Source organism: Psittacula echo (genome assembly GCF_963264785.1).
Source record: "Psittacula echo genome assembly, chromosome: 1".
NCBI lineage: Eukaryota > Metazoa > Chordata > Aves > Psittaciformes > Psittacidae > Psittacula > Psittacula echo.
In genome coordinates, this window is record NC_137735.1 from 87,616,042 (window position 1) to 87,685,926 (window position 69,885).

A 69,885-nucleotide genomic window follows, 5' to 3' on the forward strand; every position below is an offset into this window, starting at 1 on the left:
CATGTTAAGTACACCCAGATAGAAACTCATATGGATGCTAACACCTATATGGGGAGTGCTTTTACATCAACATAAATCAGGGCGTACCCAATAAGACAGGAGGCTGTTATACCTATGCACAACCAAACCAAAACACTTTCCCAGAATGATGGCTTTCCACATAACCCTTATTCCCTCGCTTCTGGCTTGCAGTTGATTATCTTAAAAATAAAACCATATAACTCTCCTAAAGATAGTCTATACCACAGATATTGGTGATTTATGGGGCATTTATTAGTTAGTTCCTCTTCCTTAGAATACAGCTTACAGGTTCTGCACAGTAGGGGCCCCTCAGAGTATGGAGACAGGATTGCAAGGTCCAGTTCACAATATGAAGCTGCAGGAACAAACAGTGGAGTAAGGGAGGAAGATAAGAAAGAAGAGCTGGTCTTACAATTTAGAGGGACTCAAGTACTAGGAGTCAAGACCAAGAGATAAAAGGTCAGGTTGAACTGTCATCCTTCCAGAAACTGCTGACCCTGGTTGGAGAAGCAAGGGCTAGAAGGAGAAAGAGAAGACAAGGAGAGAGGGAAACAGGCAACAAAAGTCAAAAGACAGCTATCAAAACAGAGGGGTGAAGAAACGAAAGAAAAAGTGAAAGAAGGAAAGCCCCCAAAAATTAAGTAAATTAAAGAAATTATAAAAGCATCTGCCACTATGTTTAGCAATGCACGTGCCAACTGTGGGACAGGAGGTCTTGCTCACTGCACAGGGAGGTCTCATGTGAGCCAGACTCCCCACAGGTGCTTGACTCTCCCAGCTCCCACTCTGCCCCACATCTTCAGTACCAGGGACCACATGGCCAGCTTGTCACTTGGCTTCTTTGGTGAGAGGAAAGGCCAGCCTCTGCCAGGCCTCCCTACACCACCCACCACAGCTCCCACCTCGACTTTTGGGGCTACCGTGGTGCCTCCCTCTACCAAGAGCCCTCTTCACCACAGCCCTGCCAGCAAGGCAGTAACATGGCCACTCACCGTATGGAGGTGTGCTGCAGCCAGGGCTACGGATGGGTGACGGCAGATGGGGAGAGTGAACAGTGCGCCAGGACTGAGCATTAGCAAGGGACTTGCTGCCAAACCGGTATCATGATCAGCAGGAGGTAAGCACTACTTAGACAAAAGTCATGGTGGCTGATTCATACTAAGGCCCTAATGACTACTAGATACTGGCTTGGATGTTCAAAGGTTGTCGTACGAAATTGCACCCAAAACCCTCCTGCGCCTTGCTGGTTCTGTGCCCAAAACTTGCCCAGGCTGGGTAAAGCCTACAGCAACTCAACAGATGTCCTGCTAACCTCTTCCACACCCTCCTTCCTGCTCCTGCTCAGCACTCATCTCAGCACCCATCCCTCCTGGCTGCTCTGCTTATGGCAGGCAAAACCCAGCCTCACAGTGACATCTAGTGAGGAGAGCCCTTGTGGCACCACACATTCGCGCTAGAAATGGCAGCCTGGGCTTCTCTCACGCTGACGTTTCTTCCCCGGACTTCAGAAGACAGAGCAGGAGATGTGGCCCCGGAGGACTCGTGGGAAGTATATGGGTCGCTGGTATCCAGCACCTCCAGGGCTGCCCCTGCACCCAAGAGACTGGGGGGTCCCCAAACACATGGCAGTGGATTTTCAGTGTTTTCTAGAAGAGTGTTTTCTGTACTGTGCTGAGGAGAGCTGGATGGGAACAGAAAGAAAGGAAGAGAGAGCCAGATGTATAATTTAGATGGACTCAGCTCCTGGGAGTCAAGAATAAACGGTAAAATGTCAGGATGAACTGTCACCCTCCCACAGCCTCACAAATTGCGGATCCTGGTTGGAGAAGCAAGGGCTACAAAGAGAGGCAGCAGTCAAGGAAGCAGGGAATAAGACAAGGAAAGACAAAATACAGCTATTAGAGAGAGCAAAAGAAGGAAAAAGAAAACAAGCAAAGGGAAAAAATTACAAAAGCAGAGCGCAGGGAGAGAGGTCTGGCACCACGCTGGCAAATGCAGCATGCCAGCCGCAGGACAGAACATATCCTTGATGTGGGAAGCCTCACAGGCTATTTTGTGTGGTTCTCAGCAATTCTGAAAAGAAAGAAAATCCCACAAATTAGGAAACCACAAAGTGTGCATTGTGGCAATAACCATCCAGCCCCCTGCTGCTTGCTGTTAAATTCACAGTGCTGCCTTGCTCTCGAGTCCCACATCAGAAACAAGCTGATCTGACCCATTCCTTTCCAATGCATGCTGGTGGCCCATTCATCCCCTGCCCTGCAACACCTTCATGATCCTATCCCTCCTCTGCCTCTCCGTTTTCTCTACTGTCTCCAAACGGCTTCCTCCCAAGCTTGAAGAGACTGGAGAACAGGAGGGGACATGACACACCTTTAGCCATGGGAAGATGAGAGCAGTGCCCGCACAGGAAGAAGCAGGCAGGAGCTGCAGCAGCAGGCAATGCTGCCCCCAGCTCCACCAGCTCTGCTCTGCACCAAGCAGCAGAGACATCCCCTAACAAGGCCTGCCTAAGGCAGCAAAAGCCCATTACGGCCCCAGCCAATTTCCTGTCTGTTTTCAAATCATTAATGGTTGGTGACAAGCATAACTAGCTAAACTTTATTGCATCCTGAGCCAGCTCTGGGGCTCGTAAACATTTTCAGACCCTGGAGCAGATAGGCTGGGAACAAAACACAGAGCCTCCACCTCTTTGTCACTGCTTTGAAAGAGGCCATGTTCAAAAACCAGTGACATTCCCCAATTTCACATTTGCAAAGCATGAGGATACTTCAGCTCTCAGCTCTAACACAGCCTCTTCTCTGTGTATTTCCAAGCTCTTTACATGAGAATCATTATTTCCATTTAAACAGGACAAAGAACATCCTCCCTGGAAAAAATGAGACTTTATTTCATCAAAGACCACAATATTTCCAGAACTGAGAATGACCACTGCCTTTTTACAAGTCCATCTAGTTAAAGAATGTTATACGCTGCACCTTGTCTCAAAATCCCTCTTTCAATTTCTGTCCATTTTCTGTGTAGTCAGCAAGGGAATATTTTTAGGGGTGAATTTCTCAGATTCTGCCATACAATATCTATAGCTCTGACAAAAACACAAAAGAAAGCTACAATAGAGCAAATCAAACAACACAACAGAGGAATAAAGAGAAAGCTGAAAGCCAGTGGAGAAAAAAAAAAAAGAAGAAAGTCAAATGTTAAGCCAGGAAGGCCAATCTTCAGCTGAAAAGGAGGAAAGACCAATTCTAGAAGCACAAAAGGAGAAAGACAGGTTGAAACCCAGTGGCAGGGGGAAGTAACATCAACAGGTAACAGTCCAGCTGCTTGAAGCTGATTTGAAAGGAAAACAAAGCTCATGATAAGCTTGGATGCTCAGATCCTGATAACTGAGGACTTAAGGCTCATCAAGTCCATCACTAACTCAGCTTCCAAAGTCATAATGAAAGATGCCCTGGAAGATTCTTCAAAGGCTTCCATTGAACTGCTCATAACTCCTGGAAGCTGTGCTGATCCAGCAGTGACAGCGAAACAAAACCACAAAAATTAACAAGGCAGATCCCCAAAAAGCAAGATATGGGCCCAAAGCTCTTAAGTTTTTCAATAACTGCAGTGCGTACATATGGCAGTAGGTGTTGTCCACGCTTTACTCACCTTTCTACAATGCATTTCATTCAGGCTGACAACCTGTAAAGCATACTTGTGCTCACTTCGATCCCTGCACCAGTCCTGCCTTTGCCTCCTTCCTGTGTCCGCCAACTCTTAACACCTGTTCTCCAGCACTTACTGGTTCAAGGTCCACAGCTCCCCCGCATTTTGCTCACTCAAGCCATCCCTGCTCCACCTAAGGATCTTTTTCCTCTTGTTCTCCGGTTTTAGGGAAAAGGAAAAACAACTATAACAGGATAGGTTTTGGCCTTCTAGGTAAGAGGAAACAGTGGCAGTAAGGTCTGCCACCTTCTCCCAGAGCCGATACTGCAGGAATGGAGTAGGTGGGGAGGGGCAGAGGAAGACCCAGGAACCATGTCCATAGCCCACAGAAGGGACAGGAGGAAAATAGTCACTCTGAGCCCTGGAATCCTACTACTTCCTCCCTGTCCTAACATTTAGGATAGTCGTGGGAAATAAAGAAATTGGTCCCCAGCAGCTGCAGACCTGTTTGCCTGCTCCACTCTAGGAGGCATGCAAGAGCAGCAGATGCCCTTCTGAAGAGATTATTTTCCCTTCAGGCAAAGATGGAAAGTACGAAGGCACTAGAAGTTCAGGCATTTTTATGCATCTGGATGCAAACTCCCATTACTTCTGACCTCAAAAACCTTGTGACATCAACTCTGTACTATATGCAAAGTATTACTAGCAAAGTGCTTTCTTCTGGTATTCTATGCCCTGAAGAAGGACTTGTTTGGGTTTTTTCCACATATAATATTTATGCTCTTAAAAATATTACCTCCCTCTACAAACTAGGCTCTTCAGCAAAGCTTGCTCTCTTCTCATTTGGAGCCACCTTTGTTCTCCAGCAGGTGGAGAACAAAGATGTGTTTTGGCCTAAGCCTCCACATTGTCATTCGGATCTAGTTTGAGCATTCATCCTGTCTCAGCCACCCTGCAAGTTGCTTAATCTTTGTACCTCCTTATCTAATCTGTACAGGAAGATGATAACTCGTCTGGTTCAGGGGCAGAGTTCATTTCTTACTATAGCATCTACTATGGTGGGAAGCTGATTTAATCTTCACCTGTGTCAACATTATCTGCAGAAGCTGTGCAAGGCAGAGCCAGCTCTTTGGTGACCTCGTACAGGTAAGATACCTGCACTGGATTGAAAAAATGTCAGAATAAAAGACTTTCTGTCAGTATAAAGTAACTAGACATTCACCCCTGCAAGTGTATGAATCAAAGCATTGTCCAGCCTTTGTTCAAATTGAGTAGGCCAGAAAGTCAAATCATTTTCAAAGGCATGTCACGCAGTTAAAGGACAAAGGTTCCTATGTACTTGTGGTACAGGATGGGCAGTGATTCATGGTTCTTTGTTGGAACAGTCACCACAGCACAACTTGCTTCAAGTTGGCAAACACAGCTAAATATTAATGACAGCAACTTTGAATACTGCTGTTCAAGAGAAAACACTGAATATGGGATGTGGTGAAACTAGACAAACTAGCTTTCTAAAGCAAAGCACTTTCCATAATCCACATGTGAAGGAACGTGCAGAGGTGAAAATCCGGTTGTTATAAAACAGTCTAGTTCATTTTGGAAGAAAAAATACAGATATACATGTCAGTGTAGACAACACCAAGTGTTCAGACGTCAGGACTGCATTTCCCAAAATCATGACTTGTTTTTTAAAAAAGCCCTAAGCTAAATAAATGCTTGTGATTGTTGTATTTTACTTCTAATGCTGCCCTCAGCTTCTGTTTTCTAACATTCTTCACAATATTCCTTCAGACGGAGACTCCTACGTAACTCCCTGGATCCAGAAGCTGGAACATAAATTAAGAGCAAACAAACAGCTATTATGAACTGCCACAGACAGCAAATGAATATCAATAATGTCTTTGTTAACATGTAGTACAGAATTATGCAGTGGAACAAGCCAAATGTCCAATAATCTCCGAAATCTTCCAAAGCCTAGAATAATAATGAGAAGAATAGTCACTCCAAGATGAGCCAGATATCAACATATTCAAACAGTGAAAAATCCCATTTTTCAATGCCGTAAGAAAGCAAGCAGAAAGTGAATTGATAATATTCATAGATGGAAGTTACTTAGAACTTAAAACTGATCTGTATGCTGTGTTATTTGTAACTGAAAAGCCAGCTAGCTCATGGGTACCCACTGAGGCATGAGATTTAAAGAAAGCTATAAAACATGCACATTAGCAGCAAAAAGCTTTCAAAGATAGCTTCACTCTCAGAAAGACATTCTCAATCCAAAATGCAGCACCTGTGGGTTTTGCCATCCAAAGTTAGATTATTCAGGCTCTAAGACAGTAATTTATTTAGATGTTATACACCTAAATGAATACTATTTGACATCCCTTCCATCCCCAAAGCGCTTCAAAGAGTTAACTGCACTGATTTTTGAGAGATTACAAAGTGATGAAGTTTTCTTGGATGAAAATTTAATTTGAACAGAGGCCTTAAAAACAGTACAATGAAATACTGATTTATTTTTTTTTACTGACATAGACACGGAGTCTCACAACATTAAATTTTTAATAGTACATACTAGTCTGGAAAAGCTATTTGTAGGGTCTGCTCGATCACTTTCAACTGTAATTCGGGTAAAAGAAAGTGACAAACGTATATATCATGATGAAGTAAGAAGCATATCATCACTGTGACAATAATAAAGCCATAGAAGCTCCTGCAAAGAGAAATACAGTATTTTTTATGCTCTGCTCAGCATAAAGCAGATTTATCAAAGACAGGCAGTTGAGATCAGCAGAGGATATTTTACAGTTTATGACATGCAGAAGAGATAATGTGATCCAAATGCCTACACCGTACGTACAATTATATTCTAACATTATTACATTGTAAAAATATTGTATTTAACATGCAATCTGTACATACAGATTTAAGGTAACATACAATACACAGGTAAAATCCAGTCCATATTAAGAGATGATGGTACATTCCTAATGCAAGTCAATAAACTGATCATGTTTAGCACTACAGGAAGAAGATGTAAGCACAATTCTCTATTAAAGCCAAAGAGCAAGGGAAGACTCTGCACTTGTGTCTGCAAGAGTGTGACAGGTATTAGTTGTACCAAAGTCACCCGCACAGAGACATGACAGATGCTGTCATCACCATGTCTGGCAAGACCAAACACAGCTGAAGCCAGAACACAGTCAGGAGAAACATTAATGATCATGCCCTGAGAAATACTGCCAGATCCTGTTAAAAGGAGCTGAAGAAATACAATGTGTTAATAATAAGAAACAAAGTGTTAAAAAATCCATGGCCCATGTTGGACTGTGATCTTTGGCAACAGATCCAAATCTGGTAATGTGCCTCAACACAAAATGCCCAGCCATTTAACTTTTTGGTGCACTAAGTAACTCCAAGAACCTGATCAGACTCTGAGGCAGGAGACTGTGATTGCAGTTAAAGCACATGCCTTGCCTTCCCTGCTCAGCAAAGTGACTCCTGTGTGCTCATTAAATTTTATTCTACAGGTAACTGCTAGCTAAAATAATAGCAAGTCTGCACTCAACCTTGCTGTGTAAAGGAGGCATTGCCTGGATTACAGTTTCTTGCTACTGAAGGTATTTAATAAGAAGGGAGTCAGAGTTTCTGAGACATTTGTATAATTGAGGGCTTTATTAACTGGTGCAACAGAAACAGAATTAGGATAGCACTGGTAACGGTTTGCTTTTGAGGTAGAAAAGGACATATATTTTCTATCTATGGGATAATAAATCAGTGCAGCTTGTAGCACACTTATTTGTTAAACATGTTTTGTAGTGTTAGTAACGCAGGTGGTTTTGCACCAAGTGCCTTCATAATGTATTTATGAGGTTACACCATTCTAATACTAGGCATGTGTAACAATGTATTAAGTGATCCTAATAAGTTATGCAAATTAGCCATCAGAATAAGCTATCTTGAATATACTATGTAATATGTAACCATGAGCAGCTTACAAAGAGGCTGTAAAAAGTATTTTAGGGGCTAAAAGTCAGTGTTTGACTGATGAGATGTTTCTGGAAATGCTTTCCCCATGGTAAATTCACTGGCAGCTATCATTTATCTCACTCTGACCAAGTTAAAGATGATTTGAGCATACAAGTAGTAACAAATCTTCTGCTGACTGGAATGCTCTCCAGTGCTCTTTCCAATTTCACCAATAGGCCATTAACTCACTGCACATTCAGCTTCTCCTTTGCAAAGCTACAGTAACCTCTTCGTGACTTTGTGACCTTTCACACAACTGGAGCGACAAACCTGGCAAGGAAATAAGAGCTGACCAAGCTCTATCTTCCAGTAGCTACTAAGAGAAAACAAGAACATGGGGAAGTGCCCTGTGCTACACACCCAGTGACTGTCCCCTCAGATCAATTTAAAAAAAAAAAAAAAAAAAAGGTTCAGATTACTGTAAAAGAAAATTAAGAGTGAGAAGTGACATGATGAACAAGCAATAAAGGGTTAATGTTCGCCCACCGTGAAGCTGGGGATAAGCACCCAATAGTTCCTGCCCAAAAGAATGTATTAGCACTATCACACCAGGAGCTACCGACACTGGATGCTGGGACACATTGAGGGCGGGATTCAGAAGAGAATGAACAATAAAAAGACAGGCACTGAGGTGACATCTGCAGAGGCTGGAGAACAATTTCCAGAGAATGAATGCCTTTTAATGAACCGAGGCTTAAATGTTATTATATATTATAACTTGCCTGTTAGGAGATTATTACTATGAGAAACAATGAGAGCTGCTTATATCACCTTCTCCTGCAGGACATGCCTGAGGGAGAATGAACTTCTCTCCTTCTCCAGTGTTAGCTTATTATTGCCTGCACTGGCTGTAACTGAGTAAGCTTCATTCAGATGATAGCTAAATTTAGCAGACACTAGCATCAAGTCTCTAGGGCAAAAATGAGGGAAGAGAGCTTTAAATAAACAAAGTAATACTGAGTAATAGATGCAATTTATGGCAGAGGGAAATTCTGTGACTGAGAGGAGCCTAACTCGGAGTTAAATCTTGATTTTGTGGCCTCACCAAGACAAAACACATCACTGGCTTCCTCCTGGCCTGTTGTTACTAATCTTACCCCTGTGATGGCAAGGTCCCCTTGGACGCATGGCACTGTTGCAGTGGCCCCATGAGGGTGTAACAAAGAGGACCTGCGGGACACATAGTGCAGAGGAACGGTAACGAAGAATCACCAGCAAGAAACTGTCGCAACCGCTGTACGCGACGCGAGTTGAGGACGGCCTTGAGGTGATGTCCACACAACGTGGCGCCACAAACCTTCCCTCCCAACGCCTGCCGCAGCTCCCTCTGCGCATGCGCACCAGTCCGGGCACGACGCCGTAAGCGTGCCGCCAGGGAGACGGAAGTGGCAAAGAGGACGAGCCGGAAGTTGAGTGCCGGTCATGTCGGCTTCATTGTTGCGGCGGGGCCTGGAGCTGCTGGAGGTGCCGGGTGAGCTGGCGGGGAGCGGGGGGTGTGGGGAGGGTGATTCTCGGTGTACGGCCGGGGTAACTCCATCCCTCTGCCCGCTTCAGGCCGGGGAAAGGCGCCGCCGGGACGCCAGCGCGGGAGGAATGGCCTCAGGGCGGCGGGTGCTGGCAGGCGGAGGAAGAGGGCGCCGGAGCCCGGCAGGAACGGGGCTACAGTCAAGGGCAGAGTCGTGAAGTCGGCAATAGGTGAGTCCCGGCTCGGCTCTGGGGAGAGGGAGAAGCGGCTCTGCCGCCCTTCATAGCCCTCCCACCGCGCCCTCTTACGGTGTCCCGCAGCCGGGCTCTCAGCCGTTTGTATCCATCCCTTCCCATCCTCCTGGTGTCCCTTACTTCGGCGCAGCCAGATCTATGGATGCACCCTTATCCCTGGGCTGTAGCGCTGCTTCTTTCTCCCGGGGCCTTGCTGGTCCTCCTGTGTCTGTCCTTGCATGCTGCCTGGATACACAGCTGATGTGTTGTTTCCCACTCTGCTTTGACCTAGAGGAGTATCATAAGAAGAAGGCTGTGAATCACTTGAGAGAAAACCTGCAGTACATGTTGAAAGGACGACTTGTTGCAAACAGAGCAGTCACAGAAAAAGTAAGATGGTTACTTCTGTTTGGGGGTCTGCTTCTGCTGAGGAACACAGGTGAATGGGGATCATTCCCAGATCTTCCAGCTTAGACCCCGTGCAAAGTCAAGTTTCTGTCAGCAAGCAGCCCTGAGGAATTTCTGTATGCACTGACAAAATAACATACTAAAACAAAGTGACATGTTTATCATCATGTTGATACATTGTCCCCTATGATGTTCTCTTATACTAGTTAAAATGTACTGACAGCTGTTGGCTTTTCTTAATTACCAAAGATATTTCATAGCTTCAGCTGTTAAAGAAGCCCTGGTTCAGACCTTCTTGTTGTTGATCATACTGGCCTTCTCTGTAGCTGGAGACTGTTTAGCAAGGAACCAGATGTGCTGCTGGCTCATGTAATGGGAATTTCATAGCATCTTGAATGATGTTTCTCATAACCTGAGAATTTAACCAGTGTCCTTCCCCAAAAGGAAGTCCCATGACAGGATCTGAAGAGGAGAATAGCTGACACTACTAGAATCTTGGGCTATTTTTATGAGATGCAGGCTGTTAACTTATAAACCAAGTGGTTTAAGCCAGTGTTTCTCAGGCTGCAGATTGTGAAAGGAAGTGACAGTGTATTAGAAAATGCTGAGGGGATTCCATCAACTTGAATTTATCCTGGAGAGACAGGATAAAAGAAAGTCATAGTTTCAGAAAGATCTGAATTTAAATAAGTGTTTCTATCTCTGTGATGATTAACGAAGAGCAGTTTTCGTATTTGACTCCAATTATTAACAGTATTTGCTGTTGTCCCAGTGACCTGCTTTAGTTGACATTGGTGATTGCCTCTCACTTTTCTTTGGGGGCATTCTGGGATATAGTGGGGGATTAGTAGAACAGCAGGGATGCAGCAGTGAGCTTGAAAATCACCATTTTTGTGGTTTGGTCTGGATAACAATGACTGGGATTTTTTCTTTTTTTTTTTTTCATCATCTGAAGGTTCTTGCTCAGAACAGAGGCAGGAAGGCCAAAGATCAGCCTCCAAAGAAGGCAGCAAAGAAGAAGCCCGAGGGCACTGTCTTTACTGAGGAAGACTTCCGTAAATTTGAGAGGGAATACTTTGGGATACCATAAACAACATGACAGGGATTCTCACAGCTCCAGTCTTTCTGTAGCTGAGTGCTTGGCATGCTGGACTGGCCATTTCCTCTGTGTGTTTGAGATGAGACATCAGAGATGTGCCTCTGTCAGCAGGTGCTTTAATGTTAGGCTTGCAGAGCAGCTCTGCATCTGTGCAGAACTTGATACTGTCCAGCTAGAGCCATGGAGGTTCTCTTGGCTCTGAGATGCGTTGTCTTTATAATTATCTCCCTCCATCCACCATGCCTTGCATTCTTAATGTAGAAGGGTAGACCAAGCCAAATGTAAATCTTGTTCCCTTCTTCAGGATGTAAGGCTTCTGCTACTTGTGTACTTGTGCAGGGACCATTTAAAGTATTGTATGTGAATAGAGAAGCGTTTTGGACCCACAGCAGGTACCCACGAAGGGAAGGATGCCTTGAAAGATTGTTAAACCTGAGTAGCCTTGCAGCTTCTGTTCTTATTACAGCCTCTGTCAGGTTTTTCAGTCATTGTAAAAAGTTTTATATGTTGTTTGATTAAATAATTGTTGCAGACACCGCCTCTCTTTGCCTTTGTAATAGTGATTATTATGACAGGCTACATTTGATGAAGATGGATTGTGTCATTGTTCTGATCCAAGCATCCCTCTCTTTAGGATGATTCAGTTGTGTAAATGGCCTGTCTGATTCATGTTGACACATGTATTTAATCTTCTTTCTGACACACTCAGGCCTTCGAAAAGTGTAGGTTGGAATGGAGATGACTCCCCTGTTTTGCCTACTCACAGTCTCCAAGGAAGAGCTCTCACATGGAGAAAGTTGTCCTTTGCATGCTTATCCCTGAGCCTCCCACTGAGATTCAGCCACGCTAGGAGGGCACTGCTTCTGGGTGCTGCCAGCCCCTGTATCCAGGAGGGATTGTAACCCAATGATAGTCTCGGCACCAAGTTAAAATCTGAGCCAGAGTTGAGGTGCTGGGTTGAAGGGGAGGTCTTTTCCTATCAGACTACTGCTAAATACTCTGCTGCAACAAATAGAAGGCCCGGCAGGTGGGGGTGTTGTTCCAAACACTTCCACACGAAACCACTAAATGTGCTGCTTGAGGGCCACTGCCCTTTGCTGCCCCTTGCCTGAAAAGATGGGAAATCTGTAAAAAAGGTAAGGAGAAGGACTAATGCCAAGTTCTGGTTAGACTCTGTGATTACAAGAGGCTTGGTTGACCTGAGCAGCAGGTGCTTGGATGTTAGCACTGTCGGGAATTCGGTATCCCTTCCCTGCCTTCTGATTATAAGTCCTGATGCTGTCTGAAGTCTGTGTCACCTCTGTTGTGTTCTTCTTCTCTTGTCTGCATGGAAGGGAAGGTCACCCAGATGTATGAGGCCCAGACGGGGAAAGTAGTGAACATCCTGAAGTTCATGTACTGGAAATTGTGTAATAGTGAATGGGAGGAGATTTCTTGTAATGGGATCAAGTTCAACTATCTGCAGCCAAAAGTGGTAAAAATAGAACGGTTCAAAGACCAAGTCCCTTCTTTTTCAGTTTGATCTTGCTTCCAAATTTAAAAAAAAACATGTAAAAAAAGAGAATGACCTTTTGCTTCTTGAAAGAATGGAAACAGTGTTTGAAAAAGTAGTTGAGCAAAACGTGTATGCAGCACGTGTCTCCTTAAAACCTCTGTGCATGCTGCAGTGTATGTGAGCTGGTCTAACACACACAGCTCTGTGTGGAGCTGTCACAGAGATGATTAACAATGTGAAAAAGCTGGATTAAAAGTTTGAAAGGTAGATTTCTGGAGTATTGTTTTGTTTCAAGCCCTCATCTTCAGCATTTGGCAGCTCCTTTAACCTTACAGATGTCCTTCATGTTAACCCCCTTCCTCTACCAGTTCCTCCTACACAGGCTTGTTTCTGCGGTCGTTCAGCTGCTGGGCCCTTCTGCAAGCAAAGGAAAGCAAAACCATCAGAAAGAAGCACTAAGGTAATGTGGTTCGCTCTGTTTGTGCAAAACCCGGCTTGTTTGCTTGCAAATGTAAGCAAACAGTAAAGTTGTTCTTTTGGTTAATGAAGAACTTTAAAGCATGGCCCAGGGCAATTTTCCCCAAGGATAATAACACCCAGATCCGTGGAGTTTTAAAATTGGATGGCGGCTCTCATTACTGTCTGGAAAGACTATGAGAGCCAACACAAATAATCACCATACTTCTTGTGGCTGTATGCCATGAGGTGTTATATTGTTGAAGAGGGCAAAGCTACCTGACAGACTTGATTTTGCCATCTGAAATCAAACCTCGGTTGTACAGCCAGCAGTATCCTTAAATAAATTAGACTTTATTTTGCAGGAAGAAGGAAAAGCAAGCAGAAGTGAGCGGGTGGCTCTAGATAAACCATCTTCCACAAGGGCAAAAGATCTAGCATGTTCTAGCCTTGATTTTCTCCCTCTCCAGGAGAGGAGGAGAACCTATGAAAGAAAAGCAGTGCCACCTGCACACTGTGGCAGGAGTTGGCCCCTGAGGAGAAGTCTTCTAAGCTAGAGGGAGAATAAGTACCAGCGAGTGGCATGTGCCTTGTGGTATGCTGAAGCTAAGCATCTCCTCATACTTCCAGCTGTCTGTTATGGTCTAGTCATGCCTAGATCATGCCAGCTCCTTGGCTGTCCTGGGACCTAAGGAGGTGGCTCTCTTGGAGCAACCTGTGCGATCTCTGTGTTCCTTGCAGAGACTTTTCCGGCCCTTGTAAAAGAGAAGAGGGGGTTAGGGAAGGAGCTGCTGCCATAGCTGCTTTTCCTAGGTGGACTCCAATCCCCAGTTCCCACACTGGAAGCTGACACACTGCAGCCCTCAACCCTTGGACCTGGCATTTCCCTCCCGTGCGGTTGTGAGCGGCAGCGCAGGGAGACATCCCACTGCTGCGGTGTGAGGGCTGCATGCTGGTTGAGCTCATCAGGCTGCTGGCTCTCTTCCCAGCTCTGCGACACCAGCTGAGCACCCTGCAGCAGAAAATAGAGGTGGCTGAGCTGGGGGAGAAGGAGGAGAGTGCCATCTTACAGTGTATCCTCACCCACACGCAGCAGGGAGTCGTAATGGGAGGCAGCAGCGGATTTAATATAAATGCAAATAAAAGCTCTGAAGTGTTATTAATGTGGTAGAACCTTCCCAGGAAGACGGTTTAGAGGAGGCAAAATGGTTCCCAGATGCTCGGTGTTGAGCTAGCTTACTGTGAATAAGATTCATCAAGCCCATTAATGGCTTCTTTCTCCTTCGTTATGTGAGCGGAAAGCAAACAGGAAAATTTGTTTGGATGGGTACAAGCTAATGTAAGCTGATACAGCCTCTGCTCTATCAGCAAGTCTTTACTTCTTTCGCATAGAAAACAACAACAGCTAACATCAGTGTTATGTGTACAAGGAGAGGGGAGGACTGCAAACGTAAACCAAGAAAACATGTTTGCTCAGGGCACTAACCAACTTCTTGCCTCTGAAATGACACAGCAGTAACAAACCTGGTTGACAATGAACAAAAAGAGACTAGAAAGCACGCTCAGGCAAACATTCAGGCTTAAAAAACACTGAAAAAGCTGGGGGAAAATTGGGAGGAAAAGGGGAAGCAGGGAGATGGAGCCTTTGGGAATCTCAGCCTCTGGTTTCTTTTTCATTACTGACTCCCCTTCCAGTCTTGCTGATGATCAGCACCTACAACGCTGACGAGCTCCGGAACGCCTTGGGTAAGAGACTGGCTGCTGTAGAAAGGGTGCACAGAAGCAGTGCCCTGAATAACTCACAAAAGGAAAGTTACAGCACGAGGAAGTTTCTCATTTGGAGACCCATCAATCCAGCTAAAAATGAGGAGTGTAAAAGGAGACAGGCTGCTGAACTCCAGCCAAGGGAGGCTGAAGGGTTAGTAGGTTTGAAACGGATTAAAGGTTTGTGTGTCTATCCATAGTTACATTAAATAGGATTAACAGTGCCAACCACTAACTGGTGGGGGCAGGGGAAATAAAAAGCATGGAGGTTGCTCTGCAGCTGTCTACAGGGTGACACACACCTTTTTCTGGATGAAATAGCTGGTTGGCAGGGCGAACCAGTGATCTCGCCAAGCTGGTCTGTCCTGAGGATCATTTAACTCCTTTAATGGGAGGTAAAGACTAGGTCTCTTTCTCAGGCTGCCCATCCACGACAATGGAAGTGGAGAGGAGGTACAGAACAAGGAGATTCTCTGCCCTATATAAATGAAGCTGACGTGTCTGCTGCGCTTGGAACTCGCTCCCTGCCATCTTTTAAAGGGGTGTGTACGTGTAAAAGAGAGGAAAAGAGCAGCTGAAGGAGAAATGAGAGGCAGCTAGCACCTATGGAATAGGGAAACTGGAGTTTGTGGGTAGACATAGCTTTGTTCAGTGGCTTGTGACACTGCATGACTGCACTGAAAATCATGCAAAGGCAGCATACCTGGGATACCTGAGCAGCCAAAATGGTATTGCCTAGGTCAGGGGACTGAATGCCTCTTTTAATTCACAAGGTCAAACTTGTGGGCCTGAAGCATTGCGATGGAAAAGACAGCAAAGATGAGTTGGGGTTGTTCAGCTTGGGGAAAGAAGGCTCTGGGGAGACCTTAGAGAAACTTCCAGTACCTAACAAGGCCTACAAGGAAGCTGGAGAGGGACTTTTTACAAGGGCATGTAGTGATAGGACAAAGAGGAATGGCTTTAAACTGACAGAGGGGAGATTTAGGTTAGATATAACGAAGAAATTCTTCCCTATAAGGGTGGTGAGGCCCTGGCACAGGTTGCCCAGGGAAGCTGTGGCTGCCCCATCCCTGGCAGTGCTCAAGGCCAGATTAGATGGGGTTTGGAGCAACCTGGTCTAGTGGAAGGTGTCCCTGCCCATGGCAGGGGGTTGGAACTGGACGAGCTTTAAGGTCCCTTCCAACCCAAACCAGTCTGTGACTCTATGATGATTTTTTTGGCCCAGAAATGGGTGCTTATGGTAAGACCCCAAAACTGTCTTTGTACTGGAAATGAAGTGTAATAGGAGTGTATGTGCCAGACTGCACAGCAAGGCTGTGAATACAGCAGGAGGACAGAGGAAGTTAGGTTGTCTCCATATGGTACTTGAACTCTGTTAAGAAAAAATGAGTATGCACAGCATGAAATTATGCATATAGGAAGGACAGTATAGATCCTGTTGTTTTTGAAGGCCTAAGTCTATGAAAAGATAAAGAAAACTGGATTATTCTGGCCAAAAAAATATATAGATTTCCCACGCTGGAAAAAATGGCTTTCTGAATCATGAAATGGGTTTAATAAGTGGAGAAGGGTGTCTATACAACAGTGAGGGTGATGAAAGCAAGGGACATCTCGAAACAGAGCAAGTATATGGATATGCCATGAACAGAAGCTAAACCAGACCTAAAGAAAAGGTGAGGCAATACTTAACAGGGCTGTGGGAATCACAAGCAAGACAAGGAATATATTTTTCCAAGAGGAATATGACTCCTCTCCAGAGACAACATAGCTTTGGGACTGGGGGAGAGAGGGCTATGGCCAGACTACCCCTGTGTGAAGTTGTTCCGATCAGAATAACCCACATTTCCTTTCTACCAGTGCAGCTCGGGAGCGCTGGGGGAGCATTCATCTCCCAAAGGACAGCCTGTCCTTGCAGCTATTCCTGTGCTTCCTGCCAGGGCAAAAGCTATTTGGAAGATTTTATCATCATTCTTTCTTTGTTCTCCAAAGCTGCAGCTGGGGATTTATGTTCGTATGCGTGCTGCAAAGGTGTGTCTGGCTCTCCACACAGGCATGCAAAGGAATTGTCAGCAGTTGTGGTTTCTTCTTTCTGTTTGCAAGGAGAAGTGCAAGCGACTGGGTCTTTCCAAAGGCAGGGCAAAGAGGGAAGTGGTTATTGATACTGTGATAAGAGCAGAAACAAGCTTGTGAGAGGGACATATGCTGTCAGAGCAGCTCTGCCAGCAGTGAGCCACTGGGTGTTGTTTGGTTATGTATAGGAATGTCGGACTCTTGTTTACCATGAAGTACAAAATTGGGTAAGGGATCAGGAGCCTGAGGGTCATGCATGCTGTGCATGTGAAGGCCACTTCACTGTCCTAACGGGCAGTGAATAAATTCAGAATAAATTCCTCTGAATAAATTCAGGGGCAAAATAAGTGAGACAGAAATCCCATCTGCCAACTTCAGATTCAAACAGCTTTTATATAATGTAGATTGGGGAATTCTTCTGCTTTCAAGTATGTAGAACCAGGCTCCTCCAGGGGTAGGTGAGGCCTGCATTTCATGCACTACATTTCTGGACATGGTATCACACTGTATGCAAGCTGCAAGGATTCGACTGAAGCACATTTGTTCTGAGAAAAAGAAGACAGCTCCTGAAGCGTGCAAAGCGTGAGATCAGTCACCAGGCAGGAGGCTATCAGACCTTTTCTCCCGCAGGCTGGAGTTTGTTACGTGATGGTGTCCTCAGTGTTCCTTGCCTCCTGCAGCAGGCTGGACATGCTGCTGAGCTGCAGCACCAAGTGGCGTGATGCTGGCTGTGCCTAACACAAGCCTGGAGGAGAAGCCTAGGTGGCAGATGCAGAGGAAGAGTCGGCCCTAATCTCTAGGCAGTGTAAAAATCTTAACGAAGTTACTAAGTATGGAAACGCGGCGTCATTTCAGCAGACGTTGCATAAGGTTGCCATACTGGCTGCCTCTGCAGAGCTGCAGGCTCAGAGCCGCAGCATAATAACACCAACAGATTTTTAAGGACAGGTTTCTGGTTCTCCTGTAAGGAGTCCTGTAAAACACACACATGGATACAGGGCAGAGAGCAAAGCAGCACATGTGCGTCATGCATTCCTTGTCTCCCATTCCAGCTCTGATCTGCCCTCCCTGGAGTGAGTGCAATTAGTAAACTGGAGCTACATACTCTCTGGAGGGCTGTAGAAACCATAATCATGTATGTATCTACTGGCCGCCACAGACACTGCCTCATCTGCCTGCAGAGCATGGACTCAAAATCAATTTTAGTGAGGGGTGGCTCACAGACAGTCCTGCTATGGGATGGGGGATATGTGCCGGCAATCTTTCCAGGCTTTGGGTGAGCTGAGTATGGCTGCTGCCAGGTTTCAGCAGAATTTGCAATGGCTCTGAGAGAACTGGAGATGGTTGCCCTGTGGCTGCAAAGGGGGATTAGTTTAGGGAGGAGAGGAGGGTTTTGCCCTGCACAGAGAAGCCACATGCTCATACGCTCACACCGGTTATACTATGTTTTCTGTGGCTCAGCTGAGACCAAGCAGTTGTCATCTCAGGTACAGATTTCACCCATCAAGGGAAAGACTGTCCTGCTCACTGGGCTTTCCTGCCTCTAATTATCCCCATCCCCGGTCTGGCAGGTCCAGCTGATCTGAAGGAATCTACTACGTTGTGCTACTTCCCAAATCAGAGCAGTTCCTTGGATGTGGTCACCAGTACGCTCTGGAGAACAAAGCAGCACTTCAAGCAGGACCTTAATGTGCCTGCCAGGCTGGAGTGCTTCTTATTTATACAGCACATCAGAGTCAGAGTGCTTGCTCAGGAGGCAAGAGGCAGATGCTCTCATGAAGGTGAGGAGTCTGGGCTACCCACTGTCTCATGAAACCCAAGATGAAGGTCTTAATTATCCACACTACTTCCAATGTGTCATAAGCCCTAACTCCCAACAGGGAGTAGCATTCACATCACCCAGGCACCAGCTATAAGCACAGACAGGTCTTGGTGGCCAGTCACCACAAAGGCTGGCCTGCTCAGCCCTCCCTGCCAGCCAGGCTGGGACCTGCAGTGCCTGAGCTGGACGGCTTCCTGAGTCGTGTCAGTGCAAGTGAAAAGGAATCTTAACTCCTTGGGGAAGGATGTGCTGGCTCCAACAGACCAAGCAGGGATCAAGTGCTGGTAAATCTGGGTATGAGCAGCCAAAAAAAGGAAGAAAACCCACACAAAAAATTATTAAAAATGGCACATCCCAAATCCTGAAGCTTCTATCAGCAGCGCACAGCCATGCTGGATGTGGAACTTCACCCATGTTCAGAACCTCACGAGAATCAAGCACAAAAAATTCCTTGCTTTGAGTGGCTGGACTATAAATTTACCCAGTAATTGAAGGGCAAAAACATCCACAAGCAGAAACCACCCTGCTACACAGGCTCCTGCCTGCCCAAGTTTTCTGGAGTGTTTAATAGACACCATCACAGCAAGGCTGGGGTTTTTCTGCTACCACACTCCAGCACCAGGGCATTAACTCATCTACCACAGCTCTGCCGAGCAACACAAACCTCAGGAGCCAGGCAGCCGGTTGCTGTCAACAACCCCAACCCATATCCCCAGCATACACACCCTGCTCCAGAGCACCAGCTGCACAGCTAACTTGGGAGTAGGGCTTTATTAACAAACTCATCTGGTCCTTAGTAGAAAGAAGCCAGATTTACATTCACACCTTAAAAATTTTGACTCTTTGGAAGCAGCCTGAAGATGCCTCCAAGTCCTTCGCATTTCCATCATGGACATCACCAAGAGTAACCCCACCCATTCGGTCCAGTTCATCTACCACAGCACAATGGCAGTTCCTACCCTAACCCCACTACCCTCAGCCCTCCTTAAGTTTTGGGCACATGCTGACCAACAGAGTAAATAAACCCAAAGTGCCAGTTCAGCAGTGCCACTGCTTACTCCACAACCTCCAAGCAAGCTGCCTAAACTCATGTTCACAACTACTGAGCTTTCCCCATCGTGTTTTACATCCCAACTCACCTCCTACAGAATGTTCAATTCTGGCAAGTCTGAACCCTCCACCAGTCTATCTTCACTGAACTCCTGAAGATGAAATTCTTTAACAGGACTATGCCTTTACTATAGAAAAATTTAGGGTACCTCAGCGTAATACCCCTCATGGTGGTGCATGTATTAAAATGTGTGTAAACTGTAGTGACAACCCACATAAGTCACCCTTTGAACTTCAAAGCACATTCAGCATCCACACTGCCTCCATCACCCAGCAAGAAGCACCTCAGGTGTTACACAGCATTCTCCTATGAAGACATGAGTAGTCCAATAGATTTGTTTGCATTTACACCTAGGTGTGGTGTGCTCATTGTACAGGTAGTCAGTTACCTCACACTCTAATTTGAAGTTTACTATAAAATAATTTATTAGACAGCAATACACAGCCTTAGCAGCAAGCTTATATACATGCACATAAAAACTGCTGACTACCCTACTCAGCGACTCTAGCTCTTTTGCCCTTGGCCTTGCGGACCTCTTCAATCAGATCTTTTAAGTACTGTATTTCCTTACTAAGGGAATCTGCCTTCTCCTTCAGGGCCTGATTTTTCTGCTCCAACTCTCTGCACTCCCCAGAGAGTGCCTCCTGTTCTGCCCTCTTTTTCTGCCGGTAACGTGTGGCAGCTGTCTTATTCTGCTCCATCTTTTTCAGTTTCTTATCTATTTTCTTTTCTCCCTTTATCTTCGCTGACACTACCCTCTCTGCAGGATGATCATAGGGTTTGGCCTGCACAGAGCCACAGCTGGTTTCTGCAGGAAACCGGTTGTCACTGGGGGATCCAACTGAATTGGTAGGGCTATGCTGGGGTGTTCCCAGGTAAGAGTCTGGGCTCATGCATATTCCACTATCATCGGAATGGTTCTCCTCCTCTTTCTCAGACTTGGTGATCACTACCACAAAGGCAGGGCCCTCCTGTTTTCTTTCGCCTTCCAGAACATCCACTTCACTACCCAGTTCTAAGCTAAATGAGTGGTCTGGAGTGGAAGTCAGAGACCCTGGGGAGAGGGGAAAAGACCAAAGGGAAGCCAATGGGGCCACTGGATCTACTCCAATGGGTGATTCAGGGAGCTGGGTGATTAGGTCTGTTATCAGTGGAGGTTCTTTGTTGTGGAATTCTGGGATGGCAGGGTTAAATAGGAGATCACACGTGTCTTCCAACGTGGCCATCAGCTCGTCTGGCGAGACGGTGGCTTCCAGATGTTCCACACCTAATAGGGCATCGAAATCAAATTCCTTCAGATCCATCTTCTCCACCATCCACTCCATGCCAGAGAAGGCATCCTCTGCACAAAAAAAGGAATTGCCATTTCAGTAAACCAGTTCAGGAGTCTGAACATAATCTAGCAACTTGTATTTAACACCCAACCTCTGTCTCACATTTAAAAAAAAAAAAAAAAAAGAATCAACCATAAGAAAAAAAATTTGCCATTTAACTGCAGAAGACTGCAGGGTACAATGGAGCCTGCCAGCATTCCATTCCCCTTACTCCAAAGCCAGAAGAATTCAGGGCCATTTGAAACACACCGCCACGCTTGGTTCTTGTGACCTCTGCTGGGGAACAGCACTGTAACAGTCAGTGTGTTATTAAAAGGGCAACAGAAGTGTCACTTTACCATACACCAGCTCCGTAACTAGCATTTCTGAATTGTGTAATCAGTGTAATACACATTCTTTCAAGCAGAGATATGCATGTGAGGTTGCCTTCACATTTACAGAAAACTAGCTAGTTTTTTTCCCCCATCAGATCATTACACGCCATTTTAACTGATGCATTAAGTAACACCTTACCCTGGCTGCTATCTATGGTGTTGCCTAAACTGTCCACAGCAAGCCAATTGGAGGAGACTGCCTTAGCCTTGTCGCTGGAGAACCCATGCGAACCGAGGGGCTCGGCCACCTCCAGGTAGTCATCGAGGAGTCCCAGACTTTCCTCAGCCACCGAACACGGCTGGCTGAAGGGGGATAATAAATCCCCCAACAGCATCTCGTTGTTCAAGAGGCTCATCTTCGTCAGTTTTTAATGCTTTGATGTCAAAGGATGCAGACAAGTAGAGGGCTTTGTTGTCGACTACAGCAATGCTGCTGTGCGATGCCTTGAAAAACCTGCGAACAAAACTTAGATCCATCAGTACTTGTTTGACCGATATAGTGTCTTTAAAAGCAATGCCACCCGCTTTGGGGACTGCCGTTTGCATGTAACACAACATCGTTACCCCTTCCATGTCTCCCCTTAGGCTCCAGCTGCCTCTTCTCCCGCCGAGAGCCGCGCGGCTTCCTCATGCCCAAATATGGGCACGGCTGCCGCCGGCCCCGCCCACCCGCCGCCATGACTCACGCGCCCATGCCAGCAGCCGCGGCCATTTCGCGATACTGCCGCGTCCGCCCTCCCCGCCCCGGCAGCGGCCGCCATTTTGTATCCTGCCACGTTTCCAACCGCGGCTCCAGCGGCTCGGGCTGCACAAGGCTGAGCCGAGCCGAATGCTGAGGTGGAAAAAGACTGCGGAGCCCTCTGGAACTACCCAGCTTAGAATTCGACGTTTGGGTGACAAATCAAGTGTCACACACGCTAGCATCTACTGGAGTCTCTGCCGTATTAGAAAACCCTCCGGAGACTTAGAGCTACAACATTAAGTATCACAGCACTACTACCATCTTATGAACAGCCTCCGTTTATCCACTCGGCACGACATACCAAATGGTACCTACTCTGTCAAGAGCCCCCGTATCTGCCCCCAGCTACAGCAGCATTCCTCCTCGCGGGTTAAAAAAACCCTCCCTACAGGTAAGCCACTTTTACGCCCATGAAAACCCAATGAAATAGGTAAATCCCAAAATTTAACCATCCAGCTCTCTCGAAGGGTGAATACCACATAGGAATTTTCCGTCATTTCTTCTGAAGTGTCATTTCCTCCCATTTCTGACACCCTCCGCCCCGGGCACGTTGAACCCCAGAAGGACACCCTTCATCCTTATACTTTTTTCCCCCGAGTGATACCATCCATTACCATATACGTGATAAAACACTCCACCCCAAGCCCCCTTAAGGCGAGAAGCGGGCGACTAGCAACACCGGTAAGAGGAATCCCCCGTCCCTCGCACACAATACTCACGCCATGGTTGCAGATGCCGGGGGTGTGCTGAGGCCGCCGCCGCTGCTGCTGCGCCTGCTGCACTGGCCAATGCCGCCGCTGGCCCTGCCGCCCTTAAAGAGCCATGGCGGCCAGGGGAGGGGAGGCTGCTCCGTTCCGCGCCGCGCGCGAAGCTGCTGCGCGCACAGACACTCGTACACCCACTCCGCTCATCGACGCTCAGGCGGACAATGAAGTGACACCGCCCGCGCGCAGCGCTTATATAGCAACCGCCTGAAGCAAAACAAGATCCGGCTCTGAGGTGTCCTTCCGCCCAGCGTCACCTGCCTCTCTCCAGCGCCCGCCGGCCTGTACCCTGTCTCTGTGGGTTTATCTCGCTTTATTCCCGTCCGAGTCAAACGCAGGAGAGGCAGAGAAAAGCCACCCCTCCTCACCGGAGCGGCGTTGGAGGGACTCTATGGTACACATCCGCGCCTCCGCCTTCCTGCCGCCGCCGGAGTCACGTGACCAGAGCAGCTGAGGACGCTCCTGGGAGGTTGGGGGGGATGAGGGGGGCCGAGAGGAGGTCGCACGCAGACCGCCACGTGGGAAGGGGTCCTCTCATTGGCTAGAGGCGAGTTGTTCACGTGCACGCAGAGCTGTTATTGGCCAGGGCCCAGAGGAGGCCAGATGCGGAGGGGGCAAGGGGAGAAAGGAGTCGCACAAGGGCGGGGAAGTGGTGCCGGTGCCGGTGCCGGTGCCGGTGCCGGTGCCGGTGCCGGTGCCGGTGCCGGTGCCGGTGCCGGTGCCGGTGCCGGTGGGGGCGGGGAGGGAGCGTGGCTGGGCGATGTCAGTGCGCCCATCAGCGCTGCCCTGCGCCTCCGGTGTGCTGTCCCGTGCGAAGCACTGTACGTGTGTGTGCCCCCCTTTGGTTTCCAACAGCCCCTTTTGTTCTCTCCACAGAGTCCTGCTGAGGTGAGGCTGGGGTTGACAGCTGCTGCTCAGGCCGAGGCGCTGCCGTGGCCCCCCTGATGTGCTGAGGCAGCTGGCGCTGTGCCCTCCTGCGCCACCAGATAACGTGTCCGCCCAGGGCAGGGTCGCCTTCCCTCCCTTGCCTGCCTCACACGTGCAGCGCTTCGATTATGGCTGTTTCAGGGCACAGGCTGTGTTTGCCTGTGTGAGGGTGCCTCTCAGCCGCCATGGCGCAATTCCGACCTGGAGCTGTCATGCAGATGTGTGCTCCTGAGCAGCCGAGAGCATGAGTCTAATTAATGCCTTTAACCCATGCAAATGCTGAAAAATGAAGTTGGCTGTTCCCCAGAATTTCCGAACTTCCTCTCCTGCCGTGCAGTTTCACAGTGACACAGTTGCTTCTCTGTTCAGACATTACTGAGACCGATGTGAGCGTTAATGGATAACCTACATAGCTTCACAGCTCTAAAGAGCAGTGTCACTTTGGAAAGTTTTTAAAGTGCAGTTTCACATTATGTTTTATCCAATCTAAATCAGCTTGATGCTAGGAAAGAAGGCAACCTTCTCTATTCCTGTTCCTGTCTGCTCTCTGAGATCTGCCTCAGTGAGCCAGCTTAGCCGGCTAACCCAATGTGAAACTCACAGGAGTCAAGAGTTTTCTGCTGGTTTCAGTCCCCTCATCATTTCCCTGAGGTCAGTCAGGCATCGGTTAATTCCAGTGATCGGTACTTGTGTGCTTCCTTACTATGTCAGTTACCCAGCTTAGAACAGTTGCCTTTCCATGTTACCAACCAGCACACCACCACCTCTGAGTGCTGTGGTCAGCCCTCGCTTGTTCAAACATTACCGTCCTGCAGGTCACCTTGCTCTCACCTACTTCTACGAAAGGCTCCTCTATTTTCCAGTTAGGCTCTCGGTAGTATTTGTATAAAGCCATGGCCTTCACTGAGTTTGCTCAGGTGTAACTGCCTGGAACTCATTAAACAACTTGGCTGATAATTTGTGAGGACAGGCATGACCCAGTTTTTACTTTTAGCAGGCTGATGTTACCATCAGCACTACAAAGCAGAGGATGTCACTCACATCAGTAAGCTAAACACTACTGCTGAATGAAAAAGGGAGGTTTTCCCCCATGTTGTTTAGTAATCTGGGAGTTTTGGGGTTTTTTTCTTGGTTTGTTTTTTGTCTAGATGCAAGCACAGATTTTGGAATGACTCATTAAAATGGAGAAGGCAGGGAAAAATGTCCTCCAACACCAGAAAATACCACAGTAGCAATTGAGTGATCTAAGATGACTGTTGTGATTAAATATACCATAGAGCAGACAGATCTTGCTTCAAAGCAAAGTTTAGAGGATGCAGCAGCTTTTAAAGAAGCCAAGGGGGTGATTGGATGGGTGGACAGCATCTCCCTATCCTCACTGGCTGAGGGAGAGGTTTCACATCCCCCTGTTGCATCTCCTTGCCCCTGCTTTAAGTGAAAAGGGTGCTTGTACAACCGTAATCGTAGCTAAATAAACAGAAATGCTACACACACCCAAGCCTTCATCTTGTAAAGATAATTATAGATTTCTCTGAAAGGACTCTGGGTATGTGTGAGCAAGAATCACGCAAGCAAAAATGGAATATGCATTGAGGAGCTTAGCCCAGATCTGCCGGTTTCCTTGCTGTGTGGTTTCCATTTTCTCTGTAGACTTTCATGGAAATTTGTCTGCATTTTAAACAATCTCCAATCCAAAAAGCAAAATCAAGTAACGAGAAGCCAGCCATTTAGTGACCAGCACATTTCTGTGTTTTCTGAAGGACTGCAGAATTACTGTTGCTACATCATTTCATGAGCATGAATTTTCATTTCAACTGCAATTCCTTTATAAATCATCTCGCTGCATTTGCACATATTAAGTCAGAGGTTTCTCCTTTGTGGTTAGGGTTTTTGACTGAGGTAGAACATACTTCCTTAAGCCCAAGTAACAATTCCTTGGGAATTTTTGTTGAAATATTTGTAGGTTTTTCTTGTAAAAGAAAAAATCTACAAGTATTTTCTAAGCAGAGAGCCCACTACTAACTCAAGTGTCTAAAAAGTATTCCTTTTCAGCATTACAGAATATATTTGTAGCTTGAAGGTCAAGAAGCCTGACAGCTGTGAAGAAATTTGAATTTACAGCAAAAAAAGGTAGCTTCTGAATAAAGATTAATTTATGTGCATGGTCAATGAACTCCTGCTGACACGTCAACAGCTTTAGCACTCTGGATGTTATTTTCCTGCCCTGAGTACTGTACGTCGGCAAAGAGAGCTGGTATGATAAGTAAGATCCATTCCGACCCAGAAGCGAGGGGCCAGCCGCAGGAGATAGGAGCTGCTAGTACAGAGCTCATTGCAGGAGAGAGGCCAAAGTGACCTTGCTGGGGAGCGATGAACCGCCCTGGTAAGCGCAGCACTGCAGAAAGCCACCTCCAGCCAAACAGCAGCACCAGGAGGTGAAACAATCCTCCTCCAATCACCCTCCTCCTTCATTAAGATGAAGGTCAATATATGGGTTTGTTTGTTGGGTTTTTGGTTTTTTTAAGTTAACGTGGCAAAGGAGAAGAGGTTTTTTTCTTCCACCAGCAAGTATACAGGAGGTAAACATGCTGAATACTATGTTATTAAGTGCACAAAAGACAAGGAAGACGTCAATGTTTCCATAGTAACATCTCCTCGCTCAGTTGAGACCGCCTGGATAGGATGCTCGCAGGGGTTGTCAAGGGGGGGAAGTATTCATGGGCCTCTGTAGCAGGGGATTGAAGTGGGGGCAGTACATATTGCTGGGGCCAGGAGGGTAACCAGCAGAAGTAGCAGAGCTGGAGATGTCTTTGCTTTCCTGGAGTCCTGGGAAAGCTGCAGCCAGGGAGGAGGGCTGGCAGACACTGCATCAGGAGGGCACATCACCCCATGGTGGCACTGGGCAGGCAGCTTTGGGCCCCCACTAGGCCTCAGTGTGCTGGAGAAGGGTCAGATGGGCTTTTGGCCAGCCCTGGGCCCTGCTGGGGTGGCTGGGGAGGAGGGAGCATTGGCTGCTTTGCAGAAGGATGAGTGTGAGGGGATTCTTGTGATAATTTCTATTCTTTGAACCTTCCATCAGAAAGGACAGGAAGCCTGACCCATACTTCAGTGAGGAAAGCATTTCCAGAGGCCAGCAGGAATTTTTCCTGGAGACAGAGAGCTGAGGAAACACAAGGGAGGAATGAGGCAAAGCACCTAGACACTTTGAACAGTTTTCAGGGAGAATTACCTACAGCCTCTACAGCACAGGCTAATCGCAGTGCTCGGTTGCTTCTCTCCTCATGCGGCACAAACAGATATCTGAAAGATCTTTTCTGCCAGATTCTCATACCAAGCTCTTTAGGGATTGCCTTATAGACATTCCATTTTAAAACTCAATTGAAAAGCAAATATATGTGATTAAAGATCAGGCTGGGAGGTATTAGCGTCCATCTTTGATTGCATGCAAACAGAAAATAAGTTAACCATATGCTCTACCTCGTTTGTTTTGGACTAGTACACTAAATGGAATCTCTAATAAGTCATTCATTGCTTACCCACCCCCTCACTGTCTTCTCCTTCCGTCCTGTTATGTAAATATCATTGACATTTGAAATGAGACTAATAAAAAAAAGGATTAAATCTGAAATTTACTTTCGCAACTTACAGTTCAATTATTTTAGTCAGCTATGGAAACAATCCTCGTTGTCCACCTACATTTTTCTTACTGAACAAATGTGGGCATGCCAAGCACATGCTGCTAGCTCACAAAATACAGCTCTCCAGAGGCTTTGTTAGTCAGAATTGGCCAGGCTGTGGCCAGGTGCCAGAAGTAAAAACATTGTGCAAATCTGGTAAGAGGGAGGTGAGTTTTAACTTGTAACTTGCCTAAGCATGAATTTCCTGAACAAAGCTACAACTGGTTGAAAATTATGTTTAACAAAAAATATGTGCAAGGGGAGGGAGCTGGCTTTTGTTCCGACCATCGGGGGATTTTTTTATTACTTCATTGTCCAGCCTTGGTTTATTATGATGAAAGGACTTGGGGGTCAAGAATAATCCCACATGTGTATGAGCACATGTGGGATACAAACAAAAGCCATCCAGTTGTCCAAGCAATAAAAGAGCGGAAACATACCCCATGGCAAGTGTTGGTTCTTCACAGGGCTGTAGTTTATGTGACCCCACTGCAGGCTCTGTGTTCAGTGCATATCAGAATGTCCATATCTGTATGTTTTCAGCATCTGCTGGAGTTGCACATGCCAGGTACCTTAAAATCATAGAATCACAGAATGGTTTGGGTTGGAAAGGACCTTAAGATCATCCAGTTCCAACCCCCTGCCATGGGCAGGGACACCTCACACTAAACCATGTCACCTAAGGCTCTGTCCAACCTGGCCTTGAACACCACCAGGGATGGAGCATTCACAGCTTCCCTGGGCAACCCATTCCAGTGCCTCACCACCCTCTCAGTAAAGAATTTCTTCCTTATATCTAACCTGGACTTCCTCTGTTTAAGTGTGAACCCATTACCCCTTGTCCTGTCACTACAGTCCCTAATGAAGAGTCTCTCCCCAGCATCCTTGTAGGCCCCCTTCAGATACTGGAAGGCTGCTATGAGGTCTCCACACAGCCTTCTCTTCTCCAGGCTGAACAGCCCCAACTTTCTCAGCCTGTCTCCATACAGGAGGTGCTCCAGGCCCTGATCATCCTCATGGCCCTCCTCTGGACTTGTTCCAACAGTTCCATGTCCTTTTTATGTTGAGGACACCAGAACTGCACACAATACTCCAAGTGAGGTCTCACGAGAGCAGAGTAGAGGGGCAGGATCACCTCCTTCGACCTGCTGGTCACTCTCCTTTTGATGCAGCCCAGGATACGGTTGGCTTTCTGGGCTGCGAGCACACACTGCAGCCAGCTCATGTTCATTTTTTCATTGACCAACACCCCAAGTCCTTCTCTGCAGGGCTGCTCTGGATCTCTTCTCTGCCCAACCTGCAGCTGTGCCTGGGATTGCCCTGACCATAGAATCATAGAGTAGTTAGGGTTGGAAAGGACCTTAAGATCATCTAGTTCCAACCCCCCTGCCATGGGCAGGGACACCTCACACTAAACAATGCCACCATAGAATCAGCTAGATTGGAAAAGGCCTTTAAGATCATCAAATCCAACCAACCTTGTGTCTTTCTGTGCAAAAGGATGAAGAGGAGAATGATGATGCACATTTCCTCCTTCCTGACAGTGTGAAGCTAGCAGGAGCTGAGGCCTCCCAAGCAGGTACAGATGATGAGACTGCAGCATCTCAGACAGCCACAGACACCAGTGAGTGAGTTAACAGCCCGTGGTCACTGCAGTGGATTGTCTTTGACTGTTTCAGTGCCCCTTACACTTGTCAGCACAAGGACTCCTTCCTTTATCATTCCAATAGCAATCACGCTGCACACCTGAACCTGGCATCTAAATTAGCAGCTTCATCTGAAGTGGCTGGAAAGGTTATTTGAGCTTGAGTTATTGTTCAGTGAGGGGGGATGCACAGTGAAAGGCTGGTGAAGTACCAGACCATGCTCTGTGTGCTCCAACTGGGGATTTGTTTTTAACTTCACATAACTTCAGAGGGTCTTGATAAGGCTGGGAGGAAAGACTGTGAACGGGTATACCCTGTTAATGAAACAAATCAGAAACCTGGGGATATCTTGTGTGTGAGAGAGATCTCTTTATCTCTGATGCTGGCAGGGAGCTTCAGCAGGAACACTGACAAAACAGCTAGTTCAGATGAAGCTCTGAAACTCATCTGGGGATAAATCACTGCTAAGGCTGTAGCTCCCCAGGTCCTTGGGGATGAATGCTGCAGACATTATTCAGTAATATATCTCCACTCTTCAGAGGCAGCAGCTGCTCAGTGGCTGGAATTTACCAGCAGGCTTCAATCTGGTTTAATATATACTTGTTTACGGAGGAGGAGAGAGAAAGTCTTGGCAGATGTTGATGCAGTTGCAATATCATTTCGTTTATAGCTTTTTCCTGAATGACTGTCATTTTGCCTCCTAAGGTCTCTTGTTAGGAGAGTTGGCAAACGATGTCAGAAAGAAAATTCTTCCAGAAGACTTGGAGAATGCTCTGCTCCCTGAATTTGCACTGGGGCTTGTGGGTGGCCTCAGCAGAGACTCCTCAGGTGTGTTACAGGGAGGCTGGCCATGGGCAAACTAGGTAATAGTCCCAAAAGAAGACTTTGTGGCCAAAGTACTGTACTGAATAGGTGCTATGGCTTCTCAATCCACTGCCCCTCTTACTGGTATCACTGCGGCACTTGGTGAGCAAGGTTTGAGTTCTTTTGACAGGAGGAGGTTTCTGTGCTTGACTGCTGAGGGAGCTGTTTGAAGGCCAAAGCCAGATCTGCCTGAGAAACCAGCCACAGCAACCCACCTCTGCTGGGGAGGCACTGCTGGCCTGCTCTTTTGGCACTCAGAGGGAGAGACTTTGCTGGGGCCTTGTACTGGGATCATGATAACAGTAGAGTCTGAGGCAACATAGGTGCTGTTCAGGAAGGTAACATTTGAGCTATTCACCTTAGGCATGCAGTCTCAGTGAGACTGATTTAGATGATGAGCGCTTATCAGAAATAGAGGTCTCCTCTAGGCAGGGCAGGCTCTGTCTGACCATAGAAGGGTGAAGTCTGTCCCAGGCCACAAGGCTTGGGAGTCCAGTCTGCTGGTGACACCAGGCACCTTCTTTTGTTATGCAAAGTGACAAACTGAAGATGAATCATTCTTTTTATGAATTTTCTCTTCTTACATAAGAAATAAATCACAAAACAAAAAGAAAGGAGAAGTATTCCTAATCCACATCATTAGCTCATTGTACAAGATGATTTCTACTGTCTCTCTCACAGCCACAGGCACTGATTTGGATAAGAGAAGGCTTGTGCCTTGGTCACGCGCTTGCCTCAGCAAAACCTAACCTCCACATGAATGCCAGGAAGCTGGGCCCCTGCCAACATGCTCTCTTAACAAGCAATGTGGGAGCTGCAGCTCTGTGGCCTATGGGATTCCTGTCTTGTACTACCTTTGCTTCAGCGCATCGCAGGCTCTCTGACAGCGTATCGCTGCTGCTGTGAACAGCCAGGAGCTGAACATAATTCAGACTGTATTATCTGTATAATCGGCAGTAGTTATCAAGTCCAAGGCTGTAACTATCCTCTGTGCTGAATAAATTTAAGAACTTGAAGGCAAAAATGTCTCGCTGCCACACTGCTTCCAGGAGTGATTGCTTCTTGCCTTTTGGAGGGGGTAAGGAGCCTGCCAGGGCATTGTGAGCTTTGAAGTAGTGTCTGTCAAAGGACATGTGAAGAGCCAACATCATTTGCCATCTATGCCCATGTGCCTGTTGCCTCTTAGGTCTCTGTTCTTTAGAATGCTGAGCAGAATGAGACAAGAGAGACTTACAGGACTGGGATCATTGTAGTGGGATGACTGATGGCACAGTGTATCATTCCTGGGCTTCTGTGGAACAGTGACAACTCTACCGTACTGAGGGGCAGGGGAAGGGGTTGGCTTATGCCAAACTAATTGCTGCCTAAAAAAGATCCAAAACAAACCTGAAAACTCAGACAAGCAACTTTTGCCCATTATTCGTGAGAGACGGCTTTTCACGAAGAATGTGGTTAGAATTGATGTGTGTATACATTTCACCTGAAAAGCTTAGCACTGAGTGTTAATAGACAGATCAAAGAGCTACTTAGCCACTGGAGCCAGGGAAATTGAACCAGGGCAGCAAAATAAAAATCAATCTCACTTTTAGTGTGTTTAAAGTGATTTTGTTCAGAACTGACTTCTGCGTGAGTACTTAGGAAAGCTTAAGACCATGAAAAGTTGAGTTCCAAGAGCCAAACTCTGTCTCCCACTCTCCTGCTATTCATAAAGCGATGAGAACGCTTTCACGTGCAGAATGATTTCAGATCTTCCGTGCCTTACCTATTGGTTAGACCACTCTTTTCTTGCCTTACCTTTGCAGGATTATTCCGCAGGATCACATACTTATGAAGATATTATTAGCCTGCTCGCCACCACATTTCTGGCTCTGTGACTTGTGGATAATGCTGCCCTTCTCAGAGTACACTAGGAAGACTTTTAGACTGTGCTATCCCCCATTGTGTAGGGGACATACTTGTTACATGAGAGCTATTTTAAGTTGAATCTTAAAAAAAGGAGGGGGAGGATATTTCTCGAATGCCTCAGACCATAACTCAGCTTGACAAGGATAAAGAAGGTAAGATCCAGATAACCTCAAACCATTCCCCAAGTGTCTAGACTGCAGCAGTCCTCCTAGGGCTGCGAGCCAATACTGGGTTTCACTGGCAGGAGGGGAAGTCTCCCACTTCTTGCTTGCTGCATCTGTGAGCAAAGCCCAGTGTTTCAAGATCCAGTTGCAGATTCAGTGAGCCATTCTGGAGCCATCAAATCATACCCAAGTGCAGGGAGCAGACCAACATATTTTATCTTACCTGGAAGAAAGCCTCCTCATTTGGAAGAGGCCCCTCTTTTTTCCCTGAAACTAAACTTAAAAAGCAGCAGCTGTTTGCATCTTTTCCGGAATTTAGAGTATTAAAATAAACCTTAAAAATCCCCTCAGAGGTGATGAAGTCTTTGGGGAAGAAACGAAACATTCATCATCTAGTTCAATGCTTTAGCATGATAGTCTCAAATTTGGGGTGCAGTCATCCTCTCCCCCTCTCCCCCAGCCTAAGATCAGCCACAGGATAGCCAGGCTGGTGTTTATTTATTTATTTGTTTAAAATGAGGACAGGCAAAAATAAATCGGTAAAATGTAATTTTACTGCTTCGTTTCCAGGACAGGGCTGTGGTTATGTAACAAAGCACGCAAAATATTTTGCTTTTTCCAGAATTCATCTTCCTCCTAAGCCATTTGTTCCTTAGGCTAAGAAGAGGAGAGACACAGAGTCTTTGCAGCCTGGAGAACCATTTATGCTGTTCTTTGTAGCAACCTTTTCCATACTTGAAATAATTACCCTGACTCCCCTCAATTATTTCTTCACTACATTAAACAAATCCGTATCTTTTGATCTTTCCTCCCTGTTCGTGCCAGGACAGCTTTTATGCAAAGGTGCAAACCACTGCATACATTAAACATGTATTGCAAGCTCTAGGCTTTCCAGGGGCATTAACTTGAGGCAGTAATGCCTGGCACAGATTGCACAAAGCAGCTCATTTTAGCTGTTCCCATAAGGCTCCATATGATGTGTAACGTGCTTGATCTCATATGATCTGTTTCTACCACAGAACAGATTAAAGGAAAAAACCCAGAACACCACAGGTGAGGGGTATCAGAAAAAAAAACGTTAGAGATGTAGATTCCCTTTGTATCACAGAATCCCCGACTGGTTTGTGTTGGAAGGGACCTTAAAGCTCATCCAGTCCCACCCCCCTGCCATGGGCAGGGACACCTTCCACTAGACCAGGTTGCTCCAAGCCCCTGTGTCCAGCCTGGCCTTGAACACTGCCAGGGATGGGGCAGCCTCAGCTTCTCTGCGCAGCCTGTGCCAGGGCCTCACCACCCTCACAGGGAAGACCTTTTTCCTCATGGCGGACTTAAATTTCCCCTCTTTTCAGTTTAAAGCCATTCCCCCTTGTTCTGTCACTACACGCCCTTGTAAAAAGTCCTTCTCTAGATTACTTGTAGGCCCCTTTTAGGTACTGGAAGATGCTCTAAGGTCTCCCCTGAGCCTCCAAGATTGTTAAATGGTAATTGCCGAGTCCTCATTAAAACAAGTCTCAGAGGACAATGTCCCCATAGAATGCCTTCCCGCAAGGGAGGAGCTTGGGCTCCATCAAAAGCAGCATCCCTATGTGCTTTACTTGACGTTCAACAGTTCTGCCCCACCCCAAGCAGGCACATAGATCTGGGTCTTACTGGGAAGAGCTTCAATTAGATCAGACAAAGGCCTCTGGCACAGTGGCTTCCTCACTGCCTCAAGGCTGATGCTTGGATAAGCGAAGGAGGGCATCTGGCCAGGGAGAGGATGGGCACAGAGAAAGAAACGCGACTGAGCAAGGGCAGGGGAGCTTGCACAGGAAAGTTTAATATTAAGAGGCAGGAAAGCCTGCAAAGTCTGGGAAGCCACATGAAAAGCAGGTGCCTGCCCAGGCATGCAGCTATCAGAGAAAGGATGGGAGGCACAGCGCCATAATTACGCATCATCTTGTGACTGATGCGAATGCTGCCAGAAGCCAGCGAGCTGCAGCACTGAGCTGACTGCTCTCTCAAGACAAGTTGCAGAGAGCCACAAAGGGAAAGCAAGTGAATCAGCAAAGGGCACGTCAGTCTCCAAGCTGAGACTGACACCACACAACTGGTGTGGTGCAGAATTATGTCAGGGTGAAGGTGGTGCGCTGAGAGATGCTCCTTTGTTTATAAACACACCAGAGACAACCAAGGTACTGTGGAAAGTCATTTTATTCCAGAATCTCACGCACTCTGTCACAGACCATGCACTTAAGACTTTCCTCTTTGCAAATCTGCAGCCTCCAGGCCTGGGAGAGATGGGGCATCATCTCTTCATTTCTCACTGCAAGTACTCACATGCTAACTAAGAGTAGGGGCCCTGACGGCAGTTCACCAGGAGGCAGAAAGCAGCCTCTTTCTTTCATAACTGCTTTTAAACATGCGGGAAAAGAAATCCATCTGACTTTAAGGATTAGCAGTGGAGCTTAGCAACAGTGAAACCCCACAGCTAAGCAAGTTGGTCCTCGCCCCATGGTTACAGTGAACAAGACGACAATCTCGTGGGAAGCATCCTTGAGAGCCCAGGCAGCAACCAATCAAACACACGCTCTGGGCCTCTTACAATCAATTTGTCTCTGAACAGCTCTGCCAGCAAGGTGGCTGGAGCTGCCCTCTTCACATTCATCTTTAGGTCCCCCAGCTTTGTGCTATAGCTTTGACTAGGAAGGAGCCTACCCATAGGTGAGACAGCTCTCCGGGCTGTACATCAACACATGTACTGCATTTAATACTGAAAGGTGCCGACTCAAAAGACACTGCAACAGTCTGTCTGACCCACAGGCTGGGTACAGCATTAGGTAAACTTCCTGAAGATTTACCCTACTCCTCCTTCCTGGCCTCTGTTGCTCCTTATGCCTGACTCCACTCTTGAAATACTCCTGGTCGCAGTGTCCCTGTGACACATTACATCTTTGGCCTCTGCTGAGACTGCCACTGCCAGGGCAGCTATTGCCCACTGGGGTGGCTGCCTGTAGGAAGTGAGCATTTGCCTCCCGAGAACGGGCTTGTGGCTAGCTCAGAGCAGGGCACAACTGAAGGGAAGAACTGATGGGAGTGATTCAAGTGAAGTGGAGCAAAGGCTACAGAAAAGGCAAGAAGGCAGCTTCAGTCTCCATTTGATACACAAATTGAGCTCAACAGCAGCAAGAAATGGCCGTAAAATATTAATTCATTAGGTTGCCAGGGAGAAGTAAAAGCATTCATGTGTAAAAAGAGATACGTATGTGACACAAGCCAGCTAAGACATTGGCTTCCTTCTGTTTACGCCTCACCTTTCTCTGTTTCTATAGTTTTGATCATTCCAAACCATGCTGCTGCTCAACAACATTCTATGTGAAGACCACAGTATTGGAGTCAGCACCAAGTGAAGGGGTGAGATGACACTGAAGAAATGAACTTACAGGGAACTCCTGACAACCCACATATTTTAATATTTTTGTTGACCTTCAAGTAATTAAAAGAAAGGGGAATTTCCCCCAATAGCCCATAGGCTCCAAGTCTCATCTGTCTGCTTTTAGGCTAGGAAGGCTGACATCAGAAAGGCAGTGAAAGGAAGGGAAAGGAAGAGGGGAAGAAAATCCAGGAACCAGAGTGAAGAGTAATCAACAGCTGACCAACACTGACTGCTGCAAAACTTACAAAACACAGAATCATACAAACGAAACTTGTGTTAACCTTTTATACACTTACAGGCTTTATATACACACACAGACTTCAAAGTATGCATCCGGAAGTCTAGAAAATACCAGTATCCTAAGGATTAAATAATTTAAATGCAACGTTGTGTTATCGCTGTATAGGAATACTATCTGACATCCTGGCTAAAATGGACGGATTGTCCAGGGAAAGATGCTCCCTCCCTCATCTCACTAGCACTGCCTCTAAAAAGCAAGCAAGGACTAAAGACTCCCCTCTGTGGTTCCACTCCTGAAACTCACCTTGAAACTTCGCTGTCAAATAGGGGAAGCCCTGAGAGGAAGGGAAGAAAAAAGGATTCCTGCTCCCTCCAAACTGCTGGTGCAGTACCTCCCTCCACTGGCGAAGGAGGCTGGACAACAAGGGGGAAAAAGGTGCTAAAGCTGGGAAAAGGTGTTTCTGTAATGGCAACTGGTCTTTGAGAGAGACTCGGGAGGACACCTTCTTTCCCCCTTTGAAGTCAGGAGGCCAGAAGGCTTAATGAAGAGTACAGAAAGACTATGTGGCTAGTTCAGGAGACCAGCAGTGCCGCAGCTGCCCCCTGAAACCCATACCACGGTCAGCAGCGAATGAGAGGGCAGCTAAAGGAGAACAGCTTGACAGCAGCCGGAAGCAGGAGTGGGCAGAACTGCATTACCAACAGATCCAAACAGAACAGGAAGGTGTGCCCTCACCAGCTTTCCAAGAGTAATTGTAAACTGGGAGCACTGGAAAGTCAGCGCATGGGAATGAGGAAGGGGATGGACAGCCTCAATTCTGAGGTGGCTGGGGAGGGGACTAAAACACACATTGAGAGCAGATGGCAAAGACAACATATCTCCAAATGCCATCTCTGCATGTGTACCCTAATATCAGTGTATGAGACAGAAACTTGCTGATGACACTAGTTCAGTCCCGTCACCTTCACAGATCTAAGGCTGGTGAGAATCTGGCTTACGTGTGCTTATCACAGAGCCCTTAGAGGCATGCAGTCCTGCTTCCACCCCCTATAAACCAGAACAGCCATAATCTCCTGGGGAAAAGAATCAAAAATGATCCCTGTTCCCATGTGTGTCTCCCACCCCTCCCCCATGACCAGCCTCTCTTCCTCTAGGCCAGAGACATCCAAGGAGCTGCCCTGTTCTCCATTCCCCAGGGCCATTCCCACCAGAAACATCCAGCAGATCTGGCTAGGCAGGAATGGCAAGCCCTGCTCCTTTGCCTTGTAAAATAGCCAGGCCACAAAGGCTTCTTGCTCCCTTATGATGGCTTCAGTGAGAACTGCCCATACTGGAAGCTGTGTTGCAGCAGACTGGACAAGCCTCAGCCCTTACTCCTGCCAAGGATGAGAAGGTTCTGTAGGAGCAGGATCTCTGGGCATTCTCCTGTTCCAAGCTCTACAGCCCTAAATACTGCCAGTGTCATCATTAATCCCTAAGAAATACAAAAAACAACCCTATCCAAAACATCTCCCTCAGTCTGCCCTGCATGACCGGGTCAAAGGGACCAAAAAAGACCTAAAAAAACAACAACAAAAGAGAGGAGACAGTGTGGAACAGCAGGGAAAAAGAAACATGGGGCAAAGTCAGGCTGGAGGAAAGGATCTCAATGCAAGTCTGCTGAAATTGTCACTGGATTTACCAGCCCAGTTCCACCTTCTTCAGACCAAAATGGACTCAACTGCAGTAACTGTACTACAGCAAAAAGAAGTGCATAGTTTGTTTGTTTTTTTTTTTTGGTAGACGCTTAAAATATTGGCAGAATGGATGTGAGGATCTTAGAGCTGCAGTTTTAGCCTCTTTTCCGTAGCCAATGGGTACCTGTTGGGGCAGAGATGGTGGAAATGGACCAGTAGCACCAAGAAATTCAGTGGGAGCACCAACTCCACAGCAGGAAATAATAATGCACCAAAAGGAAGGGGGGGAGGGCAGGTGTTGGGTGAGGGAGAGGAAAGAGAGAGAAAAAGAGAACGAGAGAGAGATGGAGGAGACATATTTCGTGGTAATCAAAGTCCATTGTGGCTAAACCCTATCAATACTTCTCTAGATAAGGCCCCATTATGTCCGCAGCAAGACCTCTGGCTCTGACAGAGAGCTGTAGAGAGTATAGCCCAACTCATCCACTTCTTCAGGGGTGAGCTCTGAAAACAAGTTCACCTTGGGGTTCAGAGCACTAGGGAGGACTCCTGCCTCCAAGTATCGGATCAACCCCTTCAGTGTCTGCAAGAAGCGATCAGCCAGCATGTCCTGGGACCAGTCGGACTCTTCTTGGCATAGGTGCAGGATGACATTGGTGAGCTGGCTGGCAGTGAGGTGACCCAGGGCTGGGTTTGACTTGCATACTGCTTTCAAGATCTTCAGGCATAAGCAACGGCAGCCAGAATCACACTGGTCCAGGGCCCGGAGGCGAGCCGTTTCTGCTGGCCGCAGGCTCAGTCGCCACAAATTGTCATTCTGGGCCAATCGATGGGGTTTGGCCACAAGGATGATGTCACCCAGAGTCAGGGATGGAAGGAAGTCAATATATAGATGTCGTTCTGGATCGTACTGGACTTCCAGTGTCAAATCAGCTGGGGGAGCTGCTGGACGGATCACGTAATCCAAGAGAGTCCCAATTGCTGGCCAGTTGATGGAACCAGCTACAACTTTCTCAAAGGTGTCTGCTACAGTTTTGGGGGAAAGGTAACCCCCCACCACACAGCGGTCCCAGTAGCTGCTTCCACGTGGAAAGTATTCTGGGTTTTCCCGACGCACCAAGTAGAAGCCGGGAATGTTCATGATAGTGTCCTCCCCAGGGATGCATGACCACAGGTTCTGCTCCAGCATCAGAGGCACAATGAGCTGGATATGGTCAGCTGTCACTACCTTTCACAAGAGAGAAAAGTCAGTAAGAACATGCTGTCCCTCTCCACACTCAGCTTCATCCACCACCTTTAAATAGCTTTCTGTTCAAAGGAACCTGAAATAAGGATTCAGCTGTCTTCACCCTCCTCTCTGTATGGGATTCACTGCCTCCTTTTGTCAAAGGACATTCTGAAGGACTATTTCCCATGATCAGTGGGATAACTCCAAGGTAAAACCCCAGCTAGTGCTTATACAGTATGTCCTACTTAGAAATCTTTAAATACTTCAGGACCTAACACGGACTGCATATAGATGACTCATTTTGCCTCCTATTGCTCTAAGTCCACTCCTTGGATGTGAGATGCAGCTGGCCCAGGGTGCAGCAGCACATGATGATACAGAACAGGAAGGAGAGTATAAAGTTTCTTAGACAAACTTAAATTGGCAAAGTTTAATTATCCCACTGTACAAGTAGGCACTGCCTTCACCTGGTCTGCTACGTTGTTTGGGAAAAGGTCATTAACGACCTCTTTTCACCAATGTGATTAAGACCTCAGATCTAAGTTTCACTGGACCCTCGACACTCCGTTCCAGAGCTCTGACTCAAACAAAAAAGCGTGCCTCTGAATCACTCACTATAGCCATGGGCACCTTCACACCAGGGAGGTATGCAAGCAGGGGCTGCTGTCCAAGGGAAGACCTGTATGAATGCACAGGAGTTCTAGGGGAATATTGTGTACATGGAAGGAGACAGAAGGGACTGAGAGAAAACACAGGTCTACCAGAGAAAGAGCAAGAAACAAACAGCTAAAGGGGGGGTCAGAGGGGAAGGAAAGAAGGGCTGAGATAATCCAGAGAAATAAACCAGCAGAAAGCAAATGCTTTGCCGACAGCGCCAGAGCAGCCTGGTCATGCCTGTTCCAACAGTACTGCAGAAACAAACGCCTGGCTCCACTGTGGGAAAGGCGACACCAGGAGCCTTATTACAGAGGAATGCTGTGCTGACACAGCACTGTCAGCAAGGAAGCCTGAGATGCCCCTGCCTCGTCAGCCTTCTGGATAATGACCCATCATGAGGCCCCAAGAATTACCTGCAGATCATCATAGAGGCTGCCGCTGAGGTACATGTCACGCAAGGGCATGTCCGGCAGCTTGGCACGTAGGAAGCTGCGCAGCTCAGCACAGATATCCACAGCTGCTTGCTTGGCCCGGGCCTGCTCATCTGCTGGAATAGCCACCTTCCTTCGGTAATAAGCAAAAAGCTTTTCTTGCAGAGACAGGCGAAGGCGAGATTTTTTCAGCTCCACTTGACTCCTCTTGGCAGATGGCTTGGGCTTTGTGGGTCGGAAAAGGTCTGCAAGACAGAAGGAAAACTGTTGATCCTCTGCAGTGTTTCACCATGAAGTGATCCGCAGAAGAAAATCTGCAGCGCAAAGTGCAGACTCCGAAGTCTCAAAAAGCTTTCAGCAGACATTTTGCATGCTTTACACAGGTACCAGTCAAAAGGGAGGTGCCGAGGAACTTCAAAAGATACTACTACAAGCAACAAACCAGATGAAAACAAGTTACTAGATTTAGAATTCAGCCAGAACAGACAAAGATTACTTCCTTGCACATGATGTTAATGGTTACTTGGGCAGCACCCCAGTTCAATTTCATCAAAAATTCAGCACTGTTACCAGTTCAGAAGCTCTCAGCATAATGCCTGACGAATGGATAAGACGCTCTTCAACAACCATCACGATCTCATTAAGTTTTTAACATTATAATGGATTTTTACAGATTATCAGCAAAACTCAGTCCTGACTAGGGAATAAGATCAGAGAAGATGACACCACTGTGTAATGAAATAGTTGTTAGGAGCCTGACCAACACGTATCAGAATGATGAGGTGACAGACCTTGGGGCCAGCAGAGCTCAGGCAGTCATAGCCCCAGACTCAAACTTCCCGCAAGCTTTCACTGACCAAAGAACAGAGGGCCCACTCTTAGGCACAATACAACGCTTCATGCTGCCGCCTGCATTATTAAGCAGTGTCTAACCTGCACACACTCTCTAAGCCCCTTTTTTTCTGACTGGCATCCTAAAGAAATGGCAGTGTTTCCATCTATCTTTCAGAATTCTTTTCATACGGACCAAGAGTTTCAGAGAATTACAGATCTAAGAGGTCTTTGGAAGGGCTCTAGTACCAAACAGGTGCAGGAGAAACCCCAAGTCAGTGGCCCCATTAAGGCAATCAGCTGTCGCACAGTTGTTCGGCACCAGGCATTTGGCCACGCAGCACATGCAGAATGGCTGACCAAGCTGCACACAAACACATCTAGCCCAACCTCAGCAGCTGCTGTCTCTTGTCCCACTGGAGGCTTTGGACAGATCTGAGGTTTTGTGTGAAAAGGAAATGGCTCACAAAACCACAGGGAACCAGACTTGATTGCCTGTTCATCAAACAAAAATCCCTTATTTTGGCATTTTCAGTTATTTTTAAGTCAAGAATGCAAGACGCCATCATCAATGGTTGTATTCCTCAATCCTCGTCTTTGGGGATTCTGATCAAATGATCTAGACCCCATTTTACACAGCTGCCTAGCTCTGCCTAATCTTCAGCAGAAAATCCACTGCCATCCTGAAGCTGACTTTCCTACAGAGAATCTGGAAATCAAGTTAAAAGCTTGATCCTAATTTTTATTTTAAATCTCCAAGTATGTATCTCCTGAAGTGACCAGGGATAGAAAATAAAATCAGTGAGAAAAAACAAGCAAACACATAGAACAAACACTGAGAGACTCTAAATTACTTACTATCCCACTCAGAAGGAGAATTGCAGGTCACTTTTCATAGCCTGTTGAAGACTAACTTAATGATAAACAGCACCAAACAGGCAAACAGCATTACAGAAATTATTAGGAAAATGGTAGAAATAACATCAAAAATACTGTTATAAAATGCTAGTATATTCACAATTTGCATATTCCCCTCTTAAAAAAAAAAAACACAAACAAACTGGGATGGTCCAAAAAAGCAACAAAGCTTGAAAGGAATGGAATGGCTTTTTATCAGGAAAGATTGCCCAGGTAAGTATTCAGCTTGAAAGACAAAAGACTGAGGGAGAATAAAGCTCAAAACCGTAAGAGGAATGAAGAATGCAAACAGATGACTATTATTCACTACTTTCCAATCTGACTTTAATTCCTGAAGTTACCAACAGACTTGCTTAAAAGAAAATATCAGAACCCTGAGCTAGACAGAGCATTCTCTTTCCTGTGATCCTTTAAATGAATACAAGGTTTACAAGCCTGGATGACTCTGTAATGCAGAAGTATCTCCCTGTTCCTTACCTGTGTCTGTGGACGAAGGATCAGTGGGAAGGGTCTGCAGGGAACGGCTAAGGCTAGTCTTCATGTCCTGGGTCAGTAAGCGTGAGGAGGAGCCCAGCCAGTTTGGCTCTTCCCAGCTCCTTTTTCCTGACTGGCTCAAGCGAGTGGGGCTGCTGGGAGCACTGATTGCCCGGTCGTACATCTAAAGCAACATCAGCAGGCACAGTTTGAGTCATTAACAGCCTATCACTTGCATTTTATCCAGCCTAGTGCCACCATCCTGGGGGCTTTTCCCATTCCCTCTTTGCAGCACCCCGGTGCCCCCATGCTCACCCGTTTGACAGCCAGCGTGGCGATGCCCAGCATGGCAGCTCCACCCACACCCAGCACAAGCCGAGCATTGGACAGCACAAAGTCAATGGCTGTGCCGATGCCGTTGTCATCTTTCTTCCCTTTGCGCTGCCCAGCGCCCGCCATCTCACCTGGAAGGAGCACAAGCATTAAGCAAAAAGGTCAAAACACACAACCCCAATGGTTCAGTCCCTTCTCCTCCACCCCATGTTCACAGCTCTTGGGCTGTTAGCACGGAGCCATAGGAAGGGACTACCTAATTCTGCAGCCTCTTTAATTATCTTCCTTCGAAAAGCTGCTTATTCCCAGACACACCAGAACAGTATTGACCAAGCTCTGCAATGACAGCATTTCTTTTGCTTCCAGCTCCGTTTATAACCTGGAGAAAGACATCCCAGATTTGATGCGGGGCTTCTAATCATTAAAGCAAGGAGCCTACAAGGATGCTGGAGAGGGACTCTTCATCAGGGACTGTAGTGACAGGACAAGAGGTAATGGGTTCAAACTTACACAGAGGAAGTTCAGGTTTGATATAAGGAAGAAGTTCTTTACTGTGAAGGTGGTGAGGCACTGGAATGGGTTGCCCAAAGAAGTGGTAAATGCTCCATCCCTGGCAGTGGTCAAGGCCAGGTTGCACATGGACTTGAGCAAGCTGGCCTAGTATGAGGCATTCCTGCCCATGGCAGGGGGTTGGAACTGGATGATCTGAAGGTCTTTTCCAACACAAACCATTTTATGATTCTATAACTGCGCAATCACCTGATGCTTTTTAAAACAGAAAGTAACACTTGAGCAATATTTTGCAATAAAATCCTGTATATTATGTAAAACTCTATGACCATTCAGGTCTTTGAAACCTGGGCTTCTCAAACAAAGCATGGTGCTTTTTATGCTAATTTATTTTCTTATTCTAATGCATGTAGTTTTGCTCACAGACAAGGCAATGCAGGGATGGTCAACTGCTTATCCGTAACAAATCAGAAGATTCTGAGAATCCACTCCTAGAATCGGGTTTTGGACAATGAGCATTAATGTTTTCTTACACGTGCACTTTTGTTTCCCATTTAACCTCATCTTGATGTTCAACTTTAAAGAGTCTCCCTGGCCAACGACACGTGTAAAACACACTTTGCCACTGCTATAACCCATACGTGGATCCTCAGTCAACCAACATGAAAACACCAAGAAACTCTTACAATCTGAATCAAAATCTGTTTTCTAAGCCAGTGCCAAAAGCTCAGACTCTGCCTGACTTGGGTGGTTTAAAGCTGTCCTTAAGTCTTTCTAAGACCAAGCTACAACCTCGGTATGAATGAACCAAGATGAACCAGGAACCCAGTCACTCTTCATCCCTAGGCAGAAAAAAGGCACTTTCACAAAGGTAACTGTAACAGCAACACAAAGAACACGGTTGTATCATTGTAAATGACCTACCTGTGACCTAATGCATTTGTAATGAGAACAGGAGAGCCCTCCTGCTGTGCCTGTGAAGGCACCTTCCGGACTTCTTCAAGGCAATGGTGGTCAGGGAGTGTTAATCATCTTTTTCGGCTGCCGAGGGGATTTGGAAGGAAGAGGGCAGTGGGGCCAAAAGGAACTATAGGGACTCTCTAGACCAGCCCCCCGAGCTTGCTCTGCAGGAAAGCTTGCCCCTTCTCCAACTGCCTTTCCTTGTCCTCCAGCCGCTGCAGCCCCTGGTTCTTGCGGAACTCGCGGCGGATGAAAGCCAGGTAGAAATCCCGGTCGGTGTAGCGCAGCCCACGACCCTGGCGCAGCAGAGCACGGTAGAGGGTCAGCACAGCCTGCCGGGACCACGCTGCCATGGGGGATGTTCGCGGGGATGGCAACCTAGAGAGAAGTGCCCAAAAGCGGGATCCCAGTCAGCTTTTCCCTCTCAGAGGGAAGGCACCGTCTAACGGCGCGCCGCGGCTAACGGGCTCTCTGATGGGGCCCTGCTGCGGTTGTGGGGGGCAGCCCGCAGCCCCCGCTCCCCGCCGAGGCCCCGCACCGGGGTGTACCCCACACTGGTCCCTGAAGCCCGGCGCCGCGCACTCACCGTGCCGGACCGAACCCCTCACGGCAACCGCTGCCCACCGACAGGCCCCACCGCTGACGGCCTCCCGGCACCGCTCCCAGGGTCACCCGCCAACATGGCCGAGCCGCTTCCGGAGCACGACCCCGGCCTCCGCCAATCATCGAGCGAGCTCGTGGGGCCCAAACCTTCCCTTCCGGCCGCCGCGGCGGCGGCGCGGCGCTGGCTCCCCCTACTGGCGGGGCGCCGCGCAGTGCTTGCCGCCCGCATGGAGAGCGGGAGGGGACGCTCCGCGCTGCGAGCCCGCGCCGGGACGCTGCCCCCTGCCGGCGGGGAGCGAGACTTCCCCCCTCCCGCTCCCGGTTGGGGCTGGGTCCGGGGCGGGCTCGGCTTGAGGGGACCGTGTTCCTCAGGGGGTGACCGCTTCGTAATGAGGTGGCGGAGACACCCTGAAAGGCTGTGGGGAAGGGCTGAAGGAGTGAGACCCCCACGGTGCGGCCTGGAGGGGCCCAGGCTGGCCGGGGACAGCCCAGGCTGGAGCAGCTGGGCTGTACTGCCATGGAGGGTCTCGTTAGCAGCCTGAGCTTCGTGTGCTGTGGTGAAATGGGCTGGGTTGTTGGCCTTGGCTGCTCTGTGTGCCCTCAGGCGTGCTTCCCGTGGCCCAGAACAGCGCTAATAGGGCTTTTCCGTTGGTTGCTCTGGGTCTGACAGGCCTAAATGCCATCAAACGGCCTCGTGTGAGCAAGGGGGGCTCAGCACATTGCAGCAGCGTGTCAGCATCCACAGCACAGGCTGTTGTGGTCACTGCTGGCTGCACATGGTAATGTGGGGTAAGTAGAGCAGGTTTCTTTGGTTCTTCAGTCTAAAGGTACCTCCGACTACCCTGATGCTTTCTACTGAATAACTAACCAAATTCAAGCTCCTTATCTTTACCTCCAAGGAACCTGAAGACCTGGTCTAGAAGTGTCTAGGGCTTTGGGAGAAGGGAGAAGTTGGCAGCCTCTCCAGGGTCTGCCTGAGGAGATGGAAGGAGCCTCCCGAAGCCAGGTCCTTCTGCCCCTCTGTCAATGTGCAAATCCTCCTTTTCCATTCTTGCCTCCTCTACTTTATTGCTACTCTTCGGAGTAATGATTCTTCCTTAGCCACCTCCTCCTCCTCCCCAGATCCTACCAAAATACGAAACATCACCACATGTGTCATACCTTCTCTGGTGGAGAGGGTGAGAGAAAGAACAAACCACGTGTGACAGACGAGAGCCACATCACTTCATGCACTTCTCATGTATCAGATATGACAGTGATAGAATTAAACAGGAAGAAAACCAGAAGCTCCGGACTGGCTTGGGCTGTGCCAATCTCCTTTTGTTCATTTCCTTTCCGAGATAAACAACCCCAATCATCTTGATCTCTCTTTTTGCTATGCCCCTAATCAGCCCTTTCTGAGAAAGGCTTACTTGAACTGCAGACAGTATTCCCAGAGAGGCCACGCTAGTGATTTACATAATAGCATTATCATATTTTCCATATTATTCTCCCCTTATTTGTTCTGCATGCTAATATTTTGTGTGTGCTGGGTTGGTTTTTGGTCTTTTTTTTAAGCTGTAGCTACTCACAGAACCAGGGCTTGTGTGACATCCAGATCCCTTCCTGAGTTGCTAGAGACCATCTGGAGCTTTGTAATAGGTGTGATTTGTCTTCTCCTGTCTGACTTTGCACGTGCCCAGTTAAGCCTTGGCAAACGTGGTGTTGCCCATTTGCCACATTTGTGCTTTCTCTTACAGTCCTTTCTGATCTCCTCAAGAGTCCACAGCTTTGAGTCATCTCTTAAAAATGTTCAGTATATTGCTCATCTTTGTTTCCAGATCGTCAGTTCATATACTGAGCTATCCAGGACCTCGGAGGCAGCGCTCGCATTCCCTACCCTTCTGCCAGAATGAAAATCGATCTTTGAACCTTCCTCCCAGCTTCCTGCCTCCTCTTCGGATTGTTGATCCACAGAGATACTTCACTCCTCACAACAAGGCTCTGTCACCTCTGGGCAGGTGTGCTGATGAGCCCAGACCCAGATCTCAAGTCTGAGTCAAAACCTGTGCAGCTACGTGCAGCAAACCCCTGATGCACTACAGACCCAGCCCTCTCCTTGCTGCCCTCCCGCTATGGCAATCAAGGACTGCAGGCCTCCACAAGCTCCCCCTCCCCAGCCTGGCCCCCTCGGGTTGTGCCTGTTTTAGTGGTTTTCTTTGTTCCCCCACCCCCCCCCGCCCAGGCTGGCTGCTAGCTCCTGGGCCCCTTGCCAGCAGCTTTGTGTGTGTGTTGTGAACTCCTCCAGCCACTGCCCTAGCCTCTCCGGGGACCACTTGCTGTGCCCACTTCCTGATGTGTTTCTCAACCTGGTCAGCTCCTCTGCTGACCCACCGTATGCATCCATGCTGGTGGGGACCCAGCCAGCATCCCCAAAGTCCTGCCGCCCAGATGGGATGCTGTCCCTGCTGCCCTGTTTCTTGCAGAGCCCTGTTGCCTGATGGCTTCTTTGCCCATCACCCCACTGGGAATGGGGTGCTCCCGTGACTGAAGCCTGTGTCCATGCAAGAAAGGGAATTTACTTGCCCCTATGGGGTGAGGTGCAGGGGGAGAGGAGGGAACACAGCTTAGCTGTGCACCTGGAGAACAATAACGGCCTTTGTTTCCCTAAAGGACTAAGTGATCTTGTGAAATACCAAAGGCAGCACGGGTGACAGGGCACAATAACCCATGTTGTTACCCGGGGTAAGGCACAGACACATCCCTCTATCCCCTGCCTCCCTGGGAGCCTCTGGAGCCGCCACTCCTCTGCCTATGTTCTCATGCTTGCAGCCAGTCTTCCTCTTCAAGTGGCTCCTGCAATGGGCTCTGATGGCCACCAAAACCAGCAGCCACCTCTGAGCCCAGCTCACGGTCTCTGCTCTTGGAAGTCAAGTGCCATCCCCAGGGCTTCCCGTCACCCATTTTGCAAGGGCAGAACCATTCTCAGCAGAGAGCAGGGCATCCCCTGGGCAGCAGGGAGGTGCACATGACCTGCAGAGCAAATGGCATCTTGGAGGGGCTCTGCAGGGTCAGGAAAAAATCTGTGCTTGGAAACAGAAGTCTGGCATCTTACAGGAGCCGGAAAACAATCCCAAAACATGCGAGGGAAGAGGGGTAGTGACTCACAAATGCCATCTGAACTTGGGCTTAATACCCTTAATATCTCGTAGTAAATGGACATGGCCAGAGGCCTTTTGCCTGTCTAACTGTTCAACAGCTCTCCCTTGCATTGCAGCCCTATTTCTTTTTCTCAAGCAATCATGAAGAATAATGGAATTCAGGCTCCTGCTCTCCAGCTGCAATGAACCAGGAGGAGCAGAGGACCAAGGGTGGCTCAGGTGGCACCTTTCAAGGGACATTCCTGATTTACAGCTGAGACCCACATTTTAGTAACGGAGAGTAACTAGCCACACTTAGGGTGAATTTTTGCCAGGGAGAAAGAAAGGAAAGGCTCCCAGCCCTGCTGCTGCTGAAGTGGGGCTTTTCAGCTCCCCAACCTCCAGCCCTGCAGCCCAGGGGGGCTGCAAATATTGGCAGTGGTGAGCAGTCTCCTGTTCAATGCAGAGCTGCTGCCGCTGCGAGGGTCTGCACTGATGGTCACTGGGGAAGCTCAGGTTTATCACCGAACAACTTAAAATGCTGCTGGGATATTTTTGCCATTGGCCCACGTTCACCTTCATTCTCAGCACAATTCCTGTTTCTTCAACCAAATTTCCCTGTGGCTGGGTTTGTTAGGGATTTCTTTTTATTTATTGCCCCCCCTTCCCATTTTTCACTGTGCAGCAGCTGTGCGCTGCAGGTTTCCAGAGCCATTCAGAGACCCTGTTTTTGTGAGCGCTGTTATCCTTGCAGTTTTGCATCACTCTGACAGCCTCGTGGGCTTTCTGCAGCAGAAGTGTCTGCAGAGAGCTGAAAGCTTGCAGCTGGTGGCACCATTCCCCCCTGAGCAGGGATCCATGTGCTGACCCCAGGCTTTGTGTACTCCTCCACCTGCTGCATGCTGCAGTGAGGTCCTCCCAGCATGAACTTGGGATTCAGTTTGTGTAAGGGGTATCTGGACCCTCAGCATTGTGTGGGCTTTGGTCCCATGCATATACATACAGCCTAAGAAGGGCAGAGCTGCTATATCCTGCTGCTTCTCTTCTTTTTTGAGGTGAAAGCACCTAGTGCATGTCTTGTCCCATTAAGTCACGGGTGCTTAGATTTATTTCTGTCCCATTTGGAGAAATCAGTCTGGTTTTGGTTCTGCAATAGTTTGACAGTCACTTCTGGGTAACAGTTTGAGTCAAATGCTTTAAAAACACAGGGAACCAAACAGAAGTGGGTAAATGTTTTCTACATTCTTTTATTTTTGTGTCTGGTTCTTACTAAGTGTCTGAGGGGAAAAAATAAAAAGGGTATGAGTGATGATTCGTTGCTCTGTCTTTGGAAAAGGTCCAGACTGTAGAACAGGGCTAAAATGCCAGGAAAGAGTTTGCTGCATAGAGGCAGGCTTATAATATTTGATTTTATATGTTCTCTGGGTAACATATTTTCTTTGAGATCCCGGAGAAGTCATTTTAGATCTTTATTCAGCACAGCCTCCTTGGTCTTCTTCTCAGTGTTCCTTATATTTAGAAAGGTGAAGTGTGGTTCCCAAATTAAATCGTTACTGAGATGGACTCCAGCCAAGAAGTTCCACGGTTCAAGCCATAAGGCACAAGAAACATAGGAGCAAAACAATGGAGTTTTATTTTGCATTTCATTTGGCAGGGTGAGGAGAGAGATGGCCTTGAAAGATTCGTATTCTTGCATAGCTCTAATGAATTTCAAAAGATGGTAATGACTGTTTTCTCACTTTGCTTAAGAATTAAAAGCACACCCAGAAACACTGGAAATGTCAGGACTGCCAAATTTTCCTTAGTTCCAAGTAAGGGTTTGTGTTTGGTGCTCTCAGAGATGCTTACAGTAGCATTAGCTGAAGTGGACTGATCCTTCACCCTTTTGCTGAACGTGCTTGTCCCTGCTGCAGCTACAAAGGCAAAGCTTGCAGCAGCCTGGCCCCAAGCCAGGCTCCTCTCCCCAGTGTCCATGCGTTACATCCCTTATGTCAGCCTCTCAACCCACTGACCTGGAGCACTTTCCCTGGATGGGACAGTTCTGCATGGCTCCTCTGAGGCTGGTTTGCCCTGCAAAGCTTGCTACAGGGTGAAGGTCTAACACAGCCGGGATATGAGTGTGCCCATGAGCCACAGAAACATGTTCCAGGAAACAAGAATATGCTTCCCTTCAACCGTGGCTGTGGCCAGATCTTCTGTGATGCGGCGCCGTGGAAAGCAGGGCAGCTGGTGCCTGCAGCTGGGGGCACGTGAGCGTGAAGCCATTTGCTGGTGATGCTCTCCAGGGCTGGGGTGACTCTGTCCCTGGCTGCTCCATGGGCTGCCTGCCAGCCAGGCAGGACCTCGCTGCTTCCCCCGCGGAGCCACTAAAGCAGCGAGATTTAGACGTAATGATATTCAGCTGAACTAATAATTAAAAATTAACTGTCCCTGCTAAACAGCATATTAAGCTGTGCCCTTACACTGGGAACAAATGTATCCGAGCAATGAAAACAAACAGCCAGCAAGTCAGGCTCTTGGTATCCCCTCTCCAGCTTTCTAAAAGGTGCTGTAAGCTTGTGTTGAAGTCACTTAGTTTCCATGGTGGTGTTTGGAAACAGCATGTCCTTTCCCTGATCAGCTAACCTGCTGCAGGCATTGATGTGGAATCAGCCAGAGCCAGCCCCTCTGGAAGCCAGACAGAGGATCTGCCACAGACCTGGTCTGCACCGAGCACTGATGCACCGGGCATCCCTGACATACAGTGAGAGCTCAGGAGAAACGGCTTATTCCCAGGCAGGTTATGCTAGAGCATCTCTCCATGTAACACGTGTTGGGGTACTGAAACTCTGCAAAACACATGGGATTTATTTGGAATTGGATGGCTTGCACACTCCTGGCTTAATAAGGTTTTAAGGCTCCATTTCCATAACCAGGGTGCATGCACCAAGATATCTTTTGATGTCTTGAGGGACTCTCCAAGGCATGGTATATAAGGCTGGTGGTGGAGCCACGTGTCCCTTTCACTCAGCTGACTGTCAGCACTGAACCTGCAAATGAGGGTCTCTACCGCAGACTGGTTTGTAGGAGATTCAACTCCTTGCTCACAGAGGAACTTTGAGCTTCCACAGCAGAAGCTTGGGCTTTCCAGGGAAAAAAGACCTGGATTCTCTCAATGCCTTTTTTTCAAAACCTTGCAAGAAGCTCAAGAAACGCCATTTATATTTCTTCTTAAAATAATGTAAGTGCCAGTAAAAGATTTCGTGTTGGAGGCAAGAAAAATAGCATGGGAGAACCTTCTAACCTAGTCAACTCTCATTTCTTAAACTGTCTTGCTGAATTATCATTGGCCTAAGCTTATATTCTTCTCTTCCTCTCCTGAAAAATTTGAAGTTCAGGCATTCTGGCAATCATCTATTTTTAGATTATCCCCTACTTGGGCACAAAAATGCAGCGATCACTAAGAACATGAAAAATTCTTAATAGAAAATTTTAATTGCTAATTTTGGGTAGCATGTTTATTCCAGGCCCTTTGTTTCAGAGACAGAAGCAGCAGAAAGGTGTTAAGCAACGCACAATGCAAGTCTCTAGCTTGATGGAGACCCTTCCCCAAGAGGAGAACTGAAAACATCAGACTGATGTTGAAGAAAGAAAGAAGAGGGAATGTGCTGGATCTAATGACTGTAAGGAAATAACCTATGATGTTTACAGTCACTGTCTCTAAATGGGGCCAGGAATGAACCTGATCTACAAGACACTTGAAAAGGTGAAAAGTGAAAGAGCCACCAGTGGCACATGAGCTTGTGAGAGGCCCTTTCCAAAGGCACTGCTGAGGCCAGATGCTTCAGAGGATTCAGAGCAGGACCAGCCTTTGATACTGAGTAATGGGAACAGCCAAAATTACATTAGACAGGTTTAAAAATAAGGTAAAACAAGGTCACGTTCTCTGGTGCGTCGTGCCCAAAGTCAGCCACCAGAGAGGCATTTCTGCAGTGGAGAGGTTTAATCTGGGGCTCCAGGGTTTCCACAGCTTTACTTGAAAAAGTGGATGCATCCAAAGGAGGGAAGATGGTCTCACAAGGGACCATTTCATGAGCGTTGATGCTGATTCCCACATTAACTAGCTCTTCTGAGAGCCACTTGGCAGCCATCATTTCCCACTCATGTGCCTTTATGTGCTCATACTTGCACATTACGCAGAAGATTAAGTCTGACCTGGACCCACAAAATGAGGAATCACTCCCCAAACCAGCCAGGCTCCCCCTCACAACCTCCCTCCTCAGGAGCAGAGTCCTGCCAAGGTGGGAAGCAACCTCCCTCAACCCCATCTTCCAGCCCACCCGATCGGAAATAAAACCTGCCACACACACACACACACACAACGTGGTTTCCTTTCATACTTTGTAAAGCTTTTATTTTTTATTATTATCTCCTCCTTTTAAGCATCCCTTTAAGGGTGAAATGAAGTCCAACCATTTACAGAGAAAATGATTTCAGAATGTACATTTGATTTATCCTTACAAAAAGTCCATTATTACTTGCTGTTTATAAATTACAGAGTGGAAAGGAGCTTTGCAGACGCTCTTATTTTCTATTTGATTTTATTTTTGGCAAGTCCACGCATCCTTGTGCCGAAGCAGGGTGTTCTGGAGCCACCCCAGGGGCAACACCACCAGTAGGTCCAGGTGGACCACAGGCTCAGAAGTGCTGCTGGACTACCTCTGGGATGAAACTTGATCATCATCCGCACAGGAAGGAAAAAACAGTGGTTTGAATTCTCAGTCTCAGAGTTATTTCACATCCCTTCTTAATCCATTATCTGTAGTCCCCAAAGCTTTAAATGTCAGTGTATTGCATTAGAAACAGCTCTCCTTTCTTGGTGCTGGATCTGAGCCCCTCCTGCCACCCCCTTACCTCCAGCTCCCCCTCTCTTTCCATAATAAGAGCGAGATTTTCCAACGTCTTAGAAATCAGAGTGATGATTTTTTTGGGAGGGGTGGAGAGAACACAATAATGGAGGGATTCAGGATCCATTTTCCCATTCACTTCCCTCCTTTCTTGCCATGGTTTGAGGTCAGTGAAGCCAGGATGAGCCATCCCTTCCCTCTTCACCACCAGTGTTCACTAATAGGACCAGGAGTGACCCTGGACACGTATCTTCACAGTGCAGAGGCATAGCAGCCGCGGAGATTGCTGTCAGGAGCTGGGAGACAGGGAGAGAGCCTGGGAGATATTCAGGAGGGGAAAAGACACTCGCGTCCCACGAGGACACACCAAGGAGGGCAGAGGGGAACAGATACCCGTTCTGCTCTGACACTCTCCCTCCACCCCAACTTGTACAATACCCAGAAGCCACAAGGTATCCTTGTTTACCTGTCAGAGACATAAGAGCAGGTTGGCCTGAGCTGCATGACAGCAAACACCTCAGGAGGATGCAGGGATCAGAGAAAGCAACAGCAAGAGTGGACATGAGTGTGTTTTCCTTCACACCAACCACACAGGCACAAAAACATTCCATCTTTTCTGTCTGCCACTTGGGTATGGCATTACCTCAGTCCTTCAGAGAGGCAAAGACAGCCAACCTGCCCTGTTCCCTCTGCTTTAGCAAGCTCACCTGCTGCAGGTCCGTCCAAGCCCATGTCCTCCCCTTCACTGAGAGCAAAAGAGGAAGATGACTTCCCTGGTCCAAAGCCATGCATAGGCACACAATCCCTTTTTTTTTGGTGGGAAGCACAAAGGCAGACAAGAACAGAGATGGGCAGACAGAGAGAGCAAGGCTTGGGGATGGCACACACTGCTTCATCTACTACCTTTGTACCAGTTAATTTGAAGGTGGAAAGGTTTTTGGGAAGAAAATCAGAGAGGCTGAAGAGAGCTGCAGGGAAAGACTGGTGATGCTTTTCCTCCCTCCACATGCCAGCTTTGCTGCCAACGTGACAGTGGGCACGTGGCTCTGCTGCACATGGCTGCAACAGCCAACAGACACTGGGCTCTGGTAGTCTGATCTCAATTCCAGTGCAGGGGCAGGACAGAGTTTTCTAGTCCTTCCTTTCTCAAACCCGAGGACCTGGTTCAGACAAGATCAAGGAGCCGCAATGCTCAACTCAAGAGTTCAGCACTGGGAAATGAGGATCCAATACAAACCTGCCTTCTTTGCTGTTCTCACCATCCCACAAGGGTTCCCTCTTGTGGAGGTTGTCTGGGAGAGCGGCTGACCTGGTTACAGATGTGTCAGCATGGCGGCACAGGCAAGGCTGGACAGAGGGCAAACCATCACCTTGGGAAATCACCATGCAAAAGTCAGCTTGCTAGTACCCGTCCCCTCCAGGGACAAGAAGGAAGATTTTAATGACAAGCACTCTAGCTCCCTAAGGATAATAAACACAGGGTTAGCCAGACAAATTAGATAGAAACGTTGACTGGTTTGGCCTTAAATCAAAAAGTGCTTAAATGACTCTTGAGAAACAAAAAAGAATGCATTTCATCTGTAAAGCCCCTTCCTCCCACCACAACAGAAGTCTGTTTTATATTTAATTGCCTAAGAATAAGGAAGTGAGTAAGTCCAGGAGGAAGACAGGGCCAGAATCCTGCAGGAGAACCCCAGCACTGCTATTCCAGCAGGACCTTCTCCTCCTGCCCAAGGGGCCAGAAGGGAGAAGCAATTCAGAGGGAAAGATGGAGAATGATGGAGCAAATAATGGAGGAGAGGCGAGAGAAGGCAACAGGCCGTAGTTCAAGAACAGGAGATGCAGATATTGCAAGCGTGGGCTCATCGGGAACTCCCAAGATACCTCAGCAACAAAACAGTGACATGCAGTGCACTAAAAATCCACAAGGATGCCTATTAAAGGGAAGGGCTGGTATCAAAGGGGAAGCTGCTCCCACTACAGAAGAAAACAAGGTGCAGCTCCAGCACACATGCACTTTAGCCCCTGCTTTATGGGGCTCTGGTGCTGCCAAAACACCCAATCACTGCCTTGTCTTTTGTTGTCAGCAAGGCCTGCCATTGGGCTTGTGGTGTTGTCACTTAGATAAAGCAAAGCCACAGGTCTGAGAGTAGACCTCAGGCTCTTTTGCAAGAGTGACAATGAGAAACAGCTCCTTCCTTCCATACTTTTCTGCTACTGAATCCCGTGAGCTAACACACACCTGCTCTCCTCTGGCTAACCCTGGGGAAAGCACGTTCCCCTTGTGCTGCAGCCTCAGTGCTGCTGCTCTCATCTTCTTCAATGTAGGCTCCTCCTTTGCCAGCTCGGTCCCCATTTCTCTACCATCTCTCTACACTAAACACCTCCACACAGCTGCTTGGCACAAGGACCCCATGATTCTGAAAGACTCCCTCCTGCTGCATCAACAAATCTGGACTTAGAAGAGCCACAGCTTCTCTTTGGGGAAAGAGCATTCTGCCTTCCAAAGCTGCCCTTCACTGAAGTTCCCAAAGGAGCTTTTCTACCTGTGAGAAAAACACAGCATGAACAACAACAGAAAGAGGATCTTTTTCATCTAAGCAGGCATTATAGCACATGAGATGTGGAAGGAGCTAAGATACACTTCATCTCAGTTTGATCAGAAAAAGATGTTCGTCTTCATTCTGCTCTAGTCTCGGTCTTATTTGGCAATCAAGTTATTTTTGTTGATGCTTTTCACTGCTCTAAATATGGGAATAGGAAGGAAAAAGAGAGATTCAAAGACAGGCATTAGGCACAAGGGTGGGAATGGGCTGGACAACACAGGAATGTGGAGCCCTGATGGCGTGAGTTAATGGCAATGGAAACCCTCCTGCTTCAGCATGGCTGGCCTGATTTCAGGGTCACTCCTTCTTATGCCAACATTTTCCTCCTCCTCCTATGATCCTCACTTCTCTGCTTGGAACATGAGCTAGTCTTTCCACTGCAAGGCTAATAGAGCAAGTTCATCATGTTTGTCACCCTCTGCCTGCTACAGCCCAGGCACTGGGCACCCCGTCAAGCCATCTGCTAGGGAAGGGTGGTAAGGGTGGAGACATAGATCTGCTTCCTCAATGAGCTGAATCAATTCAATATGATGACAGGCCAGATACTGACTGTACCCATCACTGTCAAACACAAGATAAACATCCCTGCTCCTCTGCATGGTCTTGTCTGCATGGCCCAGGCTGCACACACTCTCTGGATAGCATCATGGTCCCAGAACAGTCTCTTGGCCTAGAGTGAGTCTGTCCATGGCTCCATGAGCTCCCTCACACCTGAACAGCAGATGGATCCTGTGCCTTGGCAGGCTTTGTGTTTCCCCACAGCAGCCTTTGCTGACTCAGAGCTATGCCCTTCTCCTCTCCCTTTTACCCCACAGCAAGAAGGAACAGCCAACACATGTAAGCACCAACCCTGCAGCAGGCACAGCCCACAAGATTGCAGAGGCGGCCAAAGAGGCACACAACAGTCCCATGTGTTTTAGCACTGCTCTGCTATGAGTTCCCCAAAAAGTCATCCATGCCAAGACGGAGATTGCAGCTCCCAGATCCCCCCATTTTCTAAGAGCACACACACCCAAGCCCAACTCTGTCCCCTTCCCTTTCAGTACTGGTAACGAATGCCCACGTGCATACCAAAACCATGCATGTTAGCGCTCATGCACATAGGAAACCATGCACTTGTAAACATACACTCCCACTGTCTGATTAATTCCCCTGAAGCTTATACCAGCCCCAGCAGAAGCATGTACTGCAGGGAAGATGCTTCAGCTTCTGTGGGCCAAGCCAGTGCAGTGTGGTTGGGGCAGGGGCGAAAAAGGAGTAAGAGAAAAAAAATTAATAATAATTAAAAAAAAAAATAATAAAATCACCTTTTTCCTCTGCTTCCTGTCTGCCTGCTCCAGGGTTGGTAGAGCATCAGGGCAAGATACAGCCCAGGACAGATGCACTGAGCCTGTGGGAAGAGGCTGCATCTTGGGGAGAACTGCTTGGAAGCAAAGGATTTCCCTTCTCCAAAATACAGTTTGAACACAGAGGTATACGAAAAATAAACGCATACTGAGATGCTTTTGCACATTCACTCATCCAAAAAATGCCTGTGACACACATCTGCACACGTGACCACTCGCATCAGTTTGTGCCTGCTGACTCGCATGCTCACTGAATAGCTCAAGCTTGCATCTGTGCTTGCTCCAATCCACAAAGGACAAGGGTGGACAGGAGCAGCTGCCCTCTCTCCCCATGGAACCCTCCCAGCCTCCCGCAGAGGAAAACCCACCAGCTGGCTGTAGAGTCTCTCCAGCCAGCAGGAGAGGTCCAGGAGATGCAAGAAAGTCTTTATCCTACCGCCAGAGCAGGTCCCCACCATCTCTCCTCCACCTGCCCACAGCTCCCTTCCTATAAGTGTGTCCCCAGGAATCACTCTGGGATGAAGGGAACAAGAGAAGGAAGGGAGGGAGGGCAGAGACCCCAGAGAAATGGCACATCCCACCCAGAACCAAAGAAAACAAAGAAAGGAACAGATGAAAACAACCGACTCTTTCCCTTTGTTGCGAAGTTCTGATTTCCCATACGAGCCCCAGTGCCCTCACCCAGCACCTTCCACTTTTCGGTAGGGGTTCTCCAACAAGTAGCGGAACCGCTGGTAGTTCTTGAGCAGGTACTTGGGAGCATACATCTGCTCCTTGGGGTCAGCAGGAGGATACTCCTGCGTAGTACCATCAAACCAGCCACCAGTCCGGATCAGCTCCCGGATATAATTGAGGTCTCGTTTATCCTCGTAGTCACCCCAGCGGGGGAAGTCCCCGTTCTGGGCCGACACCAGTTTGAAGTAGATCCCCTCTGGGGTGAAACACCAGGAGCAGTGCCAGCCAGCAAAGTGGAGGGGGCTGCCCAGTGACCACTGCACCAGGATGTGTCCTGTGCTGTTCTCGTACTGCCGAAAGCCAGGCATGGTGTAGTACTCGCGGCGCCGCAGACGGATCCCGTCAGTAGCATAGACAGCCTGGAGCATCCCCATGGTGCAGCCGGAGACCACCTCCAAGGTGCCTGGTTGCTTCCAGAAGAAGCCGTAGAGTGACTTGCGCATATGAAAGGCGAAGGGCTCCGTCCAGCCATCATAGAGCTTGAGGAAGAGCACGCCATCACGGGCTGGGATCTCATCGGCGTCATCGATGATGAAGACATCATCCGGGCGCAGGTTGCGGAGGCGCGAGATGCCGTCTCGGGTGAGAAAGGTACGCAGGTAATCGTCGGCAATCCAGCCATCCTGGCGGCCTCCAGGCGGGAAGTGGTCCAGGAAGACATAGAGCACTTTGTGGCGGATGTAGTCGAAGGAGCCGTTGAGGAGCATCTCACGGAACTTGAGGGGCCGCGGCTCTCCGTAGGCTGTGAAGTTCGACTCGCACACCACGAAGGCATCCACCACGTCTCCCAGCTCGTGGAAGCGGACGTCCAGCAGATCAAACTCATGGTTGACGTTGATAGCGTTGATGACGCGCCGGGGGACCTCCCGCGGCACAAGGCGGTCCTTGGTGGGCAGGTTGGAGTACTGGACCACGGTAGGGACCCCGCAGCTGGGGCCGTGCCAGCCAGGCAGGCACACGCACTCTACCCACTTGCGCCGCTTGGTCCCACTGGCGCTCAGCGGCTTGCGAGCTGGCCGCCCTGATGCCACGCCATCCGCTCGCTCCTCCAGCCGCCCTGCCACGGGTGGCTTCTCCAGCACCTTGGTGCCTGGTTTAAAGCAAATGCCACCGGCTTTGGTACGGACAAAATACTCTGTTGTGTCTTCTGGCAGCACAAACTCGGCTTTGTGCAGCTCTTCGCTGGCTCTGCTGGGTGGCAGGGGCTGGAGCAAGGGAGAGTGCGAGTACAGGGGTGTGCGGAGGAACTCTGCACCCCCCGGCTCAGGGCTGACCTGAGGTGTGACGGGGGCATTGTTCCAGAAGAAGCTGGAGACAAGGTTGGGACTAAGCGAAGCCAGCTCCCGGGGGAAGGTGACATAGGAAAGGGCCTTGAGGAAGTGCAAGAAGGAGATGAGGCAGAGACCAGCCATGCAGAGAGTCAGAAAGAGCTTATGGCGTCTCATCTTCATCCTGTGGAAAAGCCATGAAAAGGAAAGTCACATTCAGTAGTTACTGAGGTGCAAAAAGCTTACCACTGGCAGAAGGACAGGCTGGGGATGGCAGAAAACTGGTCTAAATTCAGCATGCGTCTTCGAGACTTGAATCCAAGAATACTCCCCCCACTCCTGCCATCTTCAGTGGGCTTTTTGCCTCAGCTGGGTTACACCAAGCTGAACCTCTCCTAGAGGAGTCACAGTCTTATAAACTCACAAAGACAAGAAAGGCACTGGTGACAGGGTAGAAAAATGGGAAACTCACAATAACAGGAATTCATGATCTAGCGAACTCACCACACTTGGCAGATTTGTCCCTATTCATCGGTGGAAACAAAATGAACACAGGCCTCCTCAGACCCTGCATCACCAGGGTGTTGGAGGAAGATGAAGAGAAAGTAGAGAGCAGGAAGGGTGAGACAGAGTAGAGGGTACACATCTGAAATGTCTTAAAGTCTTAAAGGACCGACATCATCAGCCAGGCTGCCAGAACCAGGAAAACACCTACACTCCCCAGATTATTTCAGTGTTTGCTCAACACACGCCCTGAAAACCACGCTTGTTCCTAGGAAATGCTACCCAGGTTCATGTGGGGGACAGGAAACAAAAATAAATGAGATTTTGTCACTTTTAGTCTTCTCCCATCCTTCTCAAGTCCAATGTATTCCCAAATGTTGCCCATTGCTTTTTGGTTTGGGTACCAGACGCCGAAGTATTTTTGCATCTGGATCAAGGTGTCTAAAATAAACACCTAGCTGTCTCCACTGGTAATATAGTGCCATCATAACAGATCTATGTCAGGCCAGCAGGAAACCAGCAGCGCGGAACCCTTCCCTCCAAACAACATGAAATACTGCCTTCATCCTCTCCCTACACCTCCTCCCCTCCTCCAGCCCAGGCAGGGAGCGCAGAGCTGCTGTCAGGCAGAGAAGTGATTGAAGACCACAATCTAGAAAAAAGGGAAAGAAAAAAAAAACAAGAGAAAGAAAGAAGAAAAAAGTAAGCTCACCCAATGCTTCGCCAAGGAAAAGAGGCCTTGCCCTCTGCTCTTTAGGGAGGGGAAGGTTGGGGCAAAGGTGGGCAGGAGAACAAGGTCACCAAAAGCCCTTTGCAACGCAGAGGCTGTCCTCTCTTCCCTGGAGCATGAAACCCTCTGTGCAACAGCAGGCAAAGAGGCAGAGACCCTCTCTGAACCCCACACACACCACACGTATCACCGTACCCCCCTCTACAACACGCTCCCCCCATGGAAACTCTCTGCCATCCATCGTCACCCTTCCAGGGCCAAAGTTCCCAAGGGGCACCACATGGCCCACGTCATCACTTACAAACCCTCCACCCAGCGCAGCAATGCCAGCAACTTCTCTGCAGGAGGTGGTGGTTCCTACTCTTGGGGACACAGGGGCTGTCCTGCTCCCCTGCCCCAGGGCTCCTCACGGCTGACACGTGTCCCCAGGCGGGAGCAGAGGGAAGAAGAACCCAGCCCACTGTCACTGCTTCAGAGGATATTAAGTAGGATACAGCGAAGTGCGTTTACTGATTAACTTGGAGGGAATTTAATACTAAAGTGAAAAGCCATAAAGCATTTAGACAGATGGCAACTGCCCAAAAGAAAACATATCTGGCTCTTTACAGATGGCTCCGATGCAGACTTGGGTATAGGGGCTGACCGCGGTTATACCTTACAGCCCAGTGAAAAGCATTTCTGGATGCTTTGTGGTCACCTTTTTAGTGAGAACCACCATCCACCAACACTGTCCTCCATGCTCGGGCGGCAGAGTGAGGAGTCCCACACCAAGCTCTGAAGGGGGGGACCGCAAGCCTGAAGCTGGTGGAAAAGTTACAGCACTGGCATGGGAGGGGAAAAAAGAAAAGATATAAGAAAAAGAGATTGCTTGATCCTATTTGTTAATGTTTATTACAGTTTTTATATATACTTTGACATGGCACAGGTCAGCAGAGGGACAGGGTCCTGGCTTTGCATGCTCCCAGGAGGACATCTTGTCAGGCAGGATGGGAAGAAGGATACAGTGGCTCTCCTCAGGGGCCAAGGCAGGTCCTCACCTTCTGCACCCACCTCCATAGCTCCACAACCTGACCGCACACACCTGGTTGTGGTCCAGCTGGTGGAAGGCCACCTTTGGAGTGGCCCAGCCATAAAGGGGCTGATGTTCTCCTGTTCAAAGCCGTAAAGGACCATCTTGGGGCTTGCTGACAAGCTTTCTTCATGGGGGCAAAACAAGGAGCTGCAGAAACCCCCAAAGCATCTTCTTGTGTCCAGGATATTTATATTTCTTTTTTCCTTAAGGCTCTATTCATGTCTTGCTGGAGCAGTGAGATCACTTGCAAGCTAGAGGATTATCCAGTGCCTTTTCCTGGCATGTCACCAGTTTTTGCTGTGTCTTGAAGTATGGAGAAGCGAAGGGCACAAGGAAGCTGAGAACACTAAATTAACAGCAACTGGTTGTCAGGAAGAAGCGTCCCTTGCTGGTAAATTAGTACAGCTTTCCGCAGTCAGGCATCCTGCTCTTTCTCCAAGGCATCGCATCCAGACATCAGGTTGCTCTTTCAGATGCTAAAACCTGGGCAAGATAAATGGCTGGTCTGCTCCAATAAGGCAACCCCAATGGCTGCCAGCTACTGCTGGTTTCACTCCAGTTCCTGCAGGACACACAAATGCAGGGCAGCCAGCTTCCTCTTGGCCAGCCCAGCCCAGAGGGCAGGTGCTGAAGGAGTCACACAAGGCACATCTCCATCTTCTTCCCAGACGGCCGTGATGCTCCACATGCCACGGTAAATTCCCAGACAAAAGGTCTTAACTCCTGACATTCAAACCACTTCACTTTCTGGGATGTGGTGTGCCATGTCAACATAGCAGGACACGTGGCTTTCGGAAGTAAAGCATATTTTCCTCACTTGACATTTGCATACATCAATATCTGTCAGGCTCAGCACACACAGCTCTGCAGCTCTTCATCCATTGGCAAAACTCAGCCGTGCACAGCTGCACTGCCTCCTTGTTCTTGCTGGTGTGCACAGCCCTCCACTGCAGCTCTGCCAAAGCAAGCTGGCCCCGCAATACCCTCTGCTGTTTTGCTGCTGACATGTCCCAGGAGGCAATTTTCCCTGCTCAGTTGTCTTTGTTAGGGAGTAGGAACATAAACTCATTTCCTATCCCCTCCTATAAAGGAAAGAAGCAAAGAAACAAGCTTTGGCCTCTTCGAAACCTCTTCCCTGGGAACCACCTCCATTCTCATATGCCAGGGATTCCTCTGCCCAGGAGTGGAGAGTAGACATGCACCCCCGGGTGGACTGAAGTGCTAAAAACCATCGGTCACATTTGCCTTCCCATATCCTCTGGTCAGCGCTGCAATGAAAGAGGTGTCTTTGAGTGGTACCTAGCTGGAGACAAAGGCCAGCAGGGGAGGAAGATGTTACTGCCCACCATCCCCATCCAGAACATTTATGTATGGTGGAAATAAGACAGGAGGTACCAGTCAGGGAGACATCTTAGCTTGTCATCAAAGAGCCCAGCTGCTCTGTCACAAAGTAGCCATCAGTTACCAGGAACACAGAAAACAGCAAGAAGAGATATTTCCCTTCTGACAATTTTGAGCGAGGAGTGGGGGGGAAAAGTCAACTTGATCTCAGAGAAAGTGATCAAGTTGCTGTCAGGTTAAAAACAACAGCAAGAGCAGCTTTAATGTTCAAGTAGAAGAAAAAGCCAGGAGGAGTATGCACAGTCAGCTCCATTAAGACAAAGCTCTTTAGGGAACACAGTTATAAACCACTTCAGCAACATTCGGTCTCAGCAAGACAAGCTGAAAGCTTCTTTTTGGAAGGGATCCCTCTGATATTTTCTTGCTTGAAGTTACGTCTCTACCATGCAGGGGAAGGGCTTTCAGAGAAAGAGGGAAGCTAGAAGTGGTATACACATGAGTTATCCCCAGGCACCCGTTACCGTTTTACTTTGCCATTATATCAAGTGACCGGATGATTTATACCATCCTGAAATCATATCCTGAGTTTTCAAGGAGCCAGGGAGAAAGATATGCACCACTACGGGCTGGCAGCTCACCAGCCCTAATGTTCTCTTCTGGAGGACACTGGCAAGGGGCCATGAGACAGGCCACTGCATGCGTGCTACCCCACACTCCACCTCACCAGGGCATGGGACCCAGAGACTCCCTAGGCCTCTCCTGTGGTTACAGGAGAAAAGCTGCTGTGGAGGACAAATCAGAGCAGAAGCTTCTTTTTAACCCTGATGCAGCAGATGCTCATCTCCAGTGCCTAAACTTACCCCGTAACACCCGTGGAGTACCATACTTGCCCACCGCTCAGACACTTTAACACAAAGCAACAATTCACACTAGAATTGCTTTCACATGGCCGATTAAAATCCAGCAATGACTTCCATGCCCCACTACACACTCAGGGCCAAACTCTCTGCTCCAGCTAGAGACAAATGAACACGCTCCACGCTTCTGAAGTACAAGGCATACCTGCCATCGTCACAGTACCTCCAAACACTACAATCTCAAGTTACTTTTGTCCTGCAAACACCCACAGCAGTAAGGAGAAACTATAAAACCTACTATGTGTCTACAACTGAAACGCTGCAGACTAGCTCCAGGGCAGCAGGACTGTGCTTTGCTTAAGGACAGGAAGAGAAGATTACCCTGCAAAGCCGGACAGCAGGGAAAGCGGAGAGAAGCAGCATGTACCAGAAGGTTGCTAGGTCTCAGCACTTCTCTCAGGTGAAGGATGCCGTGGCCTTTCCAGGGATTGCAAGCTAGGAGGACGTCAGTCACAGCACCAGGTGGTTTGAACGCAAGCAGGTCCGCACCAGCCTCCATTCAAGCTTCAAGGACAGAATGCAACATTCTTCCGCGACCTTCATCAGGAGCTGCTGCCCACAGCACTAATGCGAAACAGCAATACCTCATGCCATGCGTTTCCTTTGCAGTTTCAAAGGTAACTGACCACAAGGTGACACTGAGTTGCTGCCAGCACAACCAGCTGGAGCAAGCCATCCAGCACTGTTACTCTCCAAGTCAGCTCAGCCTAAGGGAGAATGAGGCTCTGTCCTAAGCATCTTGCCCCCCTTTCAACAGCGAGACGAGCAAAGATACGAGGCAAACCACTCTCAACAGGGTGACAAAGTAACATCCACATGGTGCCATACCACAGCATCCATTTGACTTCCAGAGCTGTCATCCACACAGTATTAACGAGTGGCATCAAGCCAGGAAGAAAACTGGATGGAAAAAAAGAGACACCTAAAGGTGGGGTTGGCCTGGGAAGGGTGAGGAAACAGCTGATAAACAAAGGCATTGCCTTCCCCCTTGCCAGTGAAGGCAGACACATGAGGTACATCAACCACAAGCCTCCAGACGTGTGCAAGATCTTGCAAGGCCTCAAAAGATCAGTAGCATCTGTGGTCAAAGAGAAAGCAGGTGTCTTCTACTGCGCACTCCTGTGGGAAACCCAAGTGCTCCATGCCAGCAGCTAAGATCTGCATACAGAAACTAAGACAGATGCAATACAAAGCCTCTGTCTTTTTAAGTACAGTGGCTGCTCACCTCTTCAGTTCTGGAAGCACAGTACTTTTGGACTCCACACTTCCCCTGGGCTTTCACTGTTTCAGCTGTTCTCTTGAGCGTCTTGTCCTGCTCTTTGGTGAACTAAGCCTTGGCTATTTCAGATGCCACATCTCCAGCCTCAGTGAGATAACTGTACAGCATGGAATAAAAGCAGCTCTTAACCCTCTGTACCGAGTACACAGGACCTGGAGGTAAAGTGGTCTTTGTTAGCAGAATTTTGGCTCAAGACTGATCTTCCCTAAGTCAGCCCGATAGACCAGCATCTGAACACCTTCAGAGTCCATTATAAAACCCTCCGCTTGAACAGACTGTTCTTACTGTAGCTACCATAATACTAATAGCAGCATAATTATATAATTCTCCAGCCCCCAGTTTAAAAGACGATCTGCTCAGAGAAGACTATAAAACTCTACTAAAATCCAATAATGGTCTATGAGACATCAATTTAATTTCATCCAAGAAGTATGTGGACACCACAAGGGTACAAGATGCTAAAGAAAACTTGAAGCTAGAAAATTCCGCTGGAATCTGTCAAACCATAGAATAGTTAGGGTTGGAAAGAACCTTAAGATCATCTAGTTCCAACGCTAGTTCTTCTCAGTAACCTTCAGCTGTACTGGGCTCCCTTGTAACTAATCTCTCTCCAGCTAAAGCCAGTCTCAGTATAGAAATTACCATGGTTCCAGAAATACCTCAACACTCTGATCCTTCACATGCTCTCAGAAGCCACGGTTTAAATTTCTTAGCACCAATCTGCTGCATAGAAGCAGTACCTCTCCCATCCTCCTCTCTCCTTCACTTACGCCTAATATCCTGGAAAGACTCTTCCTCAGCCCTGCTTACTGCCTCCTCAAAACATCTGGTTCCACGAAGACTGCTGTGATGGCCCTGGAGGTTGCATCACCACTTGGCTCCAAGATTGGGTCTCTCAGGACATCAGAGGATGAGCTGAGGCATTGCTCATTGCACTCTGTAGTACACATACACCAAGGCTGCAAGGTCCTTCTCCCAGCCAAATACAGTACAGCTGCTGCTCACTGCTCCAAGAGCGCAGCAGTTATGGCAGCGCGAAATGGAGTTGGCTAGTTCTTCTGCTTCTTGACTTCGGGATCCTACAGGGAGGGAATGCTCCATCATGAAATGAGGAATAGGAAAGGAAAAAGGGACAAAAAAACTACACAAAAAAGCAACTCACGTCCTCAGACAGGCCATGGGGTAACTAAAGAAGTATGGAAGAACTCCCATCTACTCTCAGTGTCCTGCAGAGAAGGGTAGGACAAAACCATTTTGTCACAGGGCAAAAGAAAATCATGCTTTCAGAGACCTCAAGTGAGGCATGCGGTAACACAGGCTGTTGTTTCATAGGTTCTCCCCTCACTCACCACCCCCCAGCTGTCAGTTGTATGAATCCAAGTTGTCAATTGCATTAAAGTCTGCTTTTAAAGCCAAATCAGCAGCAGATCTAGCTAGGTTAAAAATAAACTTCAACAAAATGCTTAGGCATAGAACAAGCAGCTGACCAGGAGAAACTTTAAGAATTATTGCACCAGTTCACTTCTCACCAAAACCATGGTACCGTGTAGATACATCCTCAAGACACTCAAACCTACAGGACTTCTTTCAAGCACTGTTAATTTAACCAAACCTCCGGTGAGGCCCCCGTTCAAATCCCATGAGCTAACTCTTCCCAGCAGCATCAGGGAAGGATTACATCTCAAGGAGGGATCTGGAAGAAGCAGCAGGTAACTGCTTTCAAAGCTGATCCTAGCAGGCAGTCCGTGTTTGCCAAGCAAATCCTGCGCACAGCACCAAGATGAGCACCAAGTCAGGATCACCTGTGGCATGTGAGACACGGACTCCAGTTGTGGTGCAACTAAAGACATTTATTGAGTGAGCTTACAGGCTTTTATCGCTTTCTGCCTAGCCATCATCAGGCAATGGCTTTACTGATCCAGCACCTTTTCAACCAATCACGTGCAACTGTTCTTCCAGATAAGGCAAGTGCTTGCCCAAACATGTTCTCATGTTCTAACGTATGTTCTTTCTACTGCTACAAACACCACAAGTGCTTGCCGGGACGCGTCATGAATAAGGCAAATGCTTGTATAAACATGTTCTGCTGCTGCAAGCATCATTACTTTTGGCCCACAATCACCCATGGGGCCTGGACTCTGAGGAGCGCATGGCAGCCACGTGCCACACCACGCACATAAACCCCGTGCAAAGGAAAGCAGGAGAGTCCCCGGGGAGCGTGTAACAGCCCAAGCAACAGGGAGAGGCAGGTTGAACAGCCCAGAGGAAGGTGAGGCGGGTGCCCGGTGGGCCCGCAGGGAGGCAGCTAAAGGAGGAAGGAGGCAAGAAACACTTGATGCCATGGTGATGGGTAGAGTGCACAGACCCACGCAGGCAGGCAGGAACCACGTTGCCTCCAGCTATTTTTGAAGCGGGTGGCAGTTGTTTGTGCATCCCAGGGATAAAAGCTCTCCAAGACGGATCGAGGAGGGGAGTAATTAAACCCCAGGAAGACAATAAATAACGAGAGGCCATGGAACAGCAGCAAGACCCTAGCAGCCACGGAGAAGAGCTGGCCATCCATTCCCGCCCTCTTTCCTCCCCCATCCATCACCGACCACTTGGGGTTTGGCAGTGTGCTCACTTTCCCACAGTAGCCGATCTATTACTGTTTGGAAGAGCATTCCCAGCCTCTTCCTTCCCCTCCTCCCCTCCTTTCAGGCCACAGGGGTCCTGCTTGGCAGCCCCCAGATCCCCCTCTTCCCTGAATGTCTGGTGACTAGCCAATCCCATGCAAAGAGCATTAACCCCTCTTCACCGGGAACAGCCAGAGAAACCTGACTCCATGCCGAGAGGTTTCTCCAGGGCGTCTCTCCCTCTTTCCCTGCTTCCCATCCCCGGCTCTCTCCACACTCCCCATTCTCTTGCCTCTTCCCCCTTCCCTTTTATTTCCAAAACCTCACTCCAGCCCTGGGAGTGTCACGTCTTCCCGAGAATGTTACACGAACCCATGGGGATTCTTCTTGGACCAAGAACAGACCCTTATTTATTTGTCTCTTCTGCCTTTGTTCTTCATTTCCTCTTTCAAGACTTAAGCAAGACCTCGACAGTGCCGCCTGGGTCCCCCGCTGCCACTTCACTTTGCTATTATTTTCAGAAAGAAAGTGCTGATAGGCAGAGAGCTCGTCAATGCCTCACCCCAAGGCAGGAGTAAATCAGCCCAGACTCCCACCTCCGGGGTGGACAAAGGGCACAGGCTCGGGGGCTCTGGCTTGCAGAGACAACCCCCTGCTTATGTTATCCTTCTGACTGCAGCATCATAGCCCCTCGGATTAAATCCACACGAATCAAACCTTCAGTAACAGCTCTATGCCGGTAACAGGCATATGGTACCATGAAAAGGGGCAGTTTCCCAGAATGAAATCAAAAGCCTCCTAATGCACTTCACTCAGGGTCACATAAATCTCTCTCCTGCCTCCCACAGATGGCTGGATCTTGTTTACAGGCATTGCAGTAGGCCTGGGTCTCAACAATATGTTTACTTCTTCTGTACAAACATTCCCTTTCACTAAGCAAAGCACTACCCTGATCGCCAGATTACACCAAGTGGAAAGATCTGGGAACAGGTCTATGGGGAAAGAGGGGGAGAACTAGCCTTCAATGAAACAAAATGCCATTCTGGACATCACACACGTTCTGGGGACAATTTGCATTCCCATTCTTCCCTTACATGGTTTTATTTCTTGAGAAGGATGAGGAGAAATTCTGCATTTAGCCAGTTGCCAACATCCCTGGTGAGGTAAAACCATTCAATGAAAGAATAGGTTTTGTTTCAGGCTGAAGAACCCGAAAACCATGCCAGGGCCAGGTGGGACAGCAGAGCTTGTCCACGGCACATCTGGTGATTGTCTGGCTAACTCTTTCCCACATGAAAGAGCCACAAACTGACACCGTACAGATAAAATCAGTGAAGCATTTCTGCTCAACAGTGCAGTAGACAGATCAGTTCACTGCCACAATCACTTGATTACAGGCCAAGTTCTTTTCCCTTTCCACCCTCAGCCCTTTCCCTCCCCTTTCAGGTCTTCAGCAACACAAACATTTATATTGAATTCGGTTTTTGGGAAGCTGCCACAGCCAGGTCAAAAAGAAAGGAGAAAAGGAACAGTAATGCGTGAGCACACCGGGAAAACTGATGGTGGGCAAGAAGGATGCACAACGCAGAGGAGGAGCCATGGTCATGTTGAAGCCACCGGGACAAGCAGGGCAGGAACGGGACAGCCCATCTGCATGGTGCAGCAAGCTGCCACAGTGAGGCAGAGGATCAAGAGGCATGATGCTGGTACCTAGCTGGGGTGGGTGCTCAGCCTGCCCAGCTCATCTTCATGGTGCTCCTCTGCTGCGAGAGCCTCTATAAAACCTGCCCCAGTCTCCCTCTGCCCGCAGCTGGCTGCTGTTCAGGGTTCAACCACTGAGAAGTGATGGGAATTTCAGCTGCACAGTTTGCTGCTCAACCACCTGATCTTTCATGTCTTCAGGTCCTGATGAGCTCTTCTAAGGTCCGTGTCATGCCAAAGCTAAAAAACACTTTGGGAGGACAAGGTGGACCTTGGAAGTTAAGAAAATATGCTCTCAAGCATCTGAATATTTTAGAGAACAGTCCCAGTGATCCCTGCCCCAGATCCACAGCACTGTAATTGAGTCAAGGGACCAAATCCCACTGTCTCCAGCTTGACACCATCTCTTTACTGCAAAGACATGGCTCTGAACTCAGGAACCTCTCACACAGCCCCAAGTCATGGAGATGCTCTGCACTTCCATACACACTTCTAAGTGATGTGGAAACCAGAACTGGATTTTCAGGGCAATTCAGCTGCACAGAGGCATATGTGAACAAACATGGGCAGAAAGGAAACCTACAGCACTTCCTCATCCCTAAGTGGTAGACTCTGGATGGCTGACAAACACCCCTTCCCCCTCTTCCCCCAACACGCACGAGAAGCGAGAAGACTCTGTTCCAGAGCACAACTGCACTATAAATAATTCAAGAGACTTCTAAATTATGCAAAAGCAATCCCGTCATCCCCTTGGCCAAGCTGAATGCAGGTGTGGTCAACCCTTGCTCTAGAAGTTGCTGCTACACAGGGATTTCAAGGCCACAGAGGCTCTGTGCCAATAGCACATATCTGAAAGCACAATGGCCACTTACTAACAGGCTGGCTGCACCAAACAACAGCACGACAGGAGGCATCTGGGGACACAGGACTGATGGGGAAATAGCAATTCCTTCAACCCACCTCTTCTCCAGGGACCTCATATGGCCCCAAGAGAAAAAGCAACAAATCACGTCCCCTTCAAGTGAGCCTGCTTGGTACATCTCGCCTCTATTGATCATGGTTACTTGGCAAGAGTGGCAGCTGGACAGCACCGGTGCAGTGAGACAGGGAGGAGAGGACTGCCAGGGCAGGTGGGAAGGAGAAAAGGGAAATGAACTACTACAGAGGCAGGAAAAAAGGAACAGCTTTGCTAGCACAAATAACGTACGGGGAAGGCTGAGCTAAAAGCAGAGAGAATCACAATCTGCTTTGCTGTCCCACTCCTTTGCCTTTGGGAGATACTGTCTCCCTGAGTATCAGGGCCACGGAGGTTTCCCTGGGCAATGGGGTCATTAAGCAACTGAGTGCAGCTCACACTGATCACTCCAGGGCACCGCTCTCCTGATTTACTCTGCCCTTTGCTCTGCCTCAGAGCCAGCCCTTGCACTACAAGCTCCGTGAAAACAGGACTTCCTCACACACAGCAAGCACC

At 48.2% G+C, this 69,885-nt stretch overlaps 5 protein-coding genes across 5 annotated transcripts; 1 reads left to right on the top strand and 4 right to left on the bottom strand.

Moving 5' to 3' along the window:
• The first annotated feature begins 9,050 nt into the window (after window positions 1–9,050).
• RPS19BP1 (ribosomal protein S19 binding protein 1) lies at window positions 9,051–11,430 on the top strand. Its single transcript, XM_080630472.1, has 4 exons — window positions 9,051–9,169; window positions 9,253–9,393; window positions 9,689–9,786; window positions 10,760–11,430. The coding sequence occupies exons 1-4, from the start codon at window positions 9,121–9,123 to the stop codon at window positions 10,892–10,894; spliced, it is 423 nt and encodes a 140-aa protein (XP_080486598.1). The 5' UTR covers window positions 9,051–9,120; the 3' UTR covers window positions 10,895–11,430.
• Window positions 11,431–20,021: 8,591 nt separating this feature from the next.
• On the bottom strand, window positions 20,022–23,309 carry ATF4 (activating transcription factor 4). Its single transcript, XM_080625564.1, has 3 exons — window positions 22,791–23,309; window positions 21,469–21,783; window positions 20,022–20,963 (listed from the first exon to the last, which is right to left on the bottom strand). Exons 2-3 carry the CDS (start codon window positions 21,683–21,685, stop codon window positions 20,113–20,115), a joined length of 1,068 nt encoding a protein of 355 aa, XP_080481690.1. The 5' UTR covers window positions 21,686–21,783; window positions 22,791–23,309; the 3' UTR covers window positions 20,022–20,112.
• A 10,454-nt stretch (window positions 23,310–33,763) lies between these two features.
• Window positions 33,764–43,795, bottom strand: MIEF1 (mitochondrial elongation factor 1). Its single transcript, XM_080625652.1, has 5 exons — window positions 43,657–43,795; window positions 42,205–42,353; window positions 41,893–42,073; window positions 39,649–39,911; window positions 33,764–38,578 (listed from the first exon to the last, which is right to left on the bottom strand). Exons 2-5 carry the CDS (start codon window positions 42,346–42,348, stop codon window positions 37,772–37,774), a joined length of 1,395 nt encoding a protein of 464 aa, XP_080481778.1. The 5' UTR covers window positions 42,349–42,353; window positions 43,657–43,795; the 3' UTR covers window positions 33,764–37,771.
• Window positions 43,796–43,814: 19 nt separating this feature from the next.
• On the bottom strand, window positions 43,815–44,380 carry MIURF (mitochondrial elongation factor 1 upstream open reading frame). Its single transcript, XM_080625663.1, has 2 exons — window positions 44,279–44,380; window positions 43,815–44,070 (listed from the first exon to the last, which is right to left on the bottom strand). Exon 2 carries the CDS (start codon window positions 44,043–44,045, stop codon window positions 43,833–43,835), a length of 213 nt encoding a protein of 70 aa, XP_080481789.1. The 5' UTR covers window positions 44,046–44,070; window positions 44,279–44,380; the 3' UTR covers window positions 43,815–43,832.
• A 12,549-nt stretch (window positions 44,381–56,929) lies between these two features.
• MGAT3 (beta-1,4-mannosyl-glycoprotein 4-beta-N-acetylglucosaminyltransferase) lies at window positions 56,930–58,438 on the bottom strand (the record flags this gene model as incomplete). Its single annotated transcript, XM_080635942.1, has 1 exon — window positions 56,930–58,438. The coding sequence occupies one exon, from the start codon at window positions 58,436–58,438 to the stop codon at window positions 56,930–56,932; it is 1,509 nt and encodes a 502-aa protein (XP_080492068.1).
• Window positions 58,439–69,885: the final 11,447 nt, after the last annotated feature.

Coding starts and splice junctions, on each gene's coding strand:
- RPS19BP1 (XM_080630472.1), top strand. CDS start 9,121: ATGTCGGCTTCATTGTTGCGGCGGGGCCTGGAGCTGCTGGAGGTGCCG. Junction 9,170..9,252: donor GGAGCTGCTGGAGGTGCCGG/GTGAGCTGGCGG, acceptor TGCCCGCTTCAG/GCCGGGGAAAGGCGCCGCCG. Junction 9,394..9,688: donor AGTCGTGAAGTCGGCAATAG/GTGAGTCCCGGC, acceptor GCTTTGACCTAG/AGGAGTATCATAAGAAGAAG.
- ATF4 (XM_080625564.1), bottom strand. CDS start 21,685: ATGAGCCTCTTGAACAACGAGATGCTGTTGGGGGATTTATTATCCCCC. Junction 20,964..21,468: donor CACCATAGATAGCAGCCAGG/GTAAGGTGTTAC, acceptor TTTTTTGTGCAG/AGGATGCCTTCTCTGGCATG.
- MIEF1 (XM_080625652.1), bottom strand. CDS start 42,348: ATGGCGGGCGCTGGGCAGCGCAAAGGGAAGAAAGATGACAACGGCATC. Junction 39,912..41,892: donor TCCTTCGTCCACAGACACAG/GTAAGGAACAGG, acceptor TCTGTCTTGCAG/ACCTTTTCCGACCCACAAAG. Junction 38,579..39,648: donor GCCTCTATGATGATCTGCAG/GTAATTCTTGGG, acceptor CTCTTGTGAAAG/GTAGTGACAGCTGACCATAT.
- MIURF (XM_080625663.1), bottom strand. CDS start 44,045: ATGGCAGCGTGGTCCCGGCAGGCTGTGCTGACCCTCTACCGTGCTCTG.